General features: G+C 39.8%; 1 protein-coding gene and 1 pseudogene across 1 annotated transcript; one reads left to right on the forward strand and one right to left on the reverse strand.

Annotated features, from left to right (window-relative positions):
• The first annotated feature begins 384 nt into the window (after positions 1-384).
• LOC121434160 lies at positions 385-2,160 on the forward strand (annotated as a pseudogene).
• A 10,764-nt stretch (positions 2,161-12,924) lies between these two features.
• Positions 12,925-48,034, reverse strand: LOC121434189 (C-type lectin domain family 2 member E-like). Its single transcript, XM_041633031.1, has 7 exons — positions 48,002-48,034; positions 47,448-47,621; positions 21,856-21,968; positions 18,373-18,495; positions 15,823-16,007; positions 15,160-15,266; positions 12,925-14,153 (listed from the first exon to the last, which is right to left on the reverse strand). Exons 2-7 carry the CDS (start codon positions 47,516-47,518, stop codon positions 14,021-14,023), a joined length of 732 nt encoding a protein of 243 aa, XP_041488965.1. The 5' UTR covers positions 47,519-47,621; positions 48,002-48,034; the 3' UTR covers positions 12,925-14,020.
• Positions 48,035-72,089: the final 24,055 nt, after the last annotated feature.

Below are 72,089 nucleotides of genomic sequence, written 5' to 3' on the forward strand. Positions count from 1 at the left end.
TCAGACTGGAGGAAATTCTGTTTGCAGTGTAGTCTCACTGAATGTCCAAATTTGGATACATACTTAGCATTAAGTATATTCTGAATCTTGTTTTATTTCTATTTTCTTATTACACTAAATGAAATGTGGTTCTTTAGGGTCAAATGTTGCATGTATTTAAACATTTCACACTACTTAACACTTACTTAGCATATAGTCAATTTGTTTGGTTGAGTTATATAATTTTCTAATTAGAATCCTTGGTAGTTAGCAGACAAAAATAACCCAGATTAATAACAAGAATGCAGCTCTGTTGAGTTGCCATTGCCCCTGCCGCACCTCAGCAGCCAGCCTAACTTTGTAACTTTGCTGTCGGGGATCTCCAGTGCAGCGTCCGCTCTCAGCATGATGGACTTGGAGTTGCCACCGTCAGGACTACAGTTCCAGCAGGATGTGAATTTGATTGACATCCTTTGGAGGCAAGACATAGATCTCTGGGTAAGCTGAGAAGTGTTTGACTTCAGTCAGTGACAAAAGGACTATGAGCTGGAAAAACAGAAAAAAAAAACGTGAAAAGGACAGGAGCAACTCCAAAAGGAATAGGAGAAGGCCGTTTTCACTTAGCTACAACTGGGTGAATAGACAGGAGAATTCCTTCCAATTCAGCCAGCCCAACACATCCCAACAAACAGTAGTGGATCCGCCAGCTATTCCCACGTTTCCAAACCAGATACCCTGTACTTTGAAGACTGCATGCACCTTTTGGCAGAGATTCCCATTTGTAGGTAACCATGAATCACTCCCCCTGGAGATCCCCAGCCACGTGGAAAGCCCAGTCTTCAGCAGTCTGGATCAGGCTCAGTCACTCGACAGCTCTCTGGAGACAATCATGACTGATCTAGACAGCACGCAGCAGGACATGAAGCAAGTTTGGCAGGAGCTTCTTTCCACTCCCGAGTTACAGTGTCTTAATACTGAAAACAAACTGTTGGTTGAGACTTCCACTGTTCCCAGCCCAGGAACCAACCTGGCAGAAATTGACAACAATTGCTGTTTCTATTCCTCCATCTCCCCGCTGGAGAAAGAAGTGGGCAGATGCAGTCCCTATTTCCTTCACAGTTTTGAAGATTCTTTCGGCAGCATCCTCTCCACAGAAGATGCCAGCCAGCTCAATTCCTTAGATTCAAATCCCACATTAAACACAGATTTGGGTGGTGAGTTTTATTCTTCTGCTTTTGAAGCAGAGGCCAGTGGCAGTAGCAGCGTGCCTTTCTCTGTCCCTGTCAGTCAATCACTCTCTGAACTTCTTCTGGCGGGCCTATTGATGACTGTGATCTGTCATTCTATAAAGCTTTCAGCCAGAAACATTCTGAGAGCACAGCAGAATTCAATGACTTGGACTCTGGCATCTACCTGAACACCGTCCTAGCCGAGCATCCCCAGAGCACTCTGTGGAGTCGTCCATTTACAGATACTTACTGCCTGGGCTCAGGGACTCTGAAATGGAAGAGCTAGATAGTGCCCCTGGAGGTGTCAAACATAATGGTTCTAAGACACAGCCAACACATTCTTCTAGGGGATCCGGTACAGCCTCTGTCACCAGCTCAAGGGCACCGTGTTCCTGTGCATGATCCGCATTGTGAAAATACAACAGCAAAAAAAAAAAAAAAAAAAAACGCCTGAGAGTCCTGGTCATCAAAAAGTCCCACAAAAGACAAACATTCAAACCAATTGGAGGCTCATCTCACGAGAGATGAGCTTATGGCAAAAGCCCTCCATATCCCATTCCCTGTTGAAAAAATGATTAACCTCCCTGTTGATGACTCCAAGGAGCAATTCAATGAAGCTCAGCTTGCATTGATCTGAGATATACGCAGGTGAGGTAAGAATAAAGTCGCCGCTCAGAACTGCAGAAAAAGGAAACTGGAGAACATAGAACTGGAGCAAGACCTAGGCCACCTAAAAGATGAGCGAGAAAAGCTACTCAGAGAAAAGGGAGAAAACGACAGAAACCTCCATCTCCTCAAGAGGCAGCTCAGCACCTTGTATCTCGAAGTCTTCAGCATGTTACCTGATAAGGCTGGAAACCCTTACTCTCCTAGTGAGTACTCCCTGCAGACCAGAGACGGCAATGTGTCCCTGGTTCCCAAAAGCAAGAAACCAGATACTTAAAAAAACTAGGTTAGAGAAGATGTAGCCTTTTGTTCTGAGCTAGTGTTTGTTTTGTACTGATAGAACTTCCTACTGTAATGTGGAATGCAGAAACAGTTTATAAGTAACTATGCAGAATTCTAGCCATGGCTAGTGTAGAAATAATAGGAAACTTTATGAAGCATTAAAGTCTCGATGTTGAATCAGTTTCATTATAACTCTGGAGTTAATTTCTTGGAGCTCCATTTGGGTTAGTTTCTGTGTAAGTATAAATACTACAAAACTTATTTATACTGTTCCTATTTGTTATACTCATAAATTTATACGACATCTGGCTAAAAGAAAATTATTGAAAAACTAACTAAACCACTATACTTTTTTATATACTGTATGAACAAAAAATAACATTTTTTATGTTGTTTATCTCGGACAAAAATTAAAGGAGCTAGCACTAATAAAGGAATGTCATAACTTAAAAAAACAATAATGCAACAGGAACAACAAGAAAAATGCTAAAAACTCTAATCATTTCAACCAGAACAAGCAAAATCAGTAGCAAGTGATTCATCTGCATTCCAGATTTAACTAATGAAGCTATATATTAATATACTAGAACACCAATAGGATAAATAATATAAATATGATGGTCATTTGTGGCCTATTTACTATGACTAACTTCTCAATATTCTGCAGCTAAAGACAGAGTGCTTCATCTTTGTCATGTGATTAGAGTAGATATTTTCACAGGTCACATCTCAGAAGACTTTCTCTGGCTCACTTTCACATCCATGGAATCTTGAGAGGTCAGTTAAGGCCTGACTGACACAGCACAGGCTTCCAGTGTTCCATCAGCTTATATACATGGTCACTGGACATAGCTGGAAGACACAGGGAGAAAGACGTCCGTGCAGTGATGTGCGCTCTCCCTTACATTCTGTTGGATAAGCCCAATTCACCTCCAATTCAAGGGTGGTGAATTGACATCTTGCTTTTATGGAAAGAGTTTCAAAGTCACATTACAAATGGCTTGAATATAAGGAAAAATAAGAAAGTAAGGCTTTTATTTAACTTCCAGCATATATACTTTTAATATTATTTATTTTTCTAGCAGACTCCAGAGAGTTTGTAAGGGAAAGTCTATCAGGACTAGATGGCCTCAGAAGGATTTTCCTGCCAGGAGTGTTCATCTATAACTATAATCCTAGTATCTCAGAGGTAAAGGCTTGAGGAACAGAAGTTTTAGGTCATCTTCATGTACATAATGAATTTGAGGCTAGCCTGAGCTACATGAGGCCCTTTCTCAATAGACTGTTCTAACACCTACATACAAAATATTGGCTGTTATTGTACATGTGACTATAACTCCAGCTATGTGTATGGCGGCACTGTGTGTCTCTGGCATGGGTGGATGTCTATAGGCAGGAGGGGAACTGGGGTGACTGCAAGCCTAATTGTGGGATCAGTGAGGACCTGTCTCAAGAGAATAAAACAGAGAGGTAATACAAATGATCATCTTATGCCCTCCTGCTCTGCTTTTCCAGATGTGTGCACCTGAACACACACACACACACACACACACACACACACACACGGCAACTTCAGTCATTGAAATATTTGTCACATATTTTGAAACTATTTTTCCTAGAAGAAAGCAATGAAGAAAAGAAATTGAAAACATTTTTCAGACTGTTCATGACCAAAGAGGAAAGATTCAGATGCTTTAAAAGTTTTTGAATGCTAAGCTGCAGCTTTATTTTCACTTGAATTCAAAACCAGATCTATTGCCCTATGTGGTAATAATGAATAGCTATGCTTTTGAAACTACAGGACTTTGAAGAGAAAGTTCACATTTATGCAAAATCTCAAGAATAGTTGAGTCAACAGTATTCTTTCTAGCTTTGACACTATAGTAACCTATAGTTTTGGGGATTGCAGACTCCAAGACCCTTGACTTTCTTTGCCTGCCTCAGACCCTTTGCCTGCTGGGGTGGATGGAGTAAACAGCTTATTTTTCAGTGCCTGCAGCTGCTCTGAGCATGAGACCCTCATGTGTAGAAGGAGCAACGGGCCTGCTTTTTGTCCCACCCGGCTCCCGCATGGCTAGCTTAGCCCCCGAAATAACAACACACAAACTGTATTCATATAAATACTGCCTGGCCCATCATATCTAGCCTCTTCTTGGCCAACTCTCAGATCTTGCTTAACCCATATTTAGTAATCTGTGTAGCACCATGAGATGGTGTCTTGCCGGTAAAGATTCAGCGGATCTGCCCTGGCGGCTTGCTCCATCGCATCTGACCCAGAGAGGAGAGGCATGGCGTCTGGCTCACTTCCCTTCTCCCCAGCATTCTGTTCTGTCCACTCCACCCACCTAAGGGCTGGCCTATCAAATGGGCCAAGGCAGTTTCTTTATTAACCAATGAAATCAACAGATTGACATATGACCTTCCCACATCACTCATGAATTCCTGATGTCAGGGGAGTGGTTCCTGGTGGGTTCTACAGCTGAAAATCCCAATAGCTGGGGCATACCTATCAGTTAAGGTTCCCTATATAAACATCCCTGGAGCACAATAAAGTTGGCATTCTTGTATCAAGAATGACCCGTGTCCGTGTGTGTGTGTGTGTGTGTGTGTGTATGTGTTTAAATCTCTTGTCCCTTTCCTGGCTTGTGACCATCTGTAGTGCAGGCACTATATTATAGCAAGTTTTCCAAATTTGCATATTTTGAAAGTAAATTAAGCCTAAGAAATTAAGAAAAATAACTTCATATAGCTTAAGATAAATTTTATGTCTGCATTTTCTGAGATTTAGTAATTTTTTTTTTGTTAGAGATTTTTGGAATCAGCCCATCCTCTCCAACCCAGAGTCCAGTCAGAGTGTAGATTTAAATTTCTCATTTGGAAATCACAGAGAATGATCCATCCTTTCCTTTCCCTGAATGGTGTGTGTGTGTGTGTGTGTGTGTGTGTGTGTGTGTGTGAGAGAGAGAGAGAGAGAGAGAGAGAGAGAGAGAGAGAGAGAGACTTTGACAAAACTAAATTTCAATTTAAAGGCATGAAATGATGTACATGATTTGTTATTTTAGGGAAGGTTCCTCTGCAGTCAGGGGGAAGGAGTGGGTGGGATTTGTCTCTTAAAAGGACAGGACAGACTGAAATTACCTGGTGGGAGTGAGAAGGAAACACAGAACATGCAAAAAACCTGCTAGGAGTTTATTAGAGGGGGCATGTACAGGCCTGGGAAGTCAGTGTGCAGAGATAGATAGATAGACAGACAGACAGACAGACAGACAGACAGATAGACAGACAGACAGACAGACAGAGGATGTGTCTAGCTTCTAAAAGCTACCCAGCACAGGCACACAGGGGGATGACATGACTGTGTCATACATGGATGATGGAGCTCACGCATACCCATAAGGGCTTACCTGAGTCATACATGGATAATGCAACCACGCATGCACTCAGGGCTTAGCTGAGTCATATGTGGAGGATGCAATCCATGCCACACATGAGTCAAGCAGGGACCTTTAACATTCCTGGGATCATTAGGCACTTCTGCCTGAGGGCTTGTCCACACATGCATTGCCCTTAGAACCTGAAGTATCAGCCAAATTGCAGGTGAAATCATAACATTCCAGGCTCTATGGAACTGGCTGGCTGGCAGCTTAGACCTAGCAAAGTGTTGGAAAAGCAGAAAATTATATCTGGAAAAAAACTTTTAGATCTTAGTGATTAAATGGAAGATAAAGGTTTTGTGTGTGTGTGTGTGTGGGGGAGGGTGGAAGAGGGAATTTCTCAGGGGCTCCTGAGACCAGGAATGATAAGGGAAGAATTAAATGATACTTACTCTGGGTGAGTCTGGTCTTTTAGACAGGTCCAATTGGCTCCCTGGAGGTTATGCAAAAATGTTTGAAAAGAAATAAATTTTAGACATATTAAAAGCTTATGATTATGATGGTATAGTGTTGGAAAAGAAGATGGTGGGGAGGAGGGAGGAAAAGAAGGGGTGCTATTAGAAAGGGGAATTATTAGAACCTTTAATGTTTTACCTAAAGCAAATCTTAAGGCATTTGTTCTGTTTAGCATCATGGTATCATCTTAACATCCAGGAGACACTGCTGCAGTCGGTGATAAACCTGTTATGTTAATGTCTGTTTTGTGAGTTTTTGGAGTTTGGGGCTGTGAATGTCTTCAAACTTGTTATTGTTTCTTACCACCTGGGATTTTGACAGTCCTTGTCCCTCTGGCTCTATGCTTAATGATGGTCCCTGTAATAAATAACAGCTGAGTGGTTAACCTGGAAATTTAAGTATGACATTGGAGATACAAAGGAGTTGGCAAAGCAGACATGACAAGAGAAAGAGGAAGAGGGAGAGTATATGGAGTTTTGGCACAGGAGAGTTGAATATGGTGATGAGACTTTTATTTTTCTGGAACTGGAGGAAGAGTGTCTGATCTTGGTGTCCGCTGGAACTTAAGGGAGCAGGGTCCTGTTTGAGTTCCCTTATATGAGGGAGGGATTATCTTGAGCTGGAAGAGTAAAAGGTTTAAGGTGGTACAGGTGGATCCAATGAGAAAGTCCCTCAAGCTTGGCATCTGTGGGAGTTACAAGAATTACTTTAATGGTGCCCTGCGCCATTTAGGGGAAAGGTGTGAGGGGTGTCGGTCTGGGGAGAGAATAGTACCTGATCTCCTATTTTAATTGGTGGCGGGCATGAATTAGCACATGGTTGAGGTAATGAGTAGTCAGTAAAATCCCATAATAGGGAGTGAAGATTGGATAACAGAGAAGTAAGCAGGTGATCAGGAAAATGAGAGGTTTTAGGTGAGAGGCCGGGGAATAAAACCAGCTACCCATACATGAGTTCAAAGGGTGAGATGGAAAGGGGGCTTTTGGGGATAGCCCTAAGCCTAAGAAGGGCCAGAGACAAAGGTTTTTCCCAGTCAAGGTGAAGCTCCTGTGACATTTTAACAAGAACATTTTTTTTATTTTTACTATTTTATTTATTACATTTCTAATTTTCAGAAAATCAGAAAGGATTTTGATTTTTTTGAATCAAAAAAACTAACTACATATAGATATTTCTTTTTTTTAACATTTTTTTATTGAGAAAAGAAAAAAAAAACAAATTTCCTCCTCCTCCCAGCCTCCCATTTCCCTCCCCCTCCTCCCACCCTTCTCCCCCTCCCCCCACTCCTCTCCCCCTCCCTCTCCAGCCCAAAGAGCAGTCAGATTTCCCTGCCCTGTGGTAAGTCCTAGGTCCTCCCCCCTCCGTGCATTTCTAGGAAGGTGAACATCCAAACTGGCTAGGCTCCCACAAAGCCAGCACATTACGTAGGTTCAAAACCCCATGCCATTGTCCTTGGGTTCTCATCAGCCCTCATTGTTCGCCATGCTCAGAGAGTCCAGTTTTATCCCATGCTTTTTCAGTCACAGTTCAGCTGGCCTTGGTGAGCTCCCAATAGATCAGCTCCACTATGGGATGTACTCACTCATAATTGGTTTCTAGCCATAAACAAGGGTCACGGAGTCTACACTTGGTGATCCCAAAGAAGCTAAGTAAGAAGGTGAACCAAAGGAAAAGCATATAGTTGTCCTCTTGGCTATGGGAAGTAGACAAAATTGCCGGGGAGAAAATTGAGATCTTGGGGGTGGGGTGGGATGGGGGTAAGGGGAGATGGGGAGAGAGGGGGGAGAGGGGGAGAATGGGGGGAGCTTGGGGAAGGGGGAGGATTGGGATGAAGGAAGGTTGGATGGGGGAGCACGGAAGCACTGTTCTTAGTTAAGGGAGCCACCTTAGGGTTGACAAGAGACTTGAACCTAGAGTGGCTCCCAGATACCCAAGCCGAGGTCCCCAGTTAGTTCCTTGGGCAGCTGAGGATGGGGAACCTGAAATGACCCTATCCTAGAGCAATACTGACGAATATCTTGCATATCATCATAGAACCTTCATCTGGTGATGGATGGAGACAGAGACAGAGACCCACACTGAAGCACTGGGCTGAGCTCCCAAGGTCCCGATGAGGAGCAGAAGAAGGGAGAACATGAGCAAAGAAGTCGGGACCACGAGGGGAACAAGAACATTTTTAAAGGAATGGTTAGTTCTTTCTACCTTCCCTGAAGACTGAGGGTGGTATAGGATATGAAAATGCCAGGGGCACACAGTTGCCCTAAACTCCTGTCCTGTACATAGGACACCTTAATAGTAAATCTGACTTTTCAGGTGTGATTTAAGTAGAGACCTAGAGATGGAAAGATTTTCCTGAATCAAGTAGGTGGTCTAACCTGAACACAGAATTCCTCAATACAGAAGACAGAACATCAAAGAAAAAAAAAAAGCTAACGATGCTACGCTGTTGACTCTGAAAATGGAGGAAAGGACTCTTGTTATGGGAAGCAGATAGTCTGTAGAGATGGTTAGGACAAGGAAGAATTTTTCCTTAACTCTCTAAAAGAAACTAAGTCATACTGTAAAGTATGGTATAGCAAGATCTATTCTGGACCTCTCTCTATTCTTCAGACTTGTGATAGAGATTCACGTTTTGTTTTTTAAGCATTCTTCTTCTTCTTTTTTTTTTTTTTGGTTTTATGAGACAGGGTTTCTCTGTGGTTTTGGAGCCTGTCCTGGAACTATCTCTTGTAGGCCAAGCTGGCCTCGAACTCACAGAGATCCTCCTGCCTCTGCCTCCCGAGTGCTGGGATTAAAGGGGTGTGCCACCACAGCCGGCCATTCTTATCCATTTTTAAATTTTATTTATTTTATATTCATGTGTATAGTTGCATGTGTGTCTGTCTGTCTGTCTGTGCATCATGTGCATACCTAGTGTCCTTAGTGGTTGAAAGAGAGCACTGGATCCCCTGACACTTGAGCAGAAGTGGTCTTGTGGCACCATGGAGTGTTAGGAACCAAACCTGACTGCTCTGCAAGAGCAACCAGTGTTCTTAAGTGCTGAACCATCTTTCTAGACCCTCAGTTAAATTTTGCTTTTAAGTTAGAGTGGTAAGTTAAAAATGTTCTTTTTTGTTTGCTGTGATTTTTCTTCTGGAGACAGGGTCTCACTATATATCCCTGGCTGTTCTGGAACTCACTATGTACACCAGGATAGATATTCCGGAATTCATAAAAAATCTTTGTGCTTCTGCATTTCAGGTGCTGAAATCAAAGCCTGTACCCAGCCTAAAAAACGGGGTCTTTGTGGTTCCAGCCCCTCAGACTCCTCAGGGTCCAGATAAGATGTTATAGTCGATGAGGGAACTATCTAAGTGTAACAGGAGATCAGCTCACAGGTGACTTCTCCTCAACATGTCCCTTTATTGATCTCTAGTGCTGCAAATGTTTCCAGTTTATATACCCTTGCAACCAGCAATTCTTCAGCCCTAGCGGAATCCAGGGCTGGAACTTTACAGGGCCATAAAAGACAGATAAGGATTTTCACACACAAAGCTATAAAGGTCAGTTTACTGGATGACTTTAAGTGGGAGTGGTTAGTGAGATCCTCTGTGAGCTCTTATGGGAGAAGGAGGCTCATTAAGGGAGAGATTAACTCACCGGGGAATTCTAGGAGCGGCTATATTCTTAAACAATTAGATAAAGAGCCAAGAACTTTATAATCAATAAAATCAAAACCTGCTTAAGGACCATCTTTTACCCAGGGACCCACTTTTTTCCAGCACGCGTAGAGAGTATCATGTAACCAGGCAACCAAAACAAACAGGAAGTTTGTGGTGTTTGATTCCTAGCACTTTGGCCAAATGTTAACAAGCTCTAAGGGGCCTGTTAGATCTGAAGATGACATCATTTGCTAAGTGGTTGAAACAAATAGAAAACCCAAGCCGTATAGTTATCAGATCCGGGACTTAACATCTCTCAGCCATTCTGACTATTGGCTGCCTAAGTCTGGAGTTTCCAGTGGAAAGATTGCCTTTCTCCAGGCTGTGGGCAGATGGTTAATTATTTTTCCTGCTATCTGTAAGAGTAAAACACAGCACTAAATCTCTTAGGCTAAACCACCAATGAACCAAGGTGAAAGTTAGTGATCATCACTTCTCTTATCTGCAAGCAAGGTAAAAGCAGGGCGTACTTATTTTTTACCTATCTGAGCAGCTATGGTTCAACAGTTTTAGACATGTAGTAATTCTATGTCCTTGGATATCTGGGAATGTCTTAAATGAAATACTTTCCCCTGGAGACTTAACGCTGACTAAATGCCTGCAATAAAGATAACTGCAGAAAGACAGAGCTCTATGTTTACATTGGAGAAAGGAGCACAGACCTGGTAGTGGGAAACAGGGTTTTGGATTGTGTGGCTGTTTTCACACAAAGCTACAGCATACCCCATATGACAGGGGAAATTGTGTCCCATAAATGATCAAATAGTGCTGAACTGTGGAAGATATATCCCAAATTTGTAACAGATAGGAATAAGCTACAGGAGAAATTTACAGCCAGTTCATTCAAAAGGTAATAATCCCAGCAACCTTATATCTTGGTTTAAATCCGGTTGCCCGTATGAAACAACAGCTAAATAATTACTGTATAATCCCACGGTTTGTAGCACTTAAAAACATACATTTTCAATCTCCTGAAATGTATCCAATAACTGCATCTAAATGATGCTAGACACAGGGAACACTGTGAACACGTGGTTGTCTGGGTTCTGTAGCTCACTGTTGTTGCCTTGCATGACAGAATCATACATACTGTTCGTCAGCAGCTGGAAAAACAGCAAAACTCAAATATTTCATTTGAGTAGTGGTAAATTCCAGTGTCTATGAGAAGATGGCTTAAACAGCTATGACCTCTAGGTGGCGGCAGCGTCCCGCAGAGGCTACAGTCTAGTGGAGACTTGCTGCTCTTCTCATTTTCTTTTTTTTTCTTTTGGTTTTCTAGTGTATCTTTTTTTATTTTTTAATTAATTAATTTATTTATTAAAGATTTCTGCCTCCTCCCCGCCACCGCCTCCCATTTTTATCCCCCTCCCCCAATCAAGTCCCCCTCCCTCATCAGCCCTAAGAGCAGTGAGGGTTCCCTGCCCTGTGGGAAGTCCAAGGACCTCCCACCTCCACTGGCTTTGTGGGAGCCTAGGCAGTTTGGATGCTCTCCTTGCTCTTCTCATTTTCATCTTCATAATGCAACAGGGGATGACCTAGGCCTTACAGATTTACTGAGTCTGGTCATGGATAAGCTTGTAATGCTGCCTCCTTTGGCCCATGTTATCCTATGACGAAACCCTGCACTAGGGGCTACAAATTTCTCAAGGTGCTGGATTATAAATAAGAGAATATAATTGCAATGGTCTCAGAGGAAACTGCAACACCATAAGATTAATTCACAAAAGTAATTTTACTGACATTGTTATCCTGACTTCTAAAATTTGATGGGAGGTTAGGAAAAGAAAAATTCAAACCACTCATAATAATTTCAGGGCGTCTTTAAACAGACCAGATTTTCTAGGTCCTCAACTCTCCAAGAGTGCATGTGCAGTAAGTCACTGCTGAGAGTCACTGTCAGACAAGCCCAGCTGCCTAGAAAAAGCAGAGACCAGCAGGATGGCCTAGAAGAGCCAATGGAGCTCCTGGAAAGGACACTATGATAACTTGAATTAGGATGGTTCCCATAGACTCATGTGTTTGGTCTACCATTGGTGAAACTGTTTGGGGTGGATTAGAAGATAAAGCCTTATGGGAGACGTGACTCTGTTGGAGGTTGTGTAGACTTATTTCAGTAGTTTGGTCACTGAGGTTGGTGAACCAAAAGCTACACCATCCCCTGGTAGTGTTCTCTTTTTGCCTCTTGATTGTTGTCTCAAGATGTGAGCTCTCAGTTTCTGCTCCAACAGCATGTCTGCCTGCCTTCTTGCTGCCCTGCTCCCCACCATCTGAAATTTTAGTCAAGCTTGCAATAAACTCACTTCTATAAGTTGCCTTGTTTCTGGTGTTTCATCACAGCAAAATAAAAGTTACTAAGACAGACACTCTCTTAGTCAATGAGCAGCCACAAACCTGTTCTTTATGATCCAGGGTTCCAGCTTTTGTGAGTGGTCACTCATGTTGGAGTGGACTTTGGTGATGCACCATCTCTGTGCCAATTCTGATCTTGTAGGAAAGCCCTCACCCATATTCCTGTAAATAATCCTTATAAATCTGTAAATTCACACAGTTAGATTTTGATGATATCTGTACTTTGGCCTGTCTTAGATGAATACATGTGTTTCTTCATCTCTCCAGGAAAGTCTGTTACACAACAACCACACACAGTTTAATGATAGAAAGTCATTTGTTTTTCTGATTTATTTTTGTAGATATACATTTCTTCACAAAGAACTGAGTTGATTACAACCAAAGAGAGGAGTCTTATAGCCACAGACCCGAGACCCTATCTTCCTTACACATGTGATTGGAACATTTCTGTGCTTTACATAGCGTGCCGGTCTCTGAGAATACAAATTGAGTTACATTGGACTTTCTTATTAGTTTTTTTGAAAGAAAATGGACCTCAAAACAAAAAGAATTAATGAAGTAAGACAATAACACTGAGAAAAGCATTTTCCTAAATAAGATATGCTTATATTTATTTAATAATACAGACTGAACACAGGCATAACAATTGCCAGATATGGTGGTGCATGCCTTTAATCCCAGCACTTGGGATGCAGAAGCAGGCAGACCTCCGTGAATTTAAGGCCAGGCTGGTCTACATAGTGTGTGCCAGGACAGCCAGATCTACATAGCAAGATCCCGTCTCGAAAAAAAAACAAAAAAACAAAAACAAAAAGCAAATAACAGCAGCAGCAACAACAACAATAACAGCAATGAAACAAATGTAACAGACACAGTCTCTATCGAAGTTGAACTTAAAAAAATTTATTACTTATTTTATTTGTACATATATGCTTATGGCTACAGCATAACTGTGGACATCACAGGACAACTTGCTTGGGTTGGTTTTCTCCTTCTACCATCTGGGTCCAGGTCAAACTCAGGTCACCAGGTTTAGTCCATATACCAATAAAGTAAGAAGACAGAATTGACTGAAGGCAGAATTTTTATCTGTTATTTAGTCCGTTTTAGGACACATCGGTACAGTATAACGATAAAAAATTAAACTATTTTGTTCTTAGAACGCAACTGTGTGCAAATGATTGCAAAATTAGGCACCAAATACATTTTAAAATGTTCATTAATTAACTTTCTTATGCATTGTTAGGTTTGTTTTTGAATGAAACTAATAAAGAATGAACTTTGAATGGCATACTCATATAGGAAAGTCTCAAAAAAGTTGAATAAAGAAAGTTAAAGGGCATTTGTTTGGATCATGCTCTTAGTCCACTGTAACTAAACAGGAACACAGAGGAGTAAAGTGTAAAACATTTTGACTAAGTCCATGATGAGTTATTCACAAGGTATACAGTATACAGTAATGGTTTTAATACTGTCTAGATATCACATCATATTGTTTATTGAATTTTATAAAATAATATTGACCATATATACAAAAATACTTAGAGTCCATAGACCAAGCACCACATTTCTTGTGATTATTGAATCATTTCCATGCATTTAGTTTCCACTCATTTTTAGGTCCCCTGAGTTCAAAGCAAGGACCAAAGAAAAAAAATTCGTATCTTGTCATAAAAGTGGAGTTCACTAATATACATACATACGACTATACTTTGGGTTTAACTCAGATACTTATTAATTTATAACTACCCATGCTTTACCAAGAACCATTATATATAATCCTCTCAGTGAAATTTCATCTTTGCTGTCAACACATACATCATTGGATTTTGATGATGATTTTAGCAGATCAGGAGTGGAGCAGATAACAGGTCACAGAGCATCTCTTTCTTACACATGCTCTGGCACATCCCCTACCCTGTAATTAAAATCCATGGCCCTTGCAAAGAGTAGCTTTAGGCTTGCTACAAATCCATTTCCTGTGTATGTAGCCCCTGCCACAGCTGATTCCGCTGTCACTCAGGTAGGCACATTCTCCTCCTCCTCGGACAGGAACCCTAAAACAACAAACGCACACAATTTTGCACAGACAGACACTGATTCAATCCAGCAACGAAATCTCATCCATCTTCACTGCTAATTTGTAATAAGAATCAGAGGAAGAAAGAGTCTCTGAGGAATCACCTGCACTACTTAGACCGAACATCTTTTACATTCTTGGAGTTTAGTTTGAAGACCACATCTTTATCATTTCTCCCAATCGACTCTATATAGTGTGTAGAGGGCATTTGACTGGTGCTTGATGTCATGTTAAAATGAACTGCTGCCCTGTGTGGCCTCAAAAGGGCAATTTTTCAATTCTGTCTTGAGTATTTTACACAATATAGAAGTGGGGAAAATCCAATTGTTAGTAAACTTTTGAAAGGTCTTTAATGATGGATGGGACTGGGTGTGTCTTACTGTTCCAGTGAAATGGCTCCATTTGAAATGGCTCTGTCCACATCTAGGATTGTCTTAGTGCTCTTTGATGATGAGACTTTAGAAGAGGCTCCCAAAGTCCCCGGAGTCTCTGCTTTGTGTACAAGTGCATCTGTGCACACAGCTGTCTGACTAGTCCTACCCAGCAGTTCTAACGTGGTTTTCTGCGGTTTCAGAGCCCTCACTGCCCATCTGCATTTATGTAAACAGCCAACAGCAGTGTTTATCATTAAGGAAAAATTTTCAATTTGGTAATGGAGCAGACGGCATCTACCCCAGATGCCACAATCCTGTGAAAGATTTCAATGGACATCACACTAAGTAAATACTTTGAAAATGATGGCCATTAAATGGGAACACAGAGAAAAAAATTAAATTTGTAGGGAGGTGGAACTTCCTGGGTATTATCTAATGCATATAAGTATATACCCTACCTCTGAGATACTCCTTCAACCTAAGGGTTTATTTTTCTACGTTTCCAGTATAGTTGGCTCCAGATGACTCAGGCTTTCTTCTCTTATAGTTACAGCTCACACAATCACAACTCATGAGCACAGTAGAAAGAAAAGTGGTTTACAAACATACAAGTTGTTATATTCAGTGTTATTTGTCCACATCCAGGGGTGCTCTGGTGACTCTCTGTGCAGGCCAATCCAGTGGTCAGGATCACAATTGTATCTCTTCAGAAAATTCTGTCGTAAAACACAGAAAGCAAAGAAAAGATGTGTCTCTCTGTTTCAGATGATCCTTGAGTCTTTGCCCTACAGTCTCCTTCTGGGAAGGTAACAGGGTGTAACAGAGGGTCACCAACCTTGGAGCCATAATAGCCCTCAGATATCAGTGGATGCATTTCTATCTATAATCTAACGTATATGGATGACTACCTGTCCCACTGTGACTGGGAAAATCCCTTGTTAAGCCCATCCTGGCAGTTATTAACAATGGTCACCTTTAGTATGCAATACTTGACAGTTTTGGTGAAGGTTTTATGACCACCAAGTATCTCAGTCGTTTGTATGTCTGACATTACAGGTTGATGATGAACACCACATGATCAACAGTCTCTGAAATGTCTCAGGGTTTCAGTAAGAATCAATAACATCAGCAAATGACACACATCAATGTGCTTCTGTGTCCTCCAAGGTCTAGGGTAAAATGCTTCCTCATGTTTCAGACTTATGCTCACTATTTCAAGGAATCACACACTAAACATAACAAACAACAAACCAATTCCTGGTCCTTTCTTACCAGCTCATCCAGACTGTCAAATAGAGCTAGATGGGCCGCTAGTGCCATGCAGAAGGTCTGGCTGGATGTCCAGTTATTTATGTCTTCAGAAAAATAAAAACATTGACTTCCAAAACCAATCCAGTCTGTTGGGCAGGTGGGAGAGCAAGGTCCAGGGCACTCAGTGACCAGTTTTCCTTTTCCCACTGAAATGTAGACAATTCAGGAAATATAATAAACATTTCAAAGTCTTCTGTCTTGGTTTGCTATACAAATCTCAGTTTTGTGATGTGTTCTGTGCAGTAGCTTTCCTCACTGATCATTGAGGGACACCTAACAGGAAGGTCCCCATTTCAGAAACTTCTAGTGGGCTCTGAGGAAATGATATATTTTTTCTTCTTCATATTTTGTGTTTTGATACAGAATCTCACTATGACCCCATTCCTTGCTTGGATATGGTCAAAATAGGTCTTTGATACTAAATCTTTGTTCAAGTCCTTCATATAACCCTATCACACACACACACACACACACACACACACACACACACACACACATTGGTTGCTTTTCTCAGAGGAGCTCAGAATGACCATTATGAAGAAACGTGACAACAGATGTTAGAAACACGAGAAGAAATGGGAAAACTTATTCACTGCTGGTGGGAATACAAATTGATACATTCAATTTGGAGGTTCCTCATTGAAAATAAAATAGACCTGCTATCTGACTTATCAATGTCACTCCTTGTCATATATGGATAAAACACATCCTTCCACAGAGAGTCTTGCCTTCCATGTTTATTGCTGCCCTATTTACAACTGAAGGAAATGGACCTGACCTGGATGCCCATCTACTGATGAGTACATAATAATGTGCAACACATCCAAAATTGAATAATATTTCAGTCTTAAAGAAAAATGAAATTTGTAGGAAATTATGTGGGAAAGTATGATATTAAGTGAAGTCACAAAAACTTAGAAAGAATGGGACCCATGTTCTCTGTCACATGCAATCTCAGCCTGAGATGCAGTGTGAACAGCTGTGAGTGTTATCATGGTGTAACACATAGAAGGAACAAAGAAGAGTGACGTAAGGTGACAAGCAAAAAAAGGATGCAGCAAAGAGCATACAAGTTATAAAAATATTAGAAAAGAATTGGTTTTCTAGTTTAAACTCTGTGGTACTTCATCTAACTGACATATAAAGTCTAAAACCATAACTGAAACTCCACAGCTTCAGTGTAGCTATCCTAACTGTGTAGCAGTTAGGTGAGATACCTGAGTTTGAAACTTGACATGCGTTTGAGGGCCCATGTTAATGAAGCTGTGTGATGTTTTAATCTGAGTCTATTATAATAAAATTATTATAAAATACATATGCATGGATGTAAATGTCATCTCTCACTCCCCCCTCCCTCCCTCTCTTTCTCCCTCCCCCTCTGTGTGTGTGTGTGTGTGTGTGTGTGTCTGTGTATCTGTGTGCATGTAAAAGAAGGTCTGAATGCTGCAAGGATTCAGAGGGCATTTTAGAAGAATAATAGATATTCTTCTTTTATAACTTTGGCTTTTCCTTACTTTAACAGATAAGAATGAATGCTCTCCTCTTTCAAAGGTCTAGTGAGTTCCAGGAAATATGTGACCTGATAGGACATAAATACCAGAAATGACTGCCCATACATTAGTGATGGGGAATTTTTGTAGCTGTTTTCAATTCCCCAAGTCCTCAGTGAAAAGGACCAATGCAACAGGCAGTGAGAATGACTGTCCCTTCTTTTTATTTGACTATTTTCTGAGCTATGTAATAGTTTAGGCTACACTGACCAAGACTTAATTGCAAATGTTTGTCCTGTCTAGACTTGTGTGTATTATTCATTGATGTGGTCAAAATGACTCTCTAGCTATGGCAGCAAAGTTATTCACGATTTTTATCACATTATTCAGAACAATCTCCAGCTAAAAGCTTAGGAATCACATGTTCTGGAATATTCTAATTAATATCTTCAGATTGTGGTTGAATATATTAACTGAAACCAGGAGTCATGGGGGTGAGGTTTCCTGTACCTTCCCCAATGATATCACTCTTCACTGTTCTCACTTCCTTTTAGCCACAGCAGCTTCCTTGTGAATCTCTGCTTAGTTTTCCTCTCCTTCTTCTCTACATTGAATAGATAACCCGCATGGCATGTCTCTAAACCATTGGAAATATTGGATGTTTACATTACAGTTCACAATGTAATAAAGTTACATTTATGAAGTAACAATGAAAATAATTTTATGATTGGGGTTCACCACAAAATGAGTATATATTAAAGGTTTGCAGTTTTAGGAAGGTATAAAACCACTGCTTTAGAATTGCTGAATGTCTTCTTCCCAGGGTTGCTGAGCCTGGCCTCCTATGCACACCACAGCCTGTGCTGTGCATCTTCCTGCTAGACCCTAAGTTCCCACAGTACAGGAATTACTGGCGTGTTTTCTCTGGAGTCCTTAGCATGAGTCCTTCCATACAGTATCAGCTTATAAGTATAACCGACAATGTAAATGTGAACAGAATGCTTCGGAATAAGTCACTTACCTGACAAAGCTACAAGTGTAATTACAGCTGCAGTGAGACCCATGTTCAGTACATAGCAGCAGTATAGCTTTATAGGCGTCACGGCGGAGACCATTCTGAGATATTTTCCTTGGAGCTCTTTATCTCAAAATATAAATATGAGAACATCAATCTCAAGAATATTTTAGGGAAAATGGTAAATTTACGTCACAATCATCTGTAGATTTGACTTGTATTCCTCTACTGCTAATGCCCTTCACTGATGAAGGACGCTTAAAAGAAATCCCACACTAGCTCAGAATTGAGAATAATAGACAGTTATTTATTTAGGGGTAGACTCACGAATCAGAATGCTCTTATAGAACAGAGAACAGAAACGCAATCCTGCAGCTGCAACAAGAGAGTAGAGGTACGGTTTACATTGGCATAAATAGTAAAAGAGGACACGCCTCTTGGGCGGGTAACTTAAGGGCCTTTGGCTATGGGATTTCCTACAGCACTTCACAGAAGATCTTGGTTCATAAATGATGTCCTCGTCTACAGAAGTCTTGGATGAAGGAGAAATGGAATTTTTTTAATGTGATCCCAGCACTGGGAAGTCAGAGGCATGTGGATCTCTGTGACTTTGATACAAGCATGGTCTACAAAGAGAATTCCAGGACAGCCAGGGGAACACAGAAAAACAATACAAAACAAAAAACAAAACAAACAAACAAACAAACCCCCCAGCTGACTTTAACCATCACATTTGGCTCATTTTTTCAAAACTCCAAGATAACAGAGTCTCAGTTTACACTTAGGAAACTGACAGAGGATTGAATGATTAGCTCATGAGATGAGACAGAAATGGGTCAAGCAGATGTAAAAGCAGAGGTCCCAATGGTGAGAAGTTCCACTTCTCTTTGAAATAGGAAACGTCTTTTATTATCTCCAGGTCAGAGGTCAGAAATGATGGAGTCTCTGTTTCCTTTCCTCTAAGAGAGCTCCCTGTGTGGATGCTGTGCATGAGGCTGTAACTGACACTAAGTTTGTCTGCTGGGCAGCTTTAAAAATGGACCCCTAGATCTTCCTAGCAGAAACACACCATATCAGTTCCTCAGGGTTAGCCCATAATGTAAATAATTTTGGAGAATCTTGAACAGGGAATGCTACAGCAGCCTGTGAGGCCATTGGAAATATCAGTGCTCCCTTGAAGTCTATTTCCTCCTCTCAGATGAACAGAATCTGCTTCTTATCCTGGGTAGACATGACACACGATTGTGTCCTGTCATAAGAGTTAGACCTGCTGGGCCTGTCAATCACATGGACAAGAGACCACCCCTCAGCAAGGCTGGTTCACCAAAAGTCATGTAAAAGAGGTGGCAGAAAAAGTATTCTCTACTGAGATAATGAGCCTTTTCTTCCCTGGAACTCCACTCTGTGTTCACCTGTGGAGCTACAGCCAAGCAGTTCGTGCTCTAATTCACTAACTTTAGGTCTACCAAAGCTTCACCTTTTCACTCTTTTTCTGAAGAACTGCTTGCTAAATGTTGGTCTCTCCAAAGACTCTGGGACAGCGTATACAGTGTCCTTTGGATTTTGGCTCCGTAGAAACTTTTCATTCTTTGTCTTTCCAGTTGTACATTAAACAAGGATATCCCTTGAATTCAGTGCATCAGTATTTCTACAATGGCTTTTTTTCCCCAATATGGAAATATTTAAGTTTTCTTTAAAATGGTCCCCCCATATTCATTTGGATGTTTCACTTGTGAAAATTATTTATTTACTTGCACATGAAACTGTTATTGTCTCCTTTCTTTAATTCTTCTTCTTTTCTGAAACGAAATCCTAAATGTTTATTATAGAAAATATCACACATACCCCCCAACCCCAACATTAAATTATCTGCCTTAGTTACCTTTTCTCTTTGAAATATGGGCAAGAATTTGATTCTAAGCCGGGCGATGGTGGTGCATGCCTTTAATCCCAGCACTCGGGAGGCAGAGGCAGGCGGATCTTTGTGAGTTCGAGACCATCCTGGTCTACAGAGCTAGTTCCAGGACAGGCTCAAAAGCCACACAGAAACCCTGTCTCAAAAAAAAAAAAACAAAAAAAAAAAGAATTTGGACAATGAAAACAAAGTTTCAGATATGGGACTATTTTAGTAGGCTGAAAAACATCTACATTTCTCATGACCTTGAGTATTTTTTTGGTAGTTATGAACACTGTTTTCCAGAAAGTCCATATCCTTTCATTAAAACAAACAAGTAAGCAAAAAAAAAATTAAAGTAAGAAAGAGGGAATAAAGGAAGAAAAATAAAAGAATGAAACAGTTGGTTTCCAAATACAGAAGACAGTTTAACAGAAATTCCACAGGATTTTCCATTTCTGCAGTTTTCCATGAGCCAGAAATACCAGAAGATTCTTGAGTAGGGGGTCAACCTCTGCTGTTACTCCCAGCTTTCCTTTGAACCACACTGGATCAGCAAACCCCAGGCCCGAGCCCACAGGGAACTTACTTAGTTGTGCACATTGAAACCTGTGCTGTTAGAGTTTCCTTCACTCTGGGATATAAGGAGCATGGTCCCCAATAACTTCCTTTTTCATTTATTTATTTATTTATTTATTTATTAAAGATTTCTGCCTCCTCCCTGCCACTGCCTCCCATATCCCTCCCCATCCCCCAATCAAGTCCCCCCCCATCATCAGCCCGAAGAGCAGTCCGGGTTCCCTGACTTGTGGACAGTCCAAGGACCTCCCACCTCCTTCCAGGTCTAGTAAGGTGAGCATCCAAACTGCTTAGGCTCCTACAAAGCCAGTACGTGCAGTAGGACCAAAACCCAGTGTCATTGTTCATGACTTCTCAGCAGTCCTCATTGTCTGCTATGTTCAGTGAGTCCAGTTTTATCCCACGCTTTTTCAGACCCAGTCCAGTTGGCCTTGTTGAGTTCTTGATAGATCATCCCCAATGTCTCAGTATGTGGGCAATAACTTTCTTTACTCACCAGAGTTCAAATTACCAGATAGAGTGGACTAGAAAGCTAAGGATAAACACACACACACACACACACGCATGCACGCACGCACGCACACACACACACACACACATGCACACACGGGCACCTGGACAGGTAGGCAGGCACACATACATGAATGCATGCATGCATACAGGCAGACAGACATGTATACACATTTGGGCATGCACACAGGCATACACACAGGCACACAAGCATACACACCAAAACCAAACAAAACAAGCAAACAAAACCTAAAAATCCAACTAAACACAAAGTATGTTTTAGGCTCTTATAAATTGATTCCTTGTTCATTTCTCTCGCTCAGAAATACTTGAGTATTATATACTCAGATAGAGTAACTAATATGCAAGAGGCCTCTAAGCATCTCCACTTCTCCAGAGAAAAAGCATGACAGGCTATGAGACAGGAGGCTCTATTATTTCTGTGAGACACTTGTGAAGCTCCTCTATCCTCTTTTATTATGATTGTTATTGCATCAAATACATACCAATTTCTCCTTCCTGTTCGAAATCTGTGTTAGGGGGTTCTCTCTCTAGCATGCTTACGGAAACACTTTTAGTTACTGCAGCAGGCATCTTCAGAATCTCAGCTACAGCAAGACTGGAATTGAAATCAGAGTGGAAGAATTACTGCTTTCAATCTTGGGCAGATTCAAACAAGCCCATTGGTATCTTCATCATTTTAAATTAGCTTACAAGTTACTGAGTTTCCATAAGGCTTTATCATACATATATTCTTTCTTTTGGTTAACCCACACTTTACATTTTCTCTTTCCTATGCTTTCACCCCCTTCCTTGCTTGAAACTAATTTCTTTTCAGATTAGTTATTGTATTTTTCATTCCAGAATTTGTTTGCTTCTATTTACAGTTTCTACATCTTCATGGGTATAATTTATTCATGCATTGATTTCCTATAGTTGTTCTCTGTGTTATCCATTAACATATTTATGATAAGTTTTAAAAATCCTTTGTCCGGAAACTTAACAGAAACAACCACCTGCTGTGTGTTGTAGGGAACTGTGGGCCGCTTCCTGTCGCCTGGCTCCTGCAGGGCTGGCTTATGCCCTGAAATAATTACATGGAAACTGTATTCTTTTAAACACTGCTTCACCCGTTATCTGCAGCCTATTATTGGCTAATTCTCACATCTCGATTAACCCATTTCTAATAATCTGTTTAGCACCACGAGATGGTGTCTTACCAGGAAGGATTCTAGCCTATGTCCACCTGGGGTTGGAGAATTATGGTGACTGCCTGACTTGGCTTCTTTCTCCCAGCATTCTGTTCTGTCTACTCTGCCTATCTAAGCTGCTGTCTTATCAAAAGGGCCAAGGCAGTTTCTTTATTAACCAATAGACATATGACCCTCCTCCATCAGCTGTGTAAGCAGTAGGATCAGATAACAGATCCCCAGAACCACTGTAAGTGCAGGGTAGATATGGTAGTCCATCAACAACCCCAGTGCTTCTGAGGTGGAGGCAGTATCCTGGAGCAAGCTAAATCATTAGACTCAATAATTTCTGGGTTCACTGAGAGATCCTGCCCCAATAAATAAAATAAAACTTGATAAGTTGATCTTTGTGATTTGGGAATCTGAAAAACTAGTCACTTGTCTTAGTCTTTCAAGAGCTCTTCATTTGAAGAAAATTTTCATCAGATTGAATTTACTGTGTTTCTCAAACTTTTTTTCCTCTCTCTGTATGCTCTCTGCCCATGAACTGTACCTCTGTTGGGGGAGTCTGCTAGTTCGTTCCCAGCTGCTCAGATGTGAAATAACCACTCAGAAATTATATTATTTACAATACTGTATTTCTGGCTAACTTTTATTTCTTAACTTAAGCCATTTCTTTTAATCTGTGTAACACTACTTGGTTGTGACTAACTGGCAAGTTTCTGGCTGGCGGCTTGCATCTTTCCCCTTTGACAGCTACATGGCACCTCCCTGACTCTGCCTTCTTTCTTCCAGTATTCAGTTTAGTTTCCCTAAATAAATATCCTAGCATTATTCTGCCCCATCACAGGACAAAGCAGCTTCCATTAAACAATAAAAGGAGCACATGTACAGAAGAATCTCCCACACCATTTCCCCTTTTCTGTTTAAATAAAATGGAAGGTTTTAACTTTAACATAGTAAACTTACATATAACAAAACAGGTATAAAGCAAGAATTACAGTAACAATATTTATATTTTCTTTATCTTTTATCATAACTAAGTAAAACTATAATTATAACCATCTATTCTTCAACTCCATTAAAAACTGCAGGATATAATATTACCAAAGTTAACAGAAAGTGCATTGTAAACAACTTTCAAAACTCTAAGTTGATAGGGACATCTTGCTGCATCAACAGTCACCCAAAGTTCTTATGTAACTTTGTAGCATTCATCTTCAGCCTACAGGCCCATAGTATCTGGCATACTTTTCCATGAGTCAGGAAATTTCAAAGGCAGTTACTTTTATATTGGCAGTTTGTCAGTAACTTTTTTATATATCCTGCAGAATGTCTGGCAGACTCTTACATGAATCAGCAACTTGAAGGACCATCTAACCTCTAGGCAAGTTAATTGGTCATCTCTCAGTTGGTCCTGCATGTCCAATTCACACAGCATACCATCAGGCAGTTTAGGAGATCATAGTTTCTTGCCAAAATGGCTAGCAAACTACATAAGGAGCCTCTTTGGTGGCTATTTTCCTCTTGAAGATTGGTGCTGCCAGGAGCAGATGTGTCTCATTGTCAGGAAAAGTCCTAAATTCTTAAACATTTTAATTGCCGTATTCTGATGGTTTCTGAAAAATTTGAAGAATATCTATCTAACTGAAATATATCTCTATGTATCTAGAAAACCTAACTAACATGAATACAAGCTTGACTATTATAGATGACTCTCTTTCAACCTATATTTCTTAATTATACATTACAATTTAAATAACCTGCACAAATACAATACCTTAATCAGGAGTAGACATATATATATATATTTGTATATATGTACACACACCTACACACACATACATACATATATATATATATATATATATATATATATATATATATATATATAACAAAATTTGTAGGGTTAAGCCAGCCCCTCAGGGAGCGGGCTTTCCTTGGGCGAATGTTTACTTATAAATCGGGTGCATGGGAGCCCGCGCACTCCTTCTGCTTCCTGTGCTCTGCGGGAACCTTGGTCTTGTAAGTTTATTTCTTCATTAAAGTTGTATATATTCTTTACAATCTGCGTACATTTATTTACGCCGCTACATTTTTGAAAGCCTTTCTTTTTTGTTTAAACAGAAAAAGGGGAAATGATGGGGGAGAGTCTTCTGGCTTGTGTTAATTTCATTGGTTAAATAAAGAGACTGCCTTGGTCCTTTAATAGGACATAAAATTGGGTAGGCGGAGTAAACAGAACAGAATGCTGGGAGAAAGAAGCTGAATCAAGGAGTCGCCATGATTCTCCCACTCCAGACAGTTGCAGGTTAAGATCTTTCCTGGTAAGCCAGCTCGTGGAGCTACACAGATTATTAGAAATGGGTTAGATCGATATGTAAGAGCTAGCCAATAAGAAACTGGAACTAATGGGCCAGGCAGTGTTTAAAAGAATACAGTTTCCATGTAATTATTTCGGGGCATAAGCTAGCCATGTGGGCGGCTGGGTGCCGGGGACTCAGCCCCACTGCTCTTATCACAACAGAGTGGTGCCAAAGTGGGGATGAGCTCCACATAAAACCTGAGAGAGCTTAATTTTAATTGGAGAAAAAAACAGAGTTTAACACAGCTTTTGGCTGTTAGTTGATGGCATGCTGTAAAGAGATTTCCTGATTTGGCATCAGCAGCAGAAAAAACGCTGCATCATTTTAAAGTGCGGCTTCCTGGGGCTGTGCTGCCAGTGTGAACTCTGGCTTTAAAGCATTTCAATGGATTTTATGGGACTGGATGTTTGTGTTCCTGCTTAGGATTGGAAGGAGAGTGCTCTGAGTCCATGCCGATGGCTCAGCGCTCCCTGCCTGCACCTGGGCAGATGGCTGAATCAGGCTTGGGCAGGCAGAAGAGCATGGCGGATTCCTGCAGACATACAGAGACATGTTTTCAGACTATGCAGTGCTCTGTGTGTCAGATTTTGCTGTAACTTGGATGAAAAGAGTTTCTGTGCTGCACACTCCGTCTCAGAGTTAAACTGCTGACTGCGGCGCCAATGTGGACTGCTGTGTGCCTGGAACTGTGCTCAGCTCAGGGGCACCAAATGAATCTGAGGCAGGAGCGGCTGCTCCATGCTGAACTGTGCTGACCTCAGGCAGGAACTACCATAATTACCATAATAATAGCGCAGTTAAGGTTTAGACTTGGCAGGAAACAGGCGGTACCGTATTACCCCTATGTGGCACAACTTAAATTTTAAAGAAGTGCTTAACATTTTAAGAAATGTTCCTGGATAGTAAAAAAAAAAAAAATTACAGATTCACAATAAAATGGATTCAGACAGACCACTAAATGGATCACAGTGTTGGATGAGTGTACGTAGGCATGAGAGAGAGAAAAAAAAAGAGAGAATAAAGTTAATGCCTTAAAAAAAAGGATAAAGTCTTTGAAGAGACAGAATAAAGTAAAGTGATAGAGTAAAAATAAGCCACGTAAAAATGGAAAATTCACAGAGAGTCTGGATTCTTTGTAGTACTGTGTTTTCTTTAAAATTTTTGACTGTAAAGGAGCTAAGTACAGAGAGACATTTCATTATATGGACTGCAAAGTGGAACCAGAACGGATATCATGAGGGTATGACTTCAGAATTTGGGTCTAAGGATATGATGCTTTGGAGAGAGTCTTTTTTTGTTTTCACAGAGGATGAGACCCTGTGGATTTCTTCTATCCCAATATGGTATGATAGACCATGTCTTGCTGAAAGATTGCTGTGAACACTCTCAAAAAATTACTTCACTCAACTGCCAACTGAGATAACACTGGCACACAGATTATACCATGAAAAACCTAATTAACCACTCCCCCATTTAGCAGGAAGCAGTTTGGAGAGAAAAAACTGTGCCCATGTTCCCAAATATTGTTTATAAATGTTCTTTTACATTTAAAGGGGGATATGATATAGCTATGAATAATTTACATTGGTATGGATTTTAAGGTTAATTTTGTTATATGTATATGTATTTCTGATATTGATTAAGGTATTGTGATTGTGTAGTTCATTTAAAATGTAATGTATAATAGGAAATATAGGTTGTTAATGGATAATCATCGATAATAGTAAAGCTTGTAGTCATGTTAGTTAGATTTTCTAGATATATAGAGATATGTTTCAGTTAGATAGGCATTCTTCATATTTTTCAAAGACTGCAGAATATGGCATTTAATGTTTTAATAACTTGAGATTCTTCATGACAATGAGACACCTCTGCTCCTGGCAGCACCAATCTACTTCTAGAGGAAGATGGGCATCGAAGAGGATCCTTATGGAATTGGATAGTCATTTGGGCAAGAAACTGCTCTTGCCTGGACTGTTACATAAACTGGACACAAAGAACCCACAGAGAGAGGACTTCTGAACTTGCCTAAAGGTGAGATGGTCTTTTGGGGTTGCTGCTTCATAAAAGAATTCACGAGACATTCTGCAGGACACAGCAGAAAGTGACTGAACTGTCTTTGAATTTTCCTGCTTCATGGAAATGTCTCTGGATACTATGGGCCTGAAAGCCGAAGATGGATGCCCCAATGGTACAGAGGAACTTTGGGTGACTGTCCAGGCAGCGAGATGTCTCTGTCATTTCTAGAGCTTTGGATTTCTTGTTTGCTTAGGTAATATTATATCCTTCTGAAGTCTTTGATGGAGTTAAGAATAGTTAGTTATAGTTATAGTTTTCCTTAGTTATGATAAAAGATAAAGTAGATATAATTATTGTAACTGTAATTCTTACTTGATAACTGTTTTGTTATATGTAATCTTACTATGTTAAAGTGAAAGTCTTTCTTTTTTGTTTAAATAGAAAAGGGGGAAATGATGGGGGAGAGTCTTCTGTTTTGTGTTAATTTCTTTGGTTAAATAAAGAGACTGCCCTGGCCTTTTAATAGGACAGAAAATTAGGTAGGTGGAGTAAACAGAACAGAATGCTGGGAGAAAGAAGCTGAGTCAGGGAGTCTCCATGGTTCTCCCACTCCAGACAGAAGCAGCTTAAGATCTTACCTGGTAAGTGCACATTGTAGTGCTACATAGATTAGTAGAAATGGGTTAAGAGGCTGAAACTAATGGGCCAGGCAGTGTTAAAAGAATACAGTTTCTGTGTCATTATTTTGGATAAAGCTAGCCGTGAGGGCGGCAGGGTGGCGGGACACAGTCCGCTGCTCATATTACAACAAAAATTGACCTTAAATTTGTGTCCATAAACCAAGATCCATACCAATGGAAAGTATACATTTCTATAGGATATTTCCCTTTAAATGTAAATGAACATTTATCAACAATATTTGGGAATTTTGGCATAGTTATCTCCAAACTGCTTCCTGTTTTTTGTTGGGTGAAGTAATTTTTGGAGGTTTTACTTACCTATCGGGGGTCTTGGGCCATCAATCCACATTAGTCTTGATAAAATTTGTAGGTTCTCATCTGTGGAAACAAAATAAGAACCTCTTTTCCAAAGCAACAAATCCTAGATTCAAATTCTAAAGTCAAGATACCTTTAAAATATATATGTGGTTTAGCAGCCTGTACAATAAGATTTTTCACAGTCAAAAAATTCAAAGAAAGCACAATAATATACACAATACAGACTCTCTGTGTATTTTCTCTTTTTAAGTGATTTATTTTTTTACTCCTTTTAATCTATGACTGTCTCTACACTGTCTCTCTTTAAAGACTTTGTTTTATTTTTTAAATGATTTACTTCTTTTTATAAGTTTCTATACCATTTTCCTTCTCCCAAGCCTCTGTAATTTATCCAACACTGTGACCCGTTTAGAGTTCTTTTTATCTGAATCTGTCTTTATTGTGTATCTGTAATTATTTTCTGACCAGAATCATCCTTTTTTTAAATGCTAAGTGGGCATGGCTAGGGCCAACACAGCCTTGCCTGCTCTCTCTGTTTAGTCCAACTGGGAAAGGCATGTTTGCTGCCTCTGAGAGCCATGCACTTTGCCCCATTTTAGGCACCCAGTGGGTCTATGTTGCCATTAAGCAAGTTGTAGCACTCTGCTTACAGACATCATTTCAACGTTCCATAGGCAGACCTCTCAAATGAGTTAGAGCCATTTGTGCTGGTGAATCAAAACGCCAAAAATAGGTATGAAGAGAAGTATAATTTTTGAAAGCAGAGCTCTGATAATCTAGATTTTTATTTTCCTTCTGCCCCACACCAGGTGGCTCCTGATAGGAGATGGAAACTTTGAATATTTCTTTCAACAAAATGCTTGATTTAGAGAAGGAGCCACAGTCCAACTCCAAAGACAGCCTTGATTTTTAAGTGAGTCTTGACTACAATTATACTGAGAAATAGGGAAATATGTATGTTTAGGTGGTGAGATTTTACCCTGCAGAGGATATTGGTACCATAAATCAGAGTTCTCTTTGCTTGATGATTCGATCTGCGTAGCTACCTTTTTCTCTTTAGGCATCTGGATGTCCAAGATCTCTCAACTTTTTGAAGATGGGCATTTTCTTGCAAAGACAGGAATAGAACCCTGCCCCAACCCCTAGGAGGTTTCCTTATACCTGTGCAATTGTCACAGAAATATGTATCATTTCTCCTAATTAATATTTCTACTTTCAAACAAAATCTTGATTAATTTTGATAGTATCCATATCATATCTTCTGTAGAAACAAGAGCAAATCTCCTTCCCCAACATCTTTTGGCTTCCATTCTGAGGTCAGCACAACCATGAACTATATCAGATGATTTAATTCAGTTGTTTTTTTTCTATTATTCAATGTCTCTCTGCAGTCATTTCTTTCTCATTAGCATTAAGAAAATTCAAGGTTAATAAAACATTATGCAATCTATTCCTAGGGTATTTTTCTTTCCCTTTCTGTTTGTTTAACATATTGTTTATAGTTGGATTTGATCCTTTAAAAACTGTCTGATCAGTGGGATTGCTTGATATACCTGTAATATACTTTATATTATAATAAGTAAAAAAAACTGTTTCATTTTCTTAGAGAAATGTAGTAGGAGGAAGAGGACCCCTTGTTTGTCCCAGCTGCCCAGCTGGCTTACACCCAAAATAACCACACAGAAATTGTATTAATTCAATTACTGACTGGCCCATTATTTCTAGCCTCTTATTGGCTAACTCTCACATATTAGTTTAACCCATCTCCAATAATGTGTATCGCCACTTGATTGTGGCTTACCGGCATGAGTCTAACCAGTGTCCATCTTGGGCAGGAGAACCATGGCATCTGCCATACTTCCCTTCTTCCCAGCATTATGTTCAGTCTACTCTGCCTACCTAAGCTGCTGCCCTATCAAAAGGCCAAGGCAGTTTTTTTATTCAACCAGTGAAAGCAACACAAATATAGACGGACCTCCTACACCAGAGACATATGCTGGGGCATACTTCCTGCAGGTAGTGGTGTTTGGTTGTATAAAGAACAAGTATGACATCTCCTTATAATTTCTTTGGTTTGTTTTTATGTAATAGAAAAACCCTTTTTTTAAACCTTTGCTTTTGACATGATTCCTTTTAAGAATTTCTGAGACCTTCAAAACATTTCTAATAATAATAATAATTCGATTTCAACATTACTTTGTACTAGAGGACCTGGAAGACATGTATGGAGTCAGATATGTGTTATGTATACAGGACAAAGCCTATTCCTTTTTTTTTTTGAGACAGGGTATCTCTGTGGTTTTGGAGCCTGTCCTGGAACTAGCTCTGTAGACCAGGCTGGTCTCGAACTCACAGAGATCCACCTGCCTCTGCCTCCCGAGTGCTGGGATTAAAGGCGTGCGCCACCACCGCCCGGTGAAGCCTATTCCTGATTATATCTTGAACCTGAATGAATAATGAAGTCAATTCTGTGTCATCTGGTAAAAATTCAGTGGTTTCAATATGCAAAACAACTCTTTCTGCACATTGCAAATCAATAACTATGTTGAGAGGTTCTTTAAAATCCCTTAATAGCAAGAGAATAACATATAATTCTGACTTTTGGACAGAATCATAAGGGCTTTGTTTTGCTTTACTTAAATCTTCTGATTTTCAACCTGTCATCCCTCATATATTTGTATCAGTATAGAATATTTGACCTCCAGTTATTGGTGGGGACCATATAGTGTGAGGAAGGATCCAATTAACTCTTTTTATAAATTGAATTATCTTGCTTTTGGGATAGTTGTTATTAATCTCTCCCAGAAATCAGTACAAGCTCTTTCCCAGAGTTCACTGTCTTCCCATAATTTGCTAATTTCATCCTGAGTAAAAGGTACTATTTTTTTTTTTTTTGCTGTATCTATCCCTGCTAATTGACAAGGTCTCAATTTTTCCTTTTAAAATTAATTCAGGGACTTTTCCACATAAGTTTTAAATTTTTTATTTGGGTTATGTGCTAAAAAGATCCAATCTAAGAATATATCTCCCCTTTAAAATAAAATTACTGTCAGGGAATATTTGGAGGGTGATGTGACCAGAATGCAGTTAAGATTCAGATCCACATGATCAACATATAATTTCTCTTCAGCCAAAGTCAATTCTCTCTTAGCTTCAACCCATAATTCCTTGGGACTATTTAAGTCTTTGTCATCATGTAAGATTTAGTTTAAATGAACGATTTGATCAGATTTTATCCCAATAGTGGATCTTAGATTGGAAATGTCTCCTAACAATCTTTGGAAGTCATTAAGAGTCTGAAATAGACTTCTCCTCATTTGCACTTTTTGTGTTCTAGTTTTGTATAAACATATAATATAATCTAGATAATTGATAGAATCTCCTCTTTGGAGTATTTTTCAGGAGCAATTTGTAATCCCCAATGAGGTAAAACTTTCTTTACTTCTTCAACAATTCTTTCTAAAGTTTCTACATTTGAATTAGATAGCAAAGTGTTGTCCATGTAATGGTAAACTATAGATTCAGGAAATAGCTTACTTATTTCTTCCAATTTCTGATTTATGAAATATTGGAACAAAGTGAGGCATTAGTATAACCTGTGGCAGAACCTTATATTCATATCTTTCAGCAGGCTGAGAATTTTTATAAGTAGACACTATGAAGACAAATTTTCTGCTGTCCTTTTCTTGTAAAGGTATAGTGAAGAAGCAATCTTTTAAATCAGTAACTATTAGAGGCCATCTTTTAGGCACTAGGGAAGGCAATGGAATTCCAGATTGTAAAGGGCCCATTGGTTGAATTGCCTTATTAGGAGTTTTTAGATCTGTTACTATTCTTCGTTTTGCAGATTTTTTTTTAAACAACAAATACAGGAAAATTCCATGGGATGGTTGATTCCTCAAAATGCTGAGCATCTGGTTGCTCTTGTACCAGTGGTTCTAAAGCCTGAAGTTTCTCTATTGCTAAAGGTCATTGTTTAACCAATATAGTTTTTAGTTAACCATTTTAAAGGTAGGTCCTTTGGTACCTCTCAGAATTCACCAGTTGTTTTTCCAGGTTTTTTACAGCCTGAATGGTCAGAGTTTGTTTTCTATAGTACCTTATATTATCCTTACCAGAAACATGAATTGGTTTATGCTCTGTTTCTGAGACTGCAGAAATGTTTATCTGGGTATTTCATTGTAATAACAGAGTATGGCCCCATAGATTCACTGCTATATTATCCACATATGGTCTTAGCCTTCCTTTCTGTCCTTCTGGCCCTATTCATTCAACCCATCTCTTGCTTTGCTTTACCTGAGAAAGAGTTCTAATTCCTAAAAATAAAACATTTACATCTTGAATAGGCCAATTGAGATGCCATGTTCTGGAGTCACATCTGCATCTATGTTTACTTACCCTTCCATTATGATGTTATTTATTTGTACACTCAGCTTTAGTATTTGATCATTTATAGAAGTCTGCCAAAATAGTTGTTTTACATTTTCTGTTGGAATTTTTATTCATCCTCCATGGTCATTATATCATTCAGAATAGTATTTCTTATAACAGACATTGGATTTTCAAATTTCCTGGGGAGGCATGTTACCCACAATGATTGTTAATTACTAGACCACATTTGACCTGGGGCCTGTAAGAGGCCCCTCAAGGAATTTCCTGATATAAAAGTTTACCTTCTTGTGTCTTTTTGCTCTACATTCATTGGTCCAATGTCAGCCTTTGTCATATCGTTTTTTTTAATGAGAAAAGGAAGAAAAAAAAAACAAGTTTCCACCTCCTCCCAGCCTCCCATTTCCCTCCCCCTCCTCCCACCCTTCTCCCCCTCCTCCCATCCTTCTCCCCCTCCTCTCACTCCTCTCCCCTTCCCTCTCCAGTCCAAAGAGCAGTCAGGGTTCCCTACCCTGTGGTAAGTCCTAGGTCCTCCCCTCTCAAGGTCCCAATGAGGAGCAGAAGGAGGGAGAACATGAGCAAAGAAGTCGGGACCATGAGGGGTGCACCCACCCATTGAGACAGTGGAGCTGATCTACTGGGAGCTCACCAAGGCTGATGGAGGAAGGTCATTGGCTAATAAAGGAACTGCCTTGGCCCATTTTATTGGTTAGAAGAAAGGTAGGAGGAGTAAACAGAACAGAACGCTGGGAGGAAGAGGAAGTGAGCTCAGACTCCACAGCTCTCCTCTCGGGAGCAGACGCCTCAGAGAGACGCCATGCTCCTGGCTCCTGGGCAGACGCACGCTATGAAGCTCCGACCCAGGATGGACATAGGCTAGAATCTTCCCGGTAAGCGCACCTAGGGGCGCAACACAGATGATTAGAAATGGGCTAAATTAATATGTGAGAATTAGCCTAGAAGAGGCTAGATAGAAATGGGCCAAGCAGTGATTAAAAGAATATAGTGTCCATGTAATTATTTCGGGGCATAAGCTAGCCGAGCAGGCAGCCGGGGGGCTGGGAATGCAGCCCCGCTGCCCTTATTACTACACAAGGCCAGCTGGAATGTGACTGAAAAAGCATGGGTTAAAGCTGGACTCTCTGAACATGGCGAACAATGAGGGCTGATGAGAAGCCAAGGACAATGGCACGGGGTTTTGATCCTATGCATTGTGTTGGCTTTGTGGGAGCCTAGCCAGTTTGGATGTTCACATCTTTTGTAAAAACAGGAAGGTTGGGACCTTCTATTTGGGTGATTCTCAGAAGAAACAGTATTTCTAGAAATTCCCTGTATACAATCCCTTCTCAGATGTCCTATTCTACCACAATTACAGCATTTGATAATTTGATACCTTTGGAAATTGCTTCTCCTACCCAAGCCTCAATGTCATAGTCAAAGGACTCAATATTGGCTGTGTGTGGGATCCATTTTTCTTTGGTGCTGATCTGACCTTTAAGGGTCCAAGTACCATTTTTCATTCTAAGTTAGCATTTTCAAAAGCAAGAAATTCAATAAATACTTGTCTAGGTTCTGGATCTACTACCCCTATTTGTACAGCTTTAGTTAGTGTTTACAAAAGGTCACTATATGATTTTCTTGGGCTTTGTATAACCTTAGTTTACAATTCAATTCATTTTCCCAAGCAATCAAGGCTACTGCATGACACAGAGACAATATATGTTCATTGTATATAGCCAGACTTTCTGGGTCAGCATAAGGGTCCTCACCATGAATTTGATGTTGGGAGTCCTCAAAATCTCTGACTCCACCTTGATGGTTAAGTGCCTTAGCCTCTTCACTCCAAAATCTTCCACTGAAGCTGTGGACAATGGTCTAGTACAGCTGAGACTAGCTGAAGCCAATCATGCGAAATAACCTTAATTCTTTTTTTTTTTTTTTTTTTTGGTTTTTCGAGATAGGGTTTCTCTGGGGCTTTGGAGCCTGTCCTGGAACTAGCTCTTGTAGACCAGGCTGGTCTCGAACTCACAGAGATAACCTTAATTCTTGATGCCCATGTCTTTACCAATTGCTTCACATCTGGTGAATGAATGTAATAAGATACTACTGCTTGCTTAATAGCTTTTAGAACTTTCATACATATATTCTCCCATTTACATTTTCTATATCCTTTTGGGTATTGAGTATTTACTGGCTTTTCAAAGATATTAATAGGATAATTAGCTAAAACCTTTGATAAGTCATCTCTGGCTCTGAAAGGTACAAGTAATGCTATATCTTAATTAATTGTTGGAGGAGGCTGCTTGTTCATTCCTGGGTGCCTAGACTCAAAATAACAACACAGAAACTGTATTAATTAAATCACAGCTTAGCCTATTATCTCTAGTTTCTTATTGGCTAACTCTTACATCCTAAACTAACCATCTTCATTAATCTGTGCATCACCAGGAGGTCATGGCCTATTGGCAAAGTTTTGGTGGGCTTCAGTGAAGTTGTCTGTCTCTGATAATTGCTACATAGCTTCTCATTGACTCTGCCTTCTTTTTCTCTTTCAGCCTGGCTTTAAGCCATTGCCAAAAAGTAATCTTATTAATCAATGACACTAAAACAAATTCACAGCATACATCAGCTCCCCTTTTCTGTCTAAATAAAATGCAATGTTTTTAACTTTAGCATAGCAACAAACAGATATCATACAAGAATTACGGTTACACTAATTATACATACTTTATCTTCTATAATAACTAAGGAAAACTATAGTTACAACTATCTATTTCCACTACCATCAAAGACCTCAGAAGGATATAATGTTACCTAAGTTGTTGGGACTAATGAGTCCTGGCCTTCACCTGCTCTTCCCTGCTAGAACTCTCTAATTGAAGTTACTAGAAGCCGAGCCTAGCTTAGAGGATCAGAGGATGGGATTTTCACCTGTCGGCCATTGTCTGCAGTTTATTTAAGCCTCTATGGTGCTATTAGAGAGGGGCTTTTGGTATCATTGTTGGAAGGTCTGCATGTCAGTCTGTCTCTGCATGCATATTTTCAGCCTCCAGCCCCTTGCCCAAAGCTCACAAACTGGGGTCTAGCACATAGAGCACAGACCTGGGACACGGTGCACGGCACTAAGTAAACTTGAAGTGCATTGTAAGAACTTCCAAAACTCTAGAATTGGCAGAGACATCTTGCTGCCTCGACAAAAGTTTTGTAATGTTGGGGAATTCAATCTTCAGCCTATAGGCTCATAGTATCCAGCAGACTTTTCCATGAAACAAGAAATATGAATATCTTTTCTGCCTTGTAATGGCAAAGTACATCAGTTGCTTTTTTCTGTGTCCTGAAGAATGTCTGGCAGACTCTTTCATGAAGCAGGAAACCCAAAGGATTGTCCCACCTTTAGGCAACTTCAGCAGCCATGTCTCTGTGGGTCTTGCATGTCTAGTTCATACAGCATAACATCAAGCAGTCCAGGAAAGAGCAGTTTCTTGCCCAAATGGTAGCAAATTCCACAAGGAGCCCTCTCGATGCCCATTATCCTCTTGAAATAATTGGTCCTACCTACAAACTCATGGAAACTGAACAGTCAACTACTGAACCACACCTGGGTCAGGGAAGAAATAAAGAAAGAAATTAAACTCTTCCTTGAATTCAATAAAAATAAAGACACAACATACCCAAACCTATGGGACACTATGAAAGTGGTGTTAAGAGGAAAGTTCATAGCACTAAGTGCCCACATTAAAAAAAATGGAGAACACTCACATTAGAGACTTAACAGCACACCTGAAAGCTCTAGAAAAAAAAAGAAGCAGACTCACCCAAGAGGTGTAGAAAACTGGAAATAATCAAACTGAGGCTGAAATCAACAAAATAGAAACACATAAAACAATCCAAAGAATCAATGAAACAAAAAGCTGGTTCTTGGAGAAAAATCAACAAGATTGACAAGCCCCTATCCAAACTAATCAAAAGCCAGAGAGAGAATGCACAAATTAACAAGATCAGAAATGAAAAGGGAGACATAACAACAGACACTGAGGAAATTCAGAGAATCATTAGGTCTTACTACAAAGGCCTATAAGCCACAAAGTTGGAAAATGTAAAAGAAATGGACTTGTATTTAGATAAATACCTTATACCACAATTAAATCAAGACCAGGTGTACAATTTAAATAGACCTAAAGTTGTAAGGAAATAGAAGCTGTTATATAGAACCTCCCAACCAAAAAAAAAAAAGTCCAGGACCAGATGGTTTTAATGCAGAGTTTTACCATAAATTCCAATAAGAGCCGATACCTATATTCCTTAAGGTGTTTCACATAATAGAAACAGAAGAGTCATTGCCAAACTCTTTTTATTAAGCCACATTACCCTGATACCAAAACCACACAAAGTCTCAACGAAGATGGAGAATCACAGACCAATCTCGCTCATGAACATTGATGCAAAAATTCTCAATAAAATACTGGCAAACCAAATCCAAGAACACATCAAAAAATAATCCATTATGACCAAGTGGCTTCATCCTAGAGATGCAGTACTGTTTCAACATATGAAAATCTATCAATGTAATCCATCATATAAATAAACTGAAAGAAAAAACCATATGATTATTTCATTAGATGCTGAAAAAGCATTTGACTAAATTCAACACTCCTATATGATAGGATCAACATAGTAAAAATGGAAGTTATACAAAAGGCAATCTATAGTTTTAATGCAATTGTTATCAAAATCCCAACAAAATTCTTCACAGACCTTGAGAAAACAATAATCAACTTTATATGGAAAACCAAAAAACCCAGGATAGCCAAAACAATCCTATAAATAAAGGAACTTCCAGAGGCATTACCATCCTTGACTTCAAACTCTATTACAAAGCTACAGTAATGAAAACAACTTGGTATTAGCATAAAAACAGAGATGATGACCAATGGAATCCAATCGAAGACCCAAACGTTAACCCACAAACCTATGAACACCTGATTTTCAACAAAGGAGCTGAAAGCATACAATGGAAGAAACAAAAGAATCTTCAACAAATGGTGTTGGCACAACTGGATGTCAAACTGTAGAAGAAAGAAAATAGATCCATATCTATCACCATGCACAAAACTAAAGTCCAAATGGATCAAAGACCTCAATATAAATGTGACCACACTGAACCGGATATAAGAGAAAGTGGGAAGTAGACTGCAACACATGAGCACAGGAGACCACTTTCTACATATTACCCTAATAGCACAGACAACAAGAGCAACAGTGAATAAATAGGACCTCTGGAAACTGAGAAGCTTCTGTAAAGCAAAGGACACTGTCATTAAGACAAAAAGGCATCCTACTGAATGGGAGAAGATCTTCACCAACCCCGCATCAGACAAAGGTCTACTTCAAGAGGACGATGGGCATCGAAGAGACTCCTCATAGAGTTGGTTAGCCATTTGTGCAAGAAACTGCTCTTTTCTGAACTGTTTGATGATGTAGACATGCAGTACCCACAGAGAAATGACTGCTAAACTTGCCTAAATGTGAGACTATCCTTTGGGGTATCTGCTTCATGAAAGAGTCTGACAGAAAGGGGAGAGGGGGAGCGAAAAAAAAGAAGGGGAGGAATGGACAGAGCTTGGGGGAGTGGGATGGTTGAGATTGAGGAATAGTGGATTGGTAACAGGGAAGAATATATCTTAATTAAGGGAGTCATTTTCGGGTTGGCAAGAGGCTGGACTCTAGAGGGGTACCCAGGTGCCCACAGGGATATCCCCAGATAGGTCCTTGGGCAGTAGAGGAGAGGATGCCTGAACTAGCCTTGTCCCATAGTCAGATTGATGACTATCTTACCATAGAACCTTTGTCGGGTGACAGATGGAGGTAGAGACAGAGATCCACATCAGAGCACTGGACTGAGCTCCCAAGGTCCAGTTGAAGAGTAGAAGAAGGGAGAATATGAGCAAAGAAGTCAGGAACACAAGGGGTTGGTCCACCCACTGAGATAGTGTGCCTGATCTAATGGGAGCTTACCAAAGCCAGCTACACTGGGACTAAACAAGCATGTAATCCAACTGGACTCTCTGAATGTGGCTGACAATGGGGGCTGACTGAGAAGCCAATGATAATGGCACTGGCATTTGTCTCTACTGCATGTGCTGGCATTTTGAGACCCCAGTCTACTTGGATGCACACCTTCCTAAACCTGGATGGAGAAGGGAGGGTCCTTCCCACAGGCAGAGTAGCCTGCCCTCTCTTAGGACTTGAGGGAGTGGGGGAAGAGGAGTGGAGGAGCAGGAGGGAAATGGGAGGAGGGGAGAAAGTAGAAATTTTGAATGGTATTATTTATAAAGCAATAAAAATAAAAACTAAGAAAAAGAAAATTCAAGGTTAATTAAGCATTATGCAATCTATCTATGTATCTATGTATCTATGTATCTATGTATCTATGTATCTATGTATCTATGTATCTATCTATCTATCTATCTATCTATCTATCTATCTATCTATGTTGGCTTATTTTAGCAGTCCCCAGCATCAAATGTCTCTCTGCAGTCAAAAAATTCAAAGAAAACATAGTAGTATACATATTCCAGATTCTCTGTGTATATTCTATCCTTACGGGTCTTGTTGTTTTTTTTTTTTACTTTTTTAAAAAAATGTGTGATTGTCTGTATTCTTGATGGAGGAAGGTCATTGGTTAAATAAAAAGAAACTGCTTGGCCCTCATTGGTTAGAAGATAAGTGGGAGGAGTAAACAGAACAGAACGCTGGGAGGAATAGGAAGTGAGCTCAGACTCCACAGCTCTCCTCTCGGGAGCAGACGCCTCAGAGAGACACCATGCTCCCAGCTCCCAGGCAGACGCACATGATGAAGCTCCAACCCAGAATGGACATAGGCTAGAATCTTCCCGGTAAGCGCACCTAGAGGCGCTACACAGATGATTAGAAATGGGCTAAATTAATATGTGAGAATTAGCCTAGAAGAGGCTAGATAGAAATGGGCCAAGCAGTGATTAAATGAATACAGTTTGTGTGTTGTTATTTCGAGCATAAGCTAGCCAGGCAGCCGGGGTGCTGGGGACGCAGCCCCATGCCCTTATTACTACAAATGGTGCCCGATGTGATGGACTAAACCCACTTAAAAAACCTGAGAAGGCGTACAAATAAGGGAGAGAGAGTTTATCACAGATTTTTGCTGTTTGTTGGTGGCATGCTGTAGAGAGATTTCCTGATTCGGCAACAGCAGCAGAAAAAATGCTGTGTCATTTTAAAGCGCACCTTCTTGGGGCTGTGCTGCCAGCGTGAACTCTGCCTTTAAAGCATTTGTGGCACTCTGCTTGCTAGAGGCAAGCAAGCGCTCTCATCTAAGAGAAGCTTCCTGACTCAGCTTTAGCTGCAAAACCCTGCAGCTCATTAAGAGGTCCTGCCACGAAACACTTAAATGGTGTTGACGAAAAGCTGAACGCATGCTTTTCGGTTTTCAGCCATAGCAGGAAAAAAGCTGCTTGGTTTAAAAATGGCGGCTTTCTGGGCTGTCCTGCCAGGGCAAACTCTGACTCTTTGATGCAGGTGGTTCGTGTGGTTTGCAAGCACAGGCTGCTGAAGCTCGCTTGCTGGCAGGGACCTTGAAATACCATAGAGTTGTGGCAGTAAACATGGCTACCGCCAGTACCTCAGCCATGAGGCTGGAAAGCTAAGGAATGGGCTGGATCTAGCCATCAAAGCCAAGGCTTTAGTCCTACTGAGATTGCTTGGTAAATTAAAGACTCATGTGGTCAGAAAAACAGAGAGAGAAACAGTAAAGAGTGCGTCAAAGACAAAGAAAATTTTTAAATGATTTACAGCGTGTTAAAAATATATGCAGACTAAAAGTTAAAATTCTTAAAGTAAAAAACAAAAAAAAGGAAGAGAGTTGTTGTGTGTGGTAGTACACACCTTTAATCCCAACACTTGAAAGGCAGAGGGAGTGGTGTGGTGCTACAACACTTCAAGGTAGCTACAACACTTTAATCCCAGTGCCTAGAAGGCAGAGACAAACAGTTCTCTGTGAGTTCAAGGTGTCATAGTGTACACCTTTAATCCCAATGCCTGGGAGGCAGAGACAGGTGGCTCTCTGAGAGTTCAAGGACAGCATGGTCTACAGAGTTACTTCAGGTCAAAGATACAGAGAACATGTCTCAAAAAGCAAAGAGTTAAAAGTAAAAATAAACAAAATAGAGGTTAAAACAAAGCTGCACAAAGATGGAAAATACACAGAGAATTTTGATACTGTATGCTATTATGCTCTCTTTAAATTATTTAAATGCTGACAAAGGAGCAACAGATGCTAAAAGATATTTATTTATAAATGCTGCAGAACTAATCCAACATAGATATTTTGATGCCTTGATTTTGAAATTTGGATCTAAGGACATGATGCTTTGGAAAGGAGTTTCTTATTTTGTTTTCTCAGAGGATGAGACCCTGTTCATTTCTTCTATTCCGATTTGGTATGATGGACCACGCCCTCCTGAAGGGTTGGTGTGAACACCTTCAGAAAATTGCCTCGCTCAACTGCCAACTGAGATGAAACTAGCACACAGGTTATACCATGAAGGACCTAATTAACGATGCCCCATTCAGCAGGAAGCAGTTTGGAGAGAAATAACTGCTCCCATATTCCCAAAAAATGTTTATAAATGTTCTTTTACATTTAAAGGAAGATATGACATAGGTATGAATAATTTGCATTAGTATAGATTTTGCTTTATTGGTAGAGATTTATGGTCAATTTCGTTATATGTATATGTATTTCTGATATTGATTAAGGTATTGTGATTGTGTAGTTCATTATTAAAATGTAATGTATAATTAGGAAATATAGGTTGTTGATGGATAATCATAAATAATAGTCAAGTTTGTAGTCATGTTAGTTAATATTTTCTAGATGTGCATAGATATATTTTAGATAGGCATTCTTCATATTTTTCAAAGATTATAGAATATGGCATTTTAAATGTTTTAATAACTGAGGACTTTTCCTTTTTTTTCAAATTATTGTTTTTATTTTTTTTAAAATTTATTTATTTATTAAGGATTTCTGCCTCGTCCCCACAACCGCTTCCCATTTCCCTCCCCCTCCCCCGATCAAATCCCCCTCCCTCATTTGCTCAAAGAGCAATCAGGGTTCCCTGACCTGTGCACCCACACACTAAGACAATGGGGATGTTCTATTGGGATCTCACCAAGGCCAGCTGGCCTAGGTCTGAAAAAGCATGGGATAAATCCGGACTAGCTGAACATAGCGGACAATGAGGAATACTGAGAATTCAAGAACAATTGCAGTGGGTTTTTGATCCTACTGCACGTACTGGCTTTGTGGGAGCCTAAGCAGTTTGGATGCTCACCTAACTGAGGACTTTTCATTACAATGAGACACTCTGCTCCTGGCAGCACCAATGTACTTCAAGAGGAAGATGGGCATCGAAGAGGCACCTTATGAAGTTTGATAGCCATTTGGGCAAGAAACTGCTCTTGCTGGACTATTGCATAAACTGGACACAGAGAACCAGCAGAGAGAGGACTACTGAACTTGCCTAAGGTGAGATGATCTTTCGGGGTTCCTGATTCATGAAAGAGTCTGCGAGACATTCTGTAGGACACAACAGATAGTGACTGAACTGACTTTGAATTTTCCTGCTTTATGGAAATGTCTGCTGGATACCATGGGCCTGAAGGCTGAAGATTGATGCCCCAACGGTACAGAGGAACTTTGGGTGACTGTCCAGGCAGCGAGATGTCTCTGTCATTTCTAGAGTTTTAAAAGTTGCTTTTTTTCTTGGTTGCTTAGGTAGTATTGTATCTTTCTGGAGTCTTTGATGGAGTTAAGAATAGTTAGTTATAGTTATAGTTTTCCTTAGTTATGATAAAGATTATTGTAACTTTTACTTGATAACTGTTTTGTTATATGTAATTTTGCTATGTTAAAGTGAAAGCCTTTTTTTTTTGTTTAAACCAAAAAAGGGGAAATGATGGAGGAAGGTCATTGGCTAATAAAGGAACTGCCTTGGCCCATTTTATTGGTTAGAAGATAGGTAGGAGGAGTAAACAGAACAGAACGCTGGGAAGAAGAGGAAGTGAGCTCAGACTCGACAGCTCTCCTCTCAGGAGCAGATGCCTCAAAGAGACAACATGCTCCCAGCTTCCAGGCAAACGCACGCCATGAAGCTCCAACCCAGGATGGACATAGGCTAGAATCTTCCCGGTAAGCACACCTAGGGGTGCTACACAGATGATTAGAAATGGGCTAAATTAATATGTGAGAATTAGTCTAGAAGAGGCTAGACAGAAATGGGCCAATCAGTGATTAAATGAATACAGTTTGTGTGTTGTTATTTCAGGCATAAGCTAGCCAAGCATCTGGGGTTCTGGGGATGCAGCCCCGCTGCCCTTATTACTACATATTCTGTCTCTTTAAAAACTTTGTTTTTTTAAAAAAACAATTTACTTCTTTTCCAATTCTGTATAATCTTTTTCTTCTCTCTCCCAAGTCTACATAGATTTATTCAACACTGTGAACCATTTAGATGTCTATATATGTCTGAATCTGTATTTATTGTGTTTCTGTATTTATTTTTTGTCCAGGAGCACTTCTTAAAGTGCTAAACTCTTCTTAAAAACTTAAAATGCACCATTGCTAGGGGAAATATGGCACTTTCTGCTTGTGCTGTTCAGCCCAGCATGGTATACCTGTTTGCTGCCTCTGAGAGCCATGCTCAGAGCCCCATTTTTAGGCACACAGCCAGTCTATGTTGCCATTAAGAAAGCTGTAGCAGTGCCATTTAAATGCTCCCTAGTCGGACCTCCAGGAAGAGTCAGAGTTTGCGCTGGTAACACAGCCCAGAAAGATGCCATTTTAAAACCTTTTTTTTTTCTTTTCTGCTATCACTGAATCAGGAAAATGCCTCTTAAAGAAACTGTGACATGCCATCAGCAAACAGAAAGAATCTGTGTTAACTCGTATTTTTCTCAGGTTTTTAAGTGGATTTAGTTGGCCATGTTGGTGTGCCAATTTGTATGCTTATTTACCATTATTTAATAAAGAAAACTGTCTTGGGCCTGCATGGGGAATAGAGGTAGGTGGGGAAAACTAAACTGAGTGCTGGGGAAAAGAAGGATGGAGTCAGGGAGAAACCATGTAGCCCTGCCAGAGACAGACGCCAGAACTTTTGCTGATAAGCCATAGCCACACGTCCATACACAGATTAATAGAAATGGGTTATATTAATATGTTAGAGTTAGCCACTAAGAAACTAGAGTTAATGGGCCAAGCAGTGATTTAATTAATACAGTTTCTTTGTGATTATTTTGGGGCTAAGCAGCCAGGAACCAACAAGCAACTCTCCCCTCCTGAAACAAAAAATTTCTAAGGAGTCTTTTAAAAGTCTTTAAAAGTGGTGATTGAGTTTACAATGCTGCAAGAAGATATACTAATGCACAAAATAATTTTCATTTTCATACACAAGAAATTGTCAACTGCAAACAAATGTATAAGGATAGTAATATTCACAGGCCTGCCAAAAACAATTATACATCTGATGAAATACGTTCACAATTAATTGCAAGAAGAGCTGCAAGTGCTTGTAACCTTGGAATCATTTCTCCAGTACCTACCATTGGCATTTTAAAACTCGCAGCACATTGTAACTGCAATTTCTTTTGAAAGAGAAAAAGACAGTGACACACACACACACACACACACAGAGAGAGAGAGAGAGAGAGAGAGAGAGAGAGAGAGAGAGAGACAGAAGAGAGAGAGAGAAGGGAGGGAGGGAGGGAGGGAAGGAGAGAGAGAGATTCAGACAGCCAGAAAGACAGCGAACAGAGGGGTGGGTGGGTGGAGAACAATACCAATCCATTGTTTAACTTTTTATTTCTTTTTAGGGACCAGAGAAAAGTGTTCATTGCACCAAATCTACTTTATTTTACCTACCAGGTGGGAAGGCAAAGTTTTTTGTATTGTAACTAAGAAATCTTCACTTGAGACAAGCTCTCATTCACAAATATGTTTTTCATTTTTTACCTTCCAATTGATTTAAATTCTAGGCTTGATGTTTGGCTCTGTGATTCATTCTGAGTCAGTATACATAGGATAAGCTGTAGGTCTCACTATGAAAATCAAGTGACTAAGCATCCTATGCAGACGAGTTTTCTTTTCTTTTTTTATTATCTTTTTAAAAATAAACTATCTTTTTATTTTTGCATATCAATTCCTGTTCCTACTCCCTTTCATTCTCCCATTTCCTCCACCTTCCTCCCATCCCACCCAAATCCACTCTTCAGAGAGGGTAAGGAACATTGCTTTGGGGAAGGTTCAAGTTGCTCCCTATTATACCTAGACTGAGCTAGGTATCCTTCCAAAGAGAATGGGTTCCAAAAAAGTCAGTACATAGAGTAGGGATAAATCCTGGTACCACTGCCAGTTGCCCTGCAAAGCAGAAGAGTTTTCATCCCTTCTCTACCTAAGTATTGTCCACATTTTCCTGTCTATAGCTCTCTCTCTCTCTCTCTCTCTCTCTCTCTCTCTCTCTCTCTCTCTCAATACACATTGATTTTGAAAAAGAAAATTGAGCCAAGTATGGAATAAAATGATGCTTACATAGTAAATAAACACATTAAATATGCTTAATATTACTAGGCTTTGGAGAAAATAGTTGAAATACAGCTTAGCATTTTGTTAAAATGAGCCTAAATTTAATTCATGTCCTGGATCAAGGGACATGCCTCTGTTTAGACACAAAACCTTTCTGTATATACAACAACATTATGAATTAGTCCTTGTATTATGCAACAGTTCAAATATCTCTGAGCTGAAACAAAGTAAGTCAATATTTCTCAACACTTGGGAAAATAATTGAAAAAGAAAACTGGACCTCATGTTTGCATCTGTCCATTTCTTATGATGGTTAAATGTATCCCAATCTGCTTTCCCCAAAAGTTCTTAAAGTGGACTTGTTGGACAGCTTACATATCCTTTAAACATTTTGTAGCCAAAGCAGTTTCTCTTGGGTCAACAGATGGCTCTGTGGGTAAAGGTGCTTGCAGTTCAAATCTGGTGACCTGGGTTTAACCCCTGGAGCATGCACAAAAGTGAGAGAACCAACTACACATAGTTGTCCTCTGGCCTCTAAATGGCACATGTGTGAAATCTCCCACCCACACTACCTCCATCATCACAAAATTCAAAACAACAGCTGCTGGAGTCCAGGTTCAATGGGTTTCAAAGACCCTGAAGATGAAGATGTGACACCAGTGTAATGAAGGAAATGACTACAAGCTTGTTGTTCAGGAGGTGGCCCCGAAAAACTTGAGCATCTTTGTAGTTATTTTATTTTAAAGTCATAAAGCATACATTTTCAGTTTTATTTCCTCAAATATGTTTCAAAAAAACAGATAATAATTCTCTGAAGTATTTTTTTACAAGTTTTTCATATCCTTTATTTTCCCTAGGCATCTGCCTCATAATTAATTTAATCTTATAACCTCATAAGTGAATCTATACTGACAATATCTTTATTTATGTCCTTTACAACCATGGCCAAAATAAGAAAATTTATTCTGTTGGCACAAGAGCTGGTTGACACTTGGTCAACCTTTTCTATTTTTTAACTAGTTGAGGTTTTGGCATCTACACAAATTAGTTCATTTTTCCTGAGCTAATTTCTTCATGTTCATATGTATTTATTAATTTCCCTAATCCATTCTTTCAAGGGCTACTTTCTAAGTCAGTGTTCACTATGAGATTTTCTGAGAATAATTATGTGCCTCAAGAAACTGCTTGATTTCTATTACGTTCATTTAAGTGTTTAATTGCTTCAAGAATCATCATTTTAATTCCAACATATGTTTTAATAAACCCACATAAAAATTATTAATACATTTCTATTGTGCCATCCCTCAGCAAGGCTGATCCACCTAAAACCCTGCTAAAGAGGCTGCAGGAGAAAGTCTTTCTCTACATAGATAATGTGCTTTTCCTTCCCTGGAACTCCACTCTGTGGTCACTGTGGAGCTGCAGTCAAACAGTCTGTGAAGCTGGCTGGCTTTTCTGAACTCTAAATCAGAAGATCTGAGCTTCTCCAGGTTACGCTTCTCGAAATTTAGGATGCTGGCCAAAACTGGACTTTTTCACTCTTTCACTCAACCTACTTGTCTCTCCCGTGAAACTCCTTGTTGAATGCTGGGCTTCCCAAAGTCTCTAAAACAGCATATAACATGTCTTTTAAATTTTGGCTTCACAGAAACCTTACAACCCTTTTTATTTCTAATTGTACATTAAAAAAATATATCCTTTGAATTCAGTGCATCAAGATTTCCACAAGGGCTTTCTTTTTCAATAAGGTAATATACAACTTTTCCTTCAAATAGGCACCCCAAACCCATTTGGGTGTTTCACTTCTGAGAGCTACTTATTTATTTACTTGATATGTGACTTTTAGTGTTTCCCTTCCTTACTTGTTCTTCTTCTTTTCTGAAACTAAACCCTAAATGTTTATTATAGAAAATATCACATATATCCAAAAAAATCTCCCATCAACAAGTACAAAAACTCCAAACATTATGATATATTCTCTGCTTGGGCTAGCTTGTTTCACAGAAAGTTGGGCAATAATGTGTTTCTGTGTGGAGAAAGAAAATGGTTTTAGATATGGGACCATTTGACTAAGCTGAAATACATCTACATTCTTCATGAACTTGTTTTTTTTTTCCACGAAGCCCATATTCTTTCAGTAAAACAAACAAGCAAGCAAACAAAAATGTAAATAAGGGAAGAGGAAAAAAGGGATAAAATAAGAGAACGGGGGGGGGGGGGGGGTAGAGAGATGGCTCAGAGATTAAGAGCACTGGCTGCTCTTCCAGAGGTCCTGAGTTCAACTCCCAGCAATCACATGGTGGCTCACAATCATCTGTACTGATCTGTACTGAGATCTGGAGCCCTCCTCTGGCATGCGGGCATACATAGAGGCAGAATGTTGCATACATAATAAATAAATAAATAAGAAATAAGTAAATAAATAAATAAAAATAAGAACGAAATAGGCAGTTTCTAAATATAGAAGACAGTTTAACAGAAATCCTTCAGGATTCTTAATTTCTATAATTATCCACAAACCAGAAATGCCAGAAGATTTGCTGGAGTTGGAGTTGAACTTCCAAGTGCACTTCCGCTCTCCACCTTTCCATGGAATCACACTGGATCTGCAAACCACAGGCCACAGAAAATTGAAAGCTGCGCTGTTAGTTTCCTTCCCTCTGGGACATAAGGATCATGGTCGACAGCAACTTCCTGAAAATCACCAGAGTAAAAATTATCAGATAAACAGTTGATAGCAAGCTACACACACACACACATGCATGAGCACACATGCATGCCCACACACATACACACTAAAAACAAAGGAAAACCTAAAAATCCAACTAAACAAAAACTATGCTTTATGCTCTTATAATTGATTTCTTGTTCAATTTTCTTGTCCAGAAATACTCAAGTATTGTATACTGTGATAGAGTAATAAGTAATATATCAGATGTCTCCAGGAATCCCCACTCTACAGAGACCCACCATGACAGGCTAACTAACAGACAGGAGGCTCTACTCCTCTGTGAGACCCTGGTGAAGCTCCTCTCTCCCCTTTTAGTTTGATTCTTATTGCATCAAATTCATACCCATTTCTCCCTCCTGAAGAAGGTCTGTGCTAGTGGGTTCTGTCTCTAGCAGGCACACACTTTTGAAGTCAGTCTCAGTTACAGGAAAATGAAACTGAAACTAGAGAGCTTGTTAATTCCTCTCCATCTGGCAAACTGCTCACTCACAATGTTTTCGGACACACAGAACCAAAAGATAAAAGAGGAGATTGAGACATAGAATAAAGTGTAGTGTAAATGAAACAATCAGAATAGTGAAAAGTTGATTTATTCAATGAGGCAAAGTGCTTTTAGTTTTAGGAAGTGTTTATTTATTTGTCTTGGAAACAAGCTCTCACTGTGTATGCGTGGCTGGTTTTAGACTCATTTGATAAGTGAATCTCAGAAAGATACAGCACTCGTCACAGTGTGATAGATAGAACATAATAAATAAATATGAGGAGACCATCTGTGGTGGGCTTTTTGTCCATCTTTGCCTCCATTCCCTGGGGACTCTACAGATACTCACAAGATTCATTATTTCTTCTTCAAAAAACAAAACAGAGGAGGAAGATGGGGGACAACTCCTTACCCTATGGAATGGATTACAAAGGAGATCCTTGCTCAGGCATTAGGATGCTGACTGGCTTGTTCCTGGGTAGTGCAGCTGCAGACATGCTAGAACTCTGGGCCAGGACCTGTGTGTAGCTACTATGAGGAGGACTCAGAGAGAAAGTCGTACAACTCCCAAATAATGCATTATGAGGCATTTCTCTGGGGCCGATGTGCATCTGACTATTTAAAATTTCATCCACTAGACCAGCCAGCGTACAGCCAGAAGATTACCCAACAGATCCTCTGCAAGATAGTAGCCAGGTCATCAGACTACTGACCAGATACATGACATAGCAAGTTATGTGTCCTTGATGTTTCAGTGATGTGGATGGGAGCTCTAGGTACAGAATCCTGTGAGGGGAGTTGTAGTCCATGAGCTGCTCTGACTCTGCTTCTCTGGCTCAGGTTAGGAAGAGCTTGCAGCTCAGCTTGTCAAGGCAGGCACTGGCAACATGGAAATGCAAATGGTCAGGGTGAAAGACAGACTGGAACACTTTGAGCTTTTGCCTCAGCAAGAGCTTGGATCTTAATGCTATGGCCTTTGCCCCGTGGCTGTGGCTTCTTCATCCCAAACTCCGCTCAAGTCTTACGGTATCAGACTGAAGCAAGAGAAACTTTTGCTATATCCTGGCCTGACTTCAGGGTAAAACTGAGATCAGTATTAACAGGAACCTTTGCTAATCTGTTCAGCTTCTGCAATCACAAGGCTTTCTGCTCTCAGATCAAACAGAAATACATGGTGACATAACTGTGTCATATATTTATTAAAGTTAATATACTGCCATGCTTGCCAACTGCCACCTCAGCTACATGAAGGAAAGTGATGAATTTGTGTGTTTTGCCTTTATAAGCCCCTGCTCATTCAGCCTCGTCCCGCCGCAAAGAAGGAGTTTCCCTGACCAAGGTGGAGAACAGCGGGTATAGACATAGATATTGAGATAGTAGTCTGACAGCACGGCTATTTTCCAAAACAATAGTGGATCCTTCTTAGAGCCTATGACCTCCATAGAGATGGGTTAAAACCCATTCCTAACAGCATACATAAATTCTCTTCTCTGGTGTAGGACACCTCAAATCTAATCAGAATCTAGTTGTTAACGCCTATGACCTTCATATCAGTATTTCACCAGTGGTCATCTTATGAGGCTGATTGGTGTTGCAGGGGAGTATCAATGATGTCTTCTCTGTCAACAGCCTGTGTTGCTTTTATTGGTTAATGAATAAAGAAACTGCTTAGCCTTCTGATAGGGTAGAATAGAGCTAGGTGGGGAAAACTAAACTGAATGCTGGGAGAATGAAGACAGAGTTAGAAGAAGCCAAGTAGCTTGCCAGGGACAAATGCCCAATAGAACCTTGCCAGTAAGGCACAGCCACGTGGTGATGCACAGATTAATAAATATGGATAAAATTGAGGTGTAAGAGCTAGCCAATAAGAAGTTAGAGCTAATAGGCCAAGCAGTGATTTAATTTGCGGGGTCCCTCTGTAGAATTGAACCAGCTTCCTGTTACTTGCCCTGGGTGAGGAAGGGAAGTACAGGGCTTGCTACCCAGTCCCTGGGTTCTTGGAGATAATCAGACGCAGCAGTGAATCGAATCAAGCAGGAACTCGTTTATTTCCTTACAACATGCAACTTATGAAGCAAAAACCCATGAATCCCAGAAGAAGCAGAAGGGAATTAACCAATCACATCAGCAGTCAGGTCTGCATGAGCCCGGCTCCTATAGCCCCTAAAGGAGATCACATGAGCATCAAACACTTTGTGTCATCTTACCCCATCTCTAACTCCAATCATCACTTTGTGAATAAGTCACATCTCCTCCCAGCTTGCTCCCCTTCAGAGCCATCTTGGCTGGGAGTATTCTTCACCGGCCTTGTAATGTCACCTGTTTTGAATTTCATGCCTTTTAAAAACTGTTACACTTTTGGCATAGCTCTTATGCTTTTAGTGCCAACTGCACCCTTTTCTATCACTTTTTTGTGCTAACTTGGGCACTCCAGCCTCCTATATGCCTATTCGGTCCACAATTAATACAGTTTCTGTGTGATTATTTTGGGAATTTGAGCAGCCAGGAAATGAACAAGCGGCCTCCCTCCAGCTACAGGGGATGATAATTCAAGTCTTTATGGAGAAAGTCCAAGTTCTTAGGACCTGATACTTAAAATTCTTTGAGGCCTGGCTTCAGGCTGGCCATGCCACATTCAACACTGGGCACAGAACTAGGTTACCCATTTCCTTTCACCAGGGACTCTGAGAAAGTCTTGGATAGGTCTGTCTGTCAACATTATGGGATGTTTCCTCCTAGATCTTCTGCAGGATGAAGCAGGACAGAGCTGCATCAGTTGCTTACCCCCTTCTCTGTAATGCATCTCCTTGATTTTCAAATGGGCTCTGACTGCAACTTCCCAGCTAGTCTCCAGACTGCTCACCGAGGTGCTCTGGTCTGTATGGCAGTGCCTAAAGCAGTCCCTCTGTGGAGAAGGAGGTAGCTTCTTAGTAATCCATTCTGCTCATGTCACATATTCCTTTGCATTTTTAGCCTGAAACATATGAATTTTACCCATAATTACTATTTTCTGGCCAATATTTTCACCTTCTTACATAAAATTATTTCATTATGACACCTATTTTCACATTTGAGAGTTTTATTGATTATATTTTTCTCAATTTTTATGCATCCTGTCTCCCATTATTAACCTGGAATGCTTTGATATCAAAATAGGTTTCGAGTTAAAAACTTGTTTTTATTTGTTCTTGAGGCACTCAGCATTGCTTCCTCTATTTATGCACTCTAAACCCAGGGCTCCTTAAAATTACTTACCGTCTGACTCATTTCTATTTCTATCACATTTTTATCTCTCTCACACATTTTCTGTCTGTCCATCTTCCTTATCCATGGTCCCATATATAATGGAATTATATGCATCAGGAAGAGAGGATGGGATGATGTTTTTGATGACAATATGGATGGACCTTGATGACATGTTGAGAGACAATAAGTAATTGAATGTCTAACACTGCTCATCAGAGAGAGAGATCTAGCTAAAATAAGACAGGAGTTTATATTATTTTCTAGGACTTGGAAAGATTTTTGTTAAGGTTGGTACAAAACTATAAATCACAAGGAAGCCTATATATTCAAAATATGAAGGAGTTTATAAATCTCCCAAGATTTCCTTTCTATAGGGAGTGTGAGGAGCTGGGAGGAGAAGCAAGGGGAAACTTGATTGCTCACATGCTGAGAAGTGCTAGAGTTGAAAATGAGCATGTGAGAATTATTGCTCTGCTTCTATATTTTTGTATGACTAGAAAGAATGAAGGGGAAGAGTTTTGTGTGGAGTCAAAATTCAAAGACCATGGTTTAGTGCTTAAAGCCTTTCAATCCTACATGTCCTTCTCCTCTGCTGTCAATGGTATAGAGGTTTCCTGGTATTTTTAGATGTGTGAAAACGAGTAAAATGCAATGGGTAAACTCAGTGGAAATTTTGTAAAAAGTGTCATTTGTATTCAGTAAAATAAATTCATTTGTTATAAATTTTTATGAATTTTGAAAGTATTTAATCATGAGTCGTATATTCTTCATCAAGATATATAGGGGCTGGAGAGCATAGGCTCAACCATTAAGAGCATTTATTGCTCTTTCAGAGAACTGGATTTGATTCCCAGCACCCATATTGTGGCTCACACATCCATTCCTAACTCCAATTCCAGGGATCCAACATACTTTTCCGGAACCTCCTAACACTAGTATACATATATATGTACATTCATACAAAAGGCTCATACACATAATATAAGACAATAACACCTACAGGACATAATGATTTACCTATTGTAATATTTTGTTTGTGTTCTGACAAATAAAGCTTGCTGGAGATTAGAGGGTGGAGCTAGTCACTAGAAAACCGTAGAGGTGTGGAAATCTGTACAGACAGGATAAAAAGTGGTAAGGTGGGGCACAGACAGGATCATGGCCTCTAGTTCTGAGGTTTTCTTTTAGCAATATGAGCTCTAGTGACTGGCCACTCTTCTCTGATAATTGAGCTTTCATGCCCGAATATCTGACTCTGGGTTTTTATGATTAAGACTAGTGATGATCATGCTATACCTATCCCTCCTCAACTTCCCTATTCCCTGTTGCAGACACTCTGTCTCTCTGTCCCTAACCTTTACAGACTCACTTTTCCAGAATGCCACAAAACGGATCCCGGAAGCAGAGACTTCACACTTGACTTTGTTCATGTTGCCTCAGCATTGCATTCTGCTCTTCAGGCAATGCAGTGCTTGTCAGTAGTGTGTCAGATACACTGCTGGTCAGATTCTGAGAGACTGTACTGTATCCACAGCACCACTGACACAGGAACAATGCTCTGAATTCAGAGTATGCAAGCATCACATAATCAAATGTTATACAAGAAGCTAAACTACTAGCCATTGAGAAGGACAGATGGCTTTCTGAAATTCTCAGTAAAAGCCTGCACATGGAATATTTAATACTGGTCATTCAGAGATTCACGATGAGATGCCAGGGTTTGGCCCTCAGGCACAGGAGAGAGCAGCGCTCCTCAGCTCCTCATCCTGGCTCGGGCCACACTCTCCTGGCGCCGCAGCTCTGCAGGCGGTCCCTGATAGTCTGAGATGTTGTCCTGCTTTACAATTCCCACTCCCTCGCCCTTCGTGCCACCGCCACCCATGGGACCCAGGGCCAGCGAAGCTAGTCGCCCCGGGGCTCAGAGCAGAAGCCAGCGCAGACTGGGATGCTGTGTCCCCAGTGGCTGGCAGCCAAAACTCGCCCCCTCCCCTCCCTCCTCTCTTCCGGTGGAGGTGACGGGGGGGGGGGGGGGGGGAGTAGGGAGTGAGGGCGACCTTGCAGACAGCCTGGCGGGGGTGACTGTGCCAGAGTGGACTGGCGGGGTGGCGCGCCTCAGAGGAGCGGGCAGTGCCAGCTCGAATCCTCTGAGAGAGCCAAGGGCACAATCTACCCATAGAAGGGAGAGTAGGGAGTACATGCCTTTGACTTGGAATGTCTTTAGGGGCCGCTACATTGGAAGGATGGGGATCCCCTGGACTACTGTTGTCTCTTTGTTTATTATGTTTGAGACTGGACTAACGAGGAAAAAAAAGAAAGAAAGAGAAAGAAAAAGAAAGAAAGAAAAAAAGAAAGAAAGAAAGAAATGGGACAAAACTTAAATGTAAAAATGCAAATAACTTGGCAGCAGCCTATCTAGAGTCTGTATTCTGTATCCCTAGCTCTGAGCCAGTTCTAATCACAGGGAACACACTGCTTGGGCGACAAGCCATGAGACTGCACAGCCCTGGCAGGAGGAGACAACAGGCAACAACAGGGATCATAGCTTGCAGTGGCTCAAGAAGCACCACAGCTCTGGGGCACAGCTGGACCTTACAGCTAGGGAGGTACCTGGGACGTGAGCATTTTCCTCCATGCCCCCTTGTGCAGGCCCTGTCTGAGCTTCTTGAGGGTCTCTGTAGGCCCCTTTGGACAGGGAGAGGAACCTACAAGCCTATGCAAAGGAAATCGACTACTTACAACTGAAAAACTAAACAAATAAAAAACAGAGTCTCTGAGATTGCGGCCAGAGAAGAACTAACAAAAATTCTTTTTAGAAACATTAAAAGCCAAGTTCTTCACTGTGATAACACTGTGATAAGGTCTCTTCTGCTGGCCAGCTGTTTCCCATCTTAGCCCTTTTCTAACCTGATACTGCTTATAAGAAATGTTAAATTATACCAGCCTGTATACTTTAAAAAGTGTTGATTTTAAAGTAAATATCAATGATGCATTATGTTTGAAAATGCTTTTGTTTCCACAGGAATATATATATATGTTTTAGTCATTTATATACAATGGGTTACAAAGCCACAAAAATAGTTTAATAAGAATTTACATAAGAGACAAAAAAGTCTTTAATAAAAAATACAGGAGACTAAAAATGTGTCTGGCTAAACCAATAGAACAAAATTCGAGAGAGAGCCAGACTTAAAGTTATAAAAGGCCAAAAGATATAAACTATGTTTGCTGTAATTTCTTGTACCTAAATGTTTAACAGTTAATTCTGGTTTTAAAAAGCCTTGTTTGTCTTGTTAAAGGGTCATGTCTATTTCTTAAAAAAATTATCTATGCTTAAAAAGTTAGTCTATGGTAATTATAATTTTGTACTTGTAATTTTTTTCTCTGAACTCTGGTCATTAGATTTGGGTGAACAAAAATTTGGATTTTTTTTATATAGATAATGTTAAAACCGTTTTATGCTTTTTTTTATTGAAAAGCTGCCACCTCAATGCTTTTATACACAAGAATGTCAGTTACCACTGACATTCCCAAAGAAAGAACAGTCGCACGGAGACCTTAAAAACACCAATACCAGGTGATAGTCACCCAAAGCATCAGCTACAATAAAATAAAATAGATTATAAAACATATATGCTTTTAAAATGTTTCATATTGTTAGTGTTTAGATTTTAGCCTCATTGTCTTTGCTAAGATCATTAATTTAAAGGTTCAATCTGATAAAAATATGCTATATATTTCTGATCTTCTTAAAGATACAAATTGTTAAAAATACAAGTTAATAATCAGTTATCCTCAAATTACTGATATAAGTACAGGGATAAGCCTTATTTAGTCCCCTGTATATGTTTTTAAAGCTTAAGACTAGTTATTTAAAATAAAGTTTTTCTAATCAGATATACCTGGACAGCCCTAAATACTTCAGAAATCTATAAAATATGGCATTTAAAATAATGTTTAAAAAGCTTATATCAGAGACTCCCAGATCCTAACAGTGACCCAAGGTTTCCAAAGAAGACTATGGGACACCATGGTGTCTCCACCTGGATAACAACAATGCTGACTGCTGGGTAAGATGCTCCGATGCTATGAGCCGCTGCCAGGATTCAGCCCAGACTGTGGACACTGGAAAATTGATTGCATCACTTTTTCCAAGACCATGTCCCTCTTCCACAGAAACCAATCACCTTATGGGCCTGGTAAAGCCTGCTGTTCTGATACTTCTTCCTCCAATGCTTTGGAGACCTGGGTATGACTGTATATGGCCTGGTCTCTGTGATTTTTCTGTTTTTTCTGTACATAAGTATAATTTATTTATTCTTCTAAGATCTCTGATTGTATTAATCGTAGGCCAACTATAATATCAGTTTAAGAGCAAAAGGTATCCAGATCCTTCCACAAAGCTATAGTCAGCTTGTTAGCTCATTATATATAAAGGTCTAAGAATAAGTGATAAAACAATGACTACATACTGTTTGGGTCACAAGCTCAGGATTTTCTAATTATAAGTTTGCACACTTTTAACCCAAATTTGTGTTTTTTCTAGGAATCAAAAGTATGAGTCTATTTTTGTTGTTTTATAGATATCTGTTATTTGCTTTTTCTATAATATGGATTTTAATATGGGCCTAAAATTTTTAAATGTATTAACTTCTGCTCCTAGTTTAAGTTTGTCTCAATAGGTTTCCCCCTAATTGGCAGACCCAACCTGTTGTAGGGAGCGGCAGGCTGCGTTAAGGCGCTGGGCCACCTGCATGGCTAGCTTACACCCCGAGACAATTACACGGAAACTGTATTCTTTTAAACACTGCTTGGCCCATTAGTTTCAGCCTCTTACTGGCTAACTCTCACATCCTGATTAACCCATTTCTAATAATCTGTGTAGCACCATGATGTGTTATCTTGCCAGGAATATTCTTAACCTGCATCCATCTCAGAGAGAAGAATTATGGCGACTGCCTGACTCGGCTTCTTTCTCCCAGCATTTAGTTCTGTCTACTCCATCTATCTAAGCGGCTGTCCTATCAAAGGCCAAGCAGTTTCTTTATTAATTAACTCATGAAAGCAACAGATAGACAGATGACCCACATTCATCAACAACCAAGCATTAATTGCTGACTATAACCTGCTCCAAATGACTGTGGAGTGTGGACTTGCTAAAAACTGATGTGAACCAGTCTACCTATGTGAATGCTCCCTGGCACTTCAAGAGAGTCCATAAACCAAATGTTCCTGAAATTTTCTCTTTGCTTTTGACTAGCATTTCACTTTTGTTAACCCTTGACAACGATGCCACAAAGTCAGCTGGAACTAATTAAAAGAATACATCATCTGGTAATCCCTGGTTAAAGTGATAAGTCAAAAAAAATAACCATAAAAAGACTCTGAACAGTTTTAGGATTATAAGAGACAATTTGACAAAAGTTAACAAAGCTGGCTCATGAATGAGCCTACCTAGGACCAAGAGGAGTGGTGAATGTGGGGCCCTCACCCCTTATTCTCAAAGGGACAAAAAGAAATTCTCTAGCAGAATGTTTTAAAAATAAAAACTCAGACTTGCTTGTTCCCAAGAAGGTAGTGGCTTTCCCCCTCTCCCACCTGAGTAATTATGCCTGACCACCTGGTATGGGCTGATAAAGATGACCTTGCTCTAAGAACAAAGAATTAGCTGACACAGCAGGATGGGACAGAGCAAAAGACCTTGTACCCATGCAAAATCAGCTTCAAAAGGCCTCTTTGTAGTTACACCTTTAAAAGCTTACCCCACAGAGGAACTACAACTCCTCTCTGCCTCACTGCAGTGGGGTTAGAGATGGGTTCCAAACATGTTTGTATTATGCTAATTAAACCTTGCTTATTACAGTCTGGGCCTGTCTGGTGGTCTCTCTCTGGGGGTCATAATCTGGGCACAACAGTGACAATTCTATTTTCTCCAAAGACAGGGTCTGCTAGTCTGCATACTATTTCTATGTAACTTAATATATCCTGAGTAATCTTGTTGACCATAACCAATGTTGATGCTTGCTGCATTTTTTCTGCCCTTCAACAGGAGTATAGGAAAGGAGTTTTAATATGGGCCTAAAAATTTCAAATGTATTAACTTCTGCTCCTAGTTTAAATTTGTCTCAATAGGTTTCCCCTTGGTTGGCAGACATAACCAAGCGTTAATTGCTGACTATAATCTGCTCCAAATGACTGTGGAGCATAGATTTTCTAAAAACTGATGTGAACCAGTCTAGCCTATGTCTATCTCTCTAAAATATCAGTAGTGCTCACAGGTATGCAATGAGTCAACCACGGATGTCATCTGTCCCCTGTATTACCCTCTGAATTGCAACATTCTCTTCAAATTGAGCAGGAATGACTCAAATGTAGCTTCATTATCAGAAATTCCACCCCAATAGGGATACTGACTCGATCAAACCTGCAATCCCAGGGTGCTCTATGCCTCTTGCAGGAAACTTGACCATCCAGTATCTCTTTCTGCAGTTTAACTGGACAGAAACTCATCCCAGTACCTGTTTACTTTTGTTTATACAGTTAGGGAGGGACCCTAGAGAATCTGCAAAGTTTTTCTTCTCTCAGACATGTGATCATTTGTCTTCCAGTGGCTCTTGGACTTCCCTTCCATCTTAAGAACTGTTTCATTTTGGAGAGAATGTTGTAATTCATAAGGTAATACAGGGGACAGATGACATCCATGGTTGACTCATTGCATACCTGTGAGCACTATTGATATTCTAGAGAGATAGGCATAAATTTGGACTTTCCCAACCACAGAGGGGTGTGCCATTCAAATTAGGTACTGCAGGACTATCGACATCAAAAAATCCACTGAGAACTGAGGCCTATTCTAGCCCCAGAGCCTGTACTCCTCATTTACGCCCTGAAGCCATCCTTAGAGGAAGCTGTAGGGCAGAGATACTCCATGGTCATTTGAAACTAAGACACATGTATTTGCTTTCCATGTTTTATGACAAGATTTCCTGAAGGGGGGAGTCTGATCTCTGGATTGGCCTGCACAAAGAGTCACCAGAGCATGAATGGAAGGGAGCAAGCATCACTGAATATAACAGCTCATATGTTTTCAGATCCTTTTTCCTTCACTGTGTCCATGTGTCATAATGTGTGTGAGTTCTAGTTATGAGAGATGAGAGTGTTTGTAATCTGATGGCAGTTATATGGGAAGGAAGAAATGAGGTGTTGTTCAGAAGTACAGTGTGTGTGTGTGTGTGTGTGTGTGTGTGTGCACATGCAGAGTCACATCAAGTTCTATATCTGAAAGGACAGAAAGGATCAGTATCAGTACATGATACCCAAAGACCAAGTTCTTAGCACAAAGGAGATTTATTTGTCCCATAGGGACAAATGGCAGGAAATAAAAGGCAAATATAGGGAATAGAAGACAAAGTAGAAGGGAAAGGGAAGAAGACAGAGAGAGGGGGAAGGGATATTTTTTTCCTGATGGATAAAGGGTTGCTTCTGGATAGAGAGGAGACTGACATGGCTCATAGATGAATGACATTTTATAAAGGTAGAGTGGGAAACCCCAAAGAAGGATGAGCTGGTTTGCTTTGATTGGGCATATTAATTGGGACAGTCAAAGGGGACTTTTGATTTCTGGACTTCAATACTTTGGTTTTTGGACTTTGGTAATGAGCCTCAAGAGGAGGAAGTCACCAAATAAGGGAATATATCTTGGTAGAGAGCTTTAGGAATGTAATGTAATAGTTTTTAGCAAGGTAGGAGAAATGGGAGAGAAGGGCACATCTTGCCAGAGCCCTGTTTTACATGTTTGGGACCAGTAGGTCACCTTCAACTTCCCCTGAGGTTCCTCCCAAATAGCTCTACATCTCCCCAAATCTCAGCACCTTTTCTGTCCTTCTGTTCATTAGCTACAATTTTAGAAAGCCCTTATTTGCTGTGGTTTTGTTGCATGGAGTCACTTGTTCATCCTGGCTGCCCAGTTAGCTTAGATCCAAAATAATCACACAGAAATTGTATTAATTAAATCACTGCTTGGCCCATTAGCTCTAACTTCTTGTTGACTAACTCTTACACCATAATTTAAGCCATATTCATTAATCTGTGTATCACCAGCAAAGTTTCAACACATCTATCTCCAGTGGTGGATCCATGGTATCTCTCTCTCCACCTTCCTTCTCCCACCATTTAGTCTAATTTTCCATGCCTACCTATCAACAGGCCAAAGAAGTTTCTTTATTCATTAACCGATAAAAGCAACACATAGACAGAAAGACCTCTCACACCATTTCCTCTTTTCTGTGTAAACAAAAAGGAAGGCTTTAACATAGTAAAATTACATATAATAAGACAGTTATCAAGCAAGAATTATAGTTACAATATTTATATCTACTTTAGTGTGATGGTGGCATCTAGGGTAGCTCTTTCCCACTCCTTCATCAATTTAAAATTTCTCCTTGCTGATAAACACCCTGTGAAGCATGTAGACAGAAATGAAGGTGGACACTGGGGTTATGAAACCCAAGGAAGTCACTGTGGAAGCGCACGGGTGTGACTCATCTTTCCTCCTCTTGCACAGCTGCACCTGTTCACATAAGCACAGACTCCAGGTCCATGTGAATCCCCTCTGAATTCTCTTTGTCAGATCGCACGCTAAGATAGCTCTTGTTTGGATGGCATGCATCTCAGTGGGATAATATATATATATATATATATATGTGTGTGTGTGTGTGTGTAAAATATAATATATATGATATTAATAACATTATATATAAAATATCACATATATGATATTAATATCATATATGACATCGTATATATCATATTAATAACTATTTATATATTTTCCAAGACAAGATATCTCTTTGTAGCCATGTTTATCATGTAACTTGCTCTGCAGAGCATGCTGGCTTTGATCTCACAGATCCACATATCTCTGCCTCCTAAATTTTGGGATTAAAGGCATATTCCACTGTTTCTGGTTCATATACTATTCTACTATTTCCCTGAAAAATCTGGGTCCCAATTACTTCCATAAATCAAAGGAATTTATTGTAGGTCTTTACAAAGAAGTCTTTTTTAAAATTTCACACATTTATGAATAAGTTTGGAAAGCTGAAAATATCTTTAACAAAGTTCTTAATGACAGTAGTTTTATGAACATTGCAGCAATCATGGGTTCTATACCTCAGTGACACATGCCTGAGTCTGGTTGTGTATACTTACATGTGCATGAGTGATACATGTGTGGTATTCAAACAAAGGCCTCCAGGATATAAATAAGTCAAATGTTGAAGCAAGATTGCTCTAATGAACATTTGATATTTGCTTACCTACATAAAAAGGTGCAGTTGGCTTGTTAGATGTAATGATGAGGCAAGCAGGCCTGCTTTTTGTCCTGCCTAGCTTCTGCATGGCTAGCTTAGCCCCAGAAATAGTAACACAGAAACTGTATTCTTTTAACACTGCCTGGCCCATTAGTTCCAGCCTCTTCTTGGCTAACTATCACATCTTGACTAACACATTTTTAATAATCTGTGTAGCACCTCCAGGTGGTGGCTTACTGGTATTCAGCATGTCTGACCTGGCGGCTGGCTCCATGGCATCTGACTAACTACCCTCTACCTCCCAGCATTCTGTTCTGTCTATTCCACCCACCTAAGGGCTGGCCTATCAAAGGCCAAGGCAGTTTGTTTATTAACCAATGAAAGTAACACATAGACAGGTGACTCTCCTACATCATTTCCCATTTTTCTGTTTAAACAAAAAAGAAAGGCTTTAACTTTAACACAGTAAAATTACATATAACAAAACAGTTATCAAGAAAGAATTACAGTTACAATATTCACATCTATTTTATCTGTTATTATAACAAAGGAAAACTATAACTAACCATTCTTCAACTCTATCAAAGACTTCAGAAGGATATAATATTACCTAAGTAAACAAGAAGTAAGCAACTTCCAAAATTCTAGAAATGACAGAGACATCTCGCTACCTGGACAGTCACCCAAAGTTCCTCTGTACTGTTGGGGCATCTATCTTCGGTCTTCAGGCCCATAGTATCCAACAGACTCTTCCATGAAGCAGGAAATTTCAAAGATAGTTCAGTCTGTGTCCTGCAGAATGTCCTGCAGACTCTTTCATAAATCAGTAACCCCGAAAGACCATTTCACCTTTAGGCAAGTTCAGCAGTCCTCTCTCTGCTGGTTCTTTGTGTCCAGTTTATGCAACAGTCCAGGCAAGAACAGTTTCTTGCCCAAATGAAGGAGCCTTTTCAATGCCCATCCTCCTCTTGAAGTAGCTGGTGTTGCCAGGAGTCGACATGTCTCATTGTCATGAAAAGCCCTAAGTTATTAAAACATTTAAAATGCTATATTCTGTAGTCTTTGAAAGATGTGAAGAATGCCTATTTAACTGAAATATATCTCTATATATCTAGAAAATGTAACTAACATGACTACAAGCTTGACTATTATCGATGATTGTTACGGGAGGTCCTCCTACTCCTACAGCCTATCGCCGCTGAGATACCAGACCATTGGGGCGTGGTCTCTCTCCCTTTAAAAAAGCGGCCACTTCCCTCTCCTCTCTCTCTTCACTTCCTGCTCCGCCAGCGACTAGACTCCCTTCCTTGTTGCGCAGAGGGCTGCTGTAAGTTTTTTCCCCTTTAAATAAATACCACACTATTAATCATAATTCCAAACTGGTGTGGTATTGTTTATGACTTACGCCTTCAGTTGGCACCCAACGTTTGGTTTTAGAACCTCTCCTTTCCCCGCTCGGCTGCCGGCCGCGAGTTTGGCTTGGCGGGAGCCCTCCCTTCCTCAGCCGCCGCCGGCGGCCTTGGCCTCCCCACATGGATTTAAACTCCACAGGCCCGTGTAGTCTCTGCCGCGTGGTTTGCTCTTTTCTGAGTCGTTTTTAAATCTCCTTTGCAAGCACAGCTCTTAAGTGGCACGAACCAGAGCACACGGTTGCTGAAAGCTGCAACCTCTCAGGGTGACTCTGTCACATGGAGGCATAAGCAGCTTCCAGGTTGCTCTTCTCTACCCCTGGATTTTGGGTTTCTGGTTCTGTCTCTGGAATTGATTTAATTACATTTACTTTGTTGAGCAACTTACATTTTCCAGTTTTTAACAAATACTAGGCGGACTCTGAAACAGGACTCTGTTTTCGTCACGACTTGGCAACAGCGCCACCTGCTGGATAATAGGTAATATGGCAGTTTTTGTTTCCAACGCAAATTTTACTGTTCTGGTTGCCAATACAATGGGTTATATCATGCAAGGTTTATATGACTATGGGGATAACCTAATTTACTGGTTACTAGGCTTAATTATTCTTTTGAATATTCTATCATTTAGGAAGATCATGGCACTCCTAAGAACCATACAATCTTTACTAGAAACTCATGGAGGTCAGGAGATTCAGGATTCAAAAGAGACAATAATAAAGACAATAATAAAAAGACTTGAAATGATTGAAGAAATGATTGGAGCTGATGAACAGAGTAATAAGGCACAAGGACAGGATACAATGCCAACACCGGCTATTAGAACTGGCTAACCCAAGGTTTTAGCGGCATACCCTATACTTAATTCTGACAAAGCGTCAACTTCTAAAGGCTCAAAGGGAGTCAGAGAAGCTAGATGGACGCCAATAGCAATGAATGATCTAAAAGAAATTAAGCAAGCTATTGTTAATTTTGGCTTGTACTCTGCATATGTAAAGGAAATGATAAGGACTTGGGCTTCTAATGTTAGAGCTACCCCCCATGATTTCCATCAGTTAGTGTCTGCAGTTTTAGATAATGGACCTTTCTTGATGTTTGGAATTTATTTCAGAGAAGAATCCAAACATATGGAACAGCAAGGAAGAGCAAAAGGTGTCAAGGTTTCCCAAGATCAAATTCTTAGTGCAGGAGAATATGCTGATCCACAGGTCCAAGCTCTTTATGACAATAAAGCACTGTGTCTATGTCACCAAGCAGCTTCAAATGCTTGGAATAGGATACAAGATCCAGCAAAAAGGGATGAATCATATACCAGAATTAGGCAGGGACAGAGAGAACCCTTTATTGACTTTTTGCAAAGATTAATTAAGGCTCTGGACATAGGAGTAACAGACCCAGAAGCTAGACGAATACTTCTTGAATCTCTAGCTTTTGAGAATGCAAACATAGAATGCAAAAAGATAATTGGGCCTTTAAAGTCTAGATCAGCACCTATGGATGAATGGATTCAGAATACGATGAATGTTGAGACATTTAGTTATAACGATGAACCTTGGGTAGGAGAAGCGATTTCCACAGCAATAAGGAGACATAAAACTGCCAGGTGTTTTAATTGTGGTAAATTAGGACATCTGAAAAGGGATTGCAGGCACAGAATTTCTAGGAATATTATCTCCTCTGGGAATGACAAAAATAGGAGATCTAGGCCTTCAGGTATATGTAGGAGATGCAGTAAAGGCCGACATTGGTCCAATGAATGCAGGTCAACAACAGACAAACAAGGCAACCCGATACTGTCAGGAAACTCCTTGAGGGGCCTCTCGCAGGCCCCCAAGCCAACAGTGGCCCAGTCATTCCCAGTCACAGTGGAGAACGTGCCACAACAAGAAAATTAAAAGCTCCAATTTCTGCTGTAAAAAGTAATACTGGTCTAAATGATGAAATACATGTGGAGGATGAGTCAAAAAACCCAGTAGGACAGAGTAAACGTATATTTTGGCAGACTTCTATTAATGATCAAAGACCAAAGCTAAGAGTCTGTATAAATGGCACTTTTATTGAAGGCTTATTAGACACAGGTGCAGATGTAAGTATCATTACCCCAGAATCTTGGCATCCGAATTGGCCTCTTCAAGAGGTAGATGTTCAGTTCCTGGGAATTGGAACCATATCTCGTGTAAAACAAAGCACAAGATGGGTTGAATGCATAGGGCCCGAAGGGCAAATAGGAAGACTAAGGCCATATATAGCCAATATTGCCATAAATTTATGGGACTGTGACCTGCTACAGCAATGGAATACCCAGATTAACATTCCTGTAGTTCCAGGAACTCATAATTCTGGGAAGGATATGATGAGGTATTATGGAAAAAGGTCACCAGCCATTCAGGCTGTACAAGAACATAAAGCAAATACCAAACCTTTAGAGGTACCAACAGCCCTAACTTTAAAATGGCTAACTGAGAAGCCAATATGGATCAAACAGTGGCCTCTAGCTGAAGATAAACTACAGGCATTGGAACAGCTGGTTCAAGAGCAACTAGATGCTCACCATATTGAAGAATCAACCAGCCCTTGGAATTCTCCTGTGTTTGTTGTAAAAAAGAAATCTGGTAAATGGAGAATGGTGACAGATCTAGGAGCTGTCAACAAAGTAATTCAACCTATGGGCCCACTACAATCTTGAATTCCTTTGCCTTCTCTGTTACCAAAACGATGGCCTCTTACAGTTATTGATTTGAAAGATTGTTTTTTCACTATACCATTACAAGAAAAGGATAGAGAAAAATTTGCCTTCACAGTGCCTACTTATAATAGTTATCAGCCTAATAGGAGATATCAATGGACTGTCCTCCCACAGGGTATGCTCAATAGTCCTACACTGTGCCAATATTTTGTAAGTAAGCCATTGGAAATTATTCGTAAACAATTCCCCAAGTCCATAATTTATCATTACATGGATGTCATCTTGTTATCTGATCCAAATAAAAATACTTTAGAAAGGATGTTTGAAGAAGTAAAGAAAGTCTTGCCTAGGTGGGAATTACAAATTGCCCCTGAAAAGATTCAAAGAGGAAATTCTATTAATTACCTAGGTTACAGAATAAGGTTAGAGAAAATTAAATTGCAAAAGGCACAAATTAGGAGAGACCGGCTAAAGACTCTTAATGACTTCCAAAGATTGTTAGGAGACATTTCCCGTCTACGACCAGCTGTTGGGATAACACCTGATCAAATAGTTCATATAAACAAAACCTTAGATGGTGATAAAGATTTGAATAGTCCAAGAAAACTGACAGCTGAAGCAGAAAAGGAACTGACAATGATTGAGGAAAAATTACAGGAGGCACATGTGGATAGGGTGAACCCAAATCTTCGCTGCATCCTAGGCATATTGTCTTCCAGAATTTCTCCTACAGGGATTCTAATGCAGAGGGAAGATATTATTTTAGAGTGGACATTTATACCTAATAAACCAAGTAAAAAATTCAAAACTTATGTGGAAAAGTCTCTGAATCAATTATAAAAGGTAAGCTGAGAATTCATCAACTAGCAGGTATAGACCCAGCAGAAATTATAGTGCCTTTTACTACTGAAGAAATAAAAAAGTTATGGGAAGACAATGATCTGTGGAAAAGAGTTTGTGCTAATTTTTTGGGATAAATTAATAGCAACTATCCCAAAAGTGGTAGACTTAACCTCATAAAAAGAACTTCTTGGATTCTTCCTAGAATTGTATGTGATGCTCCAATAACTGGAACCCGTATGTTCCATACTGATGCAAATAAATCAGGGAAAGCAGGTTACAATCAGATGAATTGAGTAAGGTGGAACAAAGCCCTTATAATTCTGTCCAGAAGGCAGAATAATATGCCATTCTTATGGTGCTAAAGGATTTTAAAGAACCTCTTAATATAGTTACAGATTCACAATATGCAGAAAGAGTTATCTTGCATATTAAAACCGCTGAATTTATACCAGATGACACAGAGTTGACTTCATTGTTTATCCAGTTACAAGACATAATCAGGAACAGGCTTTGTCCGATGTACATAACACACATCCGGTCCCATACAGGTCTGCCTGGTCCTCTAGCCCAAGGCAACACTGAGATTGATCAATTATTGATTGGAAGTGTGTTGCAGGCCTCAGAATTTCATAAGAAGCATCATGTCAATTGTAAAGGCCTAAAGAAAGAATTTTCCATTACTTGGCAACAAGCTAAGGACATTATAAAGAGATGTCCTACTTGTTCTTTCTATAATCAAACACCGTTGCCTGCAGGGAGCAACCCAAAGTGTACTAAGAGAAATGAAATATGGCAGATGGATGTGTTCCACTTTATGGAATTTGGTAAATTAAAATATGTACACCACACCATAGACACGTATTCAGGTTTTCAATGGGCTACTGCCCTGAGCTCAGAAAAGGCTCATTTAGTAATCACACGTTTATTGGAAGTTATGGCCATCATGGGTATACCTGTGCAAATAAAGACAGATAATGGTCCAGCATATGTATCTAAGAAAATGAAACGCTTTTTTGATTATTATAATATAAAACACATTACAGGTATACCAAATAATCCTACAGGTCAGGCAGTTATAGAAAGATCAAATCGTACTATAAAGGATATGCTGAACAAACAGAAAGGGACCGAAAATACCCCCAGAAATAGATTACATAATGCTTTATTAACCTTGAATTTTCTTAACGCTAATGAGAAAGGAACGACAGCAGCAGAGAGACATTGGATAATGGAAAAGTCTGCTGAACTAAATCAACCGATTTATTTCAAAGATGTGCTGACCTCTCAATGGAAGCCAGGAGATGTGCTATGTTGGGGAAGGGGTTTTGCTCTTGTTTCCACAGGAGAAGAAAAATTGTGGATACCATCAAAATTAATAAAGTTTCAATTTGAAGAGGAGAAACCTCTTGGAAAGGAAAAATGACAACTTATCCAAAATGATGATATTCATACAGGTGGTAAGAAAAACATATAGAATGGGGGCAGGGTTCTGTTCTTATCTCCACAGGAAAACACTCATCTTTGAAAAATTCAAGGGACCCTGAATATTTGGATAATGACAGATGGAAAAATACCTGCCCTATAGGAAATATCAAGAAACCTGAATGAGTTGTGTAAGTAAAATTAAAACATATTTCTAAATTTATAAAGCTGGTTTTGAAGTTGGACTCTGGCTCACTCCCTCTCCAATTCCAAGCCTGTTAGTAAGAGAAAAACCCAGAGTTTCTGGAGTTTCTGTCTCATGTCAAGAGCCATGATATGGGACAGAAAGAAATATGAGTTTAGAAAACATCTTTGCTTTTCTTCATATCTATCATACTTTTCATTGAAAATATCTATCATGTTTTTCATTGAATATATATATATATATATATATATATATATATATATATATATATATGTCTATATGATTAATGTTTAAGTTTTTCATAATGAACAATGAGTTTTTCCTGAAGTGACATTTGAAGTTTCCAGGAAGAAGATGGGGCCCCATAACAACAACTCCACCTGGTTGATATGACGTCATGATTCTGATAACGCTACTACAAGACCTGCTTTGGATACCAGCTGCACAAGACAGTTCCAACTTGGTTAACTGAAATGGTGCACATCTTATACAACATTTTGGCCAGACCTGCACAAAATATTCAGAGACTATTGGCAATTTTAAAAGACATTGATCTTGAAATTTAACCATCATTTTACTTTCACAGGATCCCCCAGAAAGAACGTCGCCCCCATGACAGCTGGAAGTCATTCTAGAGGACGATGTCCCCTCTCCCAGTAAAGTTTGCCCTTGGGTTAGGGACATCATCTAGGGGTTGATTATAATTAATATACGATTGAGGGTTGGGGGAGGAATTTTATAAGCTCAGGGATCATTTTGGAAAAAAAAAGAGGGATGATGGGATAATAGATTTGTAATTGTGAGTTACTGTTTTTAGACAAATATATTGGTATAGATTCTTGTATATTGACTATTGTATGCATGCATGTTTCTACCTCTGTTTAAAACATTTTTTATGTTTTGACATATATTGTATTGATATATATATATATATAGTATATATTTACCATATTGCAGTGTATAATTCTACCTCTGATTAAGATACTTATATAATGTTTGTGTATTGATATATATTTACCTACTGCAATGTATATTTGTACATTGTTTATATTTGGAGGCATTGTCCTCATTTGTTTCACAGTCGTTTATTGTCTTAGTCCTTAAGTTAGATAGATATTGAGAATTATATAGACTAATAGTCATCTAAGTTTGTCATTTATAATTAGACTAATCAGGTTCTTTCGGTATATAGAGATTATACTCAGTATAGATAGATAATCTTCAACTTCTTCAAAAATCTGTAGAAAATGGCCTTTAATCTAACTCAGAGTTTTGCGGTAGTGAGACACAATTGCTCCTGGCAACACCACTCTATTCCCGAGAGAATGTTGAGCACCAAAGACACTCCACCTGGAGCCTTCTTTTTGGCAGAACTGGCCTTGGGGCAAAGAAATGCCCATACCTCAACCACTGACAAAGATACAGAGCATGCATCAATGGATAAAACAGGGCTGTCATATCCTGCCAAGACAGGGTAAGATAGTTTTGAAAAGTTCCTTGCCTTTGAAAATGGTATGTCAGTTATGTTAGGCCTTAGCCAATGTTGGTCGCTTCAACGCTGCTAATGTGACTTTGGGTGATTGCCTAGGTAGCTAGTTGTCTCTGTGATTTGTTGCATGTTTTGGAAGTTGTTTTACTGAACTTCCTAATTACCCAGGTAACATTATTTCCCTTCTCAGATCTTCGATGGGGTTGAAGACTATATAAATGTAGTAGTTACTTTTCTCTCATGACGTGGCCAAGTTATTTATTATACAAGACCTAAGCTAGTTAGAATAGGATATTTGTACTTATTGTATATAATTTCATAGTAGGTTTAGAACCCTCTTATTTAAACAAAAGGGGGAGGTGTTACGGGAGGTTCTCCTACTCCTCCAGCCTATCGCCGCTGAGATACCAGACCATTGGGGCGTGGTCTCTCTCCCTTTAAAAAAGCGGCCACTTCCCTCTCCTCTCTCTCTTCACTTCCTGCTCCGCCGGCGACTAGACTCCCTTCCTTGTTGCGCAGAGGGCTGCTGTAAGTTTTTTCCCCTTTAAATAAATACCACCCTATTAATCATACTTCCAAACTGTTGTGGCATTGTTTATGACTTACGCCTTCAGATGATTATTCATTAACAACCTATATTTCTTAATTATACATTACATTCTTTTTTTTTTTTAATTATAACTTGAATTTTATTTTTTTTTTAAATTTATTTATTTATTAAGGCTTTCTGCCTCGTCCCCACAACCGCTTCCCATTTCCCTCCCCCTCCCCCGATCAATTCCCCCTCCCTCATCTGCTCGAAGAGCAATCAGGGTTCCCTGACCTGTGGGAAGCCCAAGGACTGCCCACCTCTATCCAGGTCTCGTAAGGTGAGCATCCAAACTGCCTAGGCTCCCACAAAGCCAGTACGTGCAGTAGGATCAGAAACCCACTGCAATTGTTCTTGAATTCTCAGTATTCCTCATTGTCCGCTATGTTCAGCTAGTCCGGATTTATCCCATGTTTTTTCAGACCTAGGCCAGCTGGCCTTGGTGAGATCCCAATAGAACATCCCCATTGTCTTAGTGTGTGGGTGCACCCCTCGTGGTCCTGAGTTCCTTGCTCGTGCTCCGTCTCCTTCTGCTCTACATTCTTAAATGAACTACACAATCGCAATACCTTAGTCAAAAGCAGAAACACATATACATATAACAAACTGACCCTAAATTTAAACTACTAAAGCAAAATCCATATCGATGCAAATTTTTCATATCTATATCATATCCCCCTTTAAATGTTAAAAGCACTTATAAACAATATTTGGGAATATGGACATGGTTATTTCTCTCCAAACTTCTTCCTCTTGTTAGGGGCGCTGTTATTCAGGTCTTTCATGGTATAACCTGTGTGCCAGGTTCATCTCAGTCAGCAGTTGAGTAAAGTAATTTTTTGAGGGTGTTCACAGCAACCTTTCAGGAGGGTGTGGTCTATCATACCATATTGGGATAGAAGCAATCCACAGGGTCTCATGCTCTGTGAAAATAAAAAAAAAGAACTTTTCCAAAGCCTCATAACCTTCGATCCAAATTTTGAAGTCAAGATATTTCCAAAATATCTATCTTGGATTAGTTCAGCAGTATTTATAAACAAATATATTTTAGCATCTGTTGCTCCTTCCTCAGCATTCAAACAATTCAAAGAGAGCATAATAGCATACAGTGTCAAGATTCTCTATGCATTTTCTATCTCTGTGTGGCTTTATTTTAACCTCTATTGTAGTAATAGGTGAGGGCACCATTTGTAGTGATGAGATGAGCAGGCCTGCTTTTCATCCTGCCCTGCTCCTGCACAGCTACCTTTATACCCGAAATAACAACACACAAATTATATTCATTTAAACACTGCCTGGTCCATTATATCTGGCCTCTTCTTGGCTAACTCTCACATTTTGATTAACCCATTTCTAATAGTCTGTGTAGCACCATGAGGTGGTGGCTTACTGGTAAAGATTCAGCATGTCAAACCTGGTGGCTGTAGCCATGTTTATTGCCACAACTCGATGGCGTTTCAAGGTCCCTGCCAGCAAGCAAGGTGCAGCATTCTGCTCACAAGCCACAATCCGTGGAACTGCCTGCCTGAAAGAGTCAGAGATTTTCCTGGCAGAATGGCCCAGAAAACTGGCATTTTAAAACAGTGCAGCTTTTTTCCTGATATGGCCGAAAACTGAAAAGCATGCATTCAGCTTTTCATCAGCACCATTTAAGTTTTTCGTGGTAGGATCTCTTAAAAGAGCTGCAGGGTTTTGCAGCTAAAGCTGAGTCAGGAAGCCTCCCTTAGATGCTCTAGCAAGCAGAGCAGACCTGAGAAATTGCAGCTCCCAAGAAAACATGCTTTATTCTATTCTTTCTCAAGATTTTTCAGGCTTTCTGTGGATTCAGTTATCCATGTCTTGGCTCCATTTGTAGAAGGAACAGCAGGCTGTGCTCCTGCCACCTGGCTCCCCGATGTCTGGCTTAGTCCTGGACATAATAACATGGAAACTGTATTCTTTTAAATACTGCCTGGCCCCTTAGTTCCAGCCTCTTCTTGGCTAACTCTCAAATCTTGACTAACCAGTTTCTAATAATCTGTGTAGCACCATGTGGTGATGGCTTACTGGGAATGATTCAGCATGTCTGACCCGGTGGCTGGCTCCATGGCATCTGACTCACTATGCTCTTCCTCCCAACATTCTGTTCTGTCTATTCCACCGAGAGATGACTCTCCTACATCAGTTAGAGATAATTCTGGGTAATAAATGTTGTTATCCACACTATGAACATTAGTTATTTCTTGTTTTATTTTAGGCTTCATATCAGAGTGACTGAAAAAGGGGCCTTTCTGATTAATGAAGGAATCAGAAGTGCAAGAACCAATACAAATTAGACATTAGTTTGTAGCAAGTCATAATTGCAGCCTTTGTTAAATTACATAACATCTTTTGATTATCCAATTAAATTCTTTGAAAAAATAACGTATTCATTTATTTACTTGTTTTGGAGTTTTGAGATGCAGGTCTCTTGACTAGACCTTCTGTACTGTGACTTTCTGTGTAGAACATGCTGGCCTGAAATTTACACAAATATGCCTCTGCCTTTGAGTGCTGGAATTAAAGGCTTATGGTACCATACCTAGCAAAAGGACTACTCTTATACACATAGTGGTGGGAGTGTAAACTAGTCCAGCTACTTTTGAAACTAGACTAAAGGTTTCACAAACCACTAGAGGCAAAACTGCCATATAATCTAGGTACATCACCCCCGGTGTGTACTCAATAGAATTGAAATTTTACTACAGGAAACTTGTACACTCATTTTGGCTCAG

The sequence above is a fragment of the Microtus oregoni genome, unplaced genomic scaffold (assembly GCF_018167655.1).
Source record: "Microtus oregoni isolate MIOR12 unplaced genomic scaffold, Mior012 000002F_ref0000024, whole genome shotgun sequence".
Taxonomy (NCBI): Eukaryota; Metazoa; Chordata; class Mammalia; order Rodentia; family Cricetidae; genus Microtus; species Microtus oregoni.

Bases quoted from the DNA above. Each gene is read 5' to 3' on its own strand.
- LOC121434189 (XM_041633031.1), bottom strand. From the start codon at position 47,518: ATGGAAAGGTGGAGAGCGGAAGTGCACTTGGAAGTTCAACTCCAACTC. The intron at 21,969-47,447 runs GTTTGTGGATAA...TTTCAATTCCAG, and splicing joins CAAATCTTCTGGCATTTCTG to TCTTGCTGTAGCTGAGATTC. The intron at 16,008-18,372 runs GTAAGTGACTTA...TCTACATTTCAG, and splicing joins TACACTTGTAGCTTTGTCAG to TGGGAAAAGGAAAACTGGTC.